Source organism: Sciurus vulgaris (genome assembly GCF_902686455.1).
Source record: "Sciurus vulgaris genome assembly, chromosome: 2".
Classification (NCBI taxonomy): Eukaryota; Metazoa; Chordata; class Mammalia; order Rodentia; family Sciuridae; genus Sciurus; species Sciurus vulgaris.
The window spans coordinates 116,991,314-117,063,402 of NC_136462.1; the positions used below are offsets into that span (position 1 = coordinate 116,991,314).

General features: G+C 46.8%; 1 pseudogene across 1 annotated transcript; it reads left to right on the forward strand.

Moving 5' to 3' along the window:
* Window positions 1–13,308: 13,308 nt before the first annotated feature.
* On the forward strand, window positions 13,309–14,245 carry LOC306655335 (pyruvate dehydrogenase E1 component subunit beta, mitochondrial-like; annotated as a pseudogene). Its single transcript has one exon. The product of its transcript is annotated as a pyruvate dehydrogenase E1 component subunit beta, mitochondrial-like (transcript).
* Window positions 14,246–72,089: the final 57,844 nt, after the last annotated feature.

The following is a 72,089-nucleotide window of genomic DNA, read 5'->3' on the forward strand; positions in this document are numbered from 1 at the left end:
TACATTTCCTAAAAAGGCCTGGGTCTGGAAGCTAAGCTCCCTGGCCACCGCACAGAACACTGGCCCCCAGCAGCAGTCCCCTTGGGCTTTGTGGCTGAGCTGAATGGGTGTTGTGTGCAAACAAAGAGGAAGAGAGGCCCTGGAGATGCGGCCACAGGGAGGAGGGCTGGAGGTCAGGGAATCTGGCTCAATTCCCACTTTGCTCTTTTACTAGCTGTATACGCAGGAGCAAGTCCCCTGATCTCTACGCTCTCCACTTCCTTATCTTTTAAGGGCCTGGGGGATTTCTGGCAAGGCCAGCTTTGGTGAAAGATTCAGCATTTTGAAAAACACCAAATCCTCTCCAAAAGAATGAAATTATTGCTAATCTATCCAGTGCCTGAGTCCTCCTCCTCTGCTCTTCCACCTCCTCCTCCTCCTCCTCCTTCTCCTCCTCCTCCTCTGGTTTCAATCTCCCTTCCCCTTTCTCTGTGTCTTGGCCCACCCCCTTAATTCCTCCCTTCCTTCTCTGTCCCGGCCATCCTCCTGGTCCTAGGGTCACTATCCATCCGTTTCCCAGCAATGGCAAGCTCCAAGGCAGAGAAGGTGCAGGTGATGCTGGTGCTGGGAAGGAGGGCAGGTTCCTGAGACTTGCGCAGGCGTGCTCTCTCAGAAACTCTGCTTGTGTGTCTTTTCCAGGTCAGCTGGCCTCCCTCCATTGCTCGCCTTGGCCACGAGGGCTGCAAGAAAGCATCAATCCTTTCAGATCCAACTGGTGGCGCAACCCTCCAGGAAATTTTCCTGTCGGCTGCCCAAGTTGGCCAGACAACCTACCCTCTGACTGGGGGTCATACATCATCGCAAGGGAATGTGTATTTTTTCTGAGGGCCACGGCAGTGCGGGAGAGAGTGGAGGCTTGAAATAAAGCACACAGAGACTCAGAGAAGACCAGTGTGCACCAGGGCGCACACACACTTCAGGAGGAATTGATGGATGCTCTTGTCTCTGAAGTGACTCCCCAGGTGTTTGGGGACAGGCCAGGCCCACAGGCTGTGATGAGTGATAGCAGTTCGTCCTGATGCCAGTCTGCTTTGCCTTTCTTTACTCCATCTAATGCAGAGAAAGAAAAGCACAAGGCACTGGCCACAGCCCCACCCACCCACGAAACCACAGGTCTGTGCACTGAAGGACCCCAATTAATAGACTTCTAATGACTTGTTTAACTTCCATAGTGTTTTTTTTTTTTTTAATTGAGGCAAAATTTTACAGATAGTGAAATGGAGTTATCTTTTCTTCTGATAAATGTATATGCCATGTCAACCAAGATACAGAACATTTCCATTGCCCCAGAAAGTTCTTTGGTGTCACTTCTAGTCATTTCCACTCAAGAAGCAATGAACCTTTTGCTCTCTCTCACTAGAGCTGAGTTCTGCCTGTTCTAGAATTCTGTATAAATGGAAGCATATAATATTTGTTGTTTCATGTGCTGTTCCTTTCACTCAGCCTAATGTCCGTGAGGTTCATTTGTGTTGTGTGTGAGTTCTGTTCCAGAGTGTGAAGATGACATAGTTGATTTATTAAGGGCCTCTTTTCATGGACATTTTTTCTTTTTTTGTATCAGGGATTGAACCCAAGGGCTCTTAACCACTGAGCCACATCCCCAGCCCCTTTTTTAAAATTTTGAGACAGTCTCTCACTATGTTGCTTATCACCTCGCTAAGTTGCAGAGTCTGGCTTTGAACCTTCAATCTTCCTACTTCAGCCTCCCCAGACGCTGGGATTACAGGTGTGCACCACCACACGGGGCTAGGACATTTTAGTTGCTTCCCATTTAGACTACTGCAAATAAGCCTGCAGTGATCATTCATGTATAAACTGTTCCATCAACATTCACTTTCCTTTCTCTTTGATATATACCTAGTAGTGAAATTGCTGGATCATAAGTAGGCGAATGTTTGCATTTATAAGACATTTGTAATTGAAGTAGGTGTGCTATTTTATACTCTCACCAGCAGTGCACGAGGGTTCCACTTGCTCCACATCCTCACCAATGTTTTGTGTTGTCAGTTCTAACTTTAGTCATTCTGGTGATGTGTCTTAGCAGTTTGTCCTGCCCTCAACTTGCATGTCTGATGCTTCAAAATCTTGCACCCTGCTTCATGTGCTTATTGGCTCTTATAGCCTGAGGTCACAAATACATTCTTCTAGGTTTACTTATAAAAACTTAATAGTTTTAGCCCTTACCTTTAGATATATATGTTTAAAATTAACGTTTCTATGTGGAGAAGTAGGGGATCCAAGTTTTTTTTTTTTTTTTTTTAGGTAAATATCTTTTAATTTTTTAATTATTTATTTTTAAATGTTTTACAGACTGCATTTTGATTCATTGTACACAAATGGGGTACGTGATTTCTTTTCTAGGTTGGGCACGATGTAGATTCATACCATTCATGTAATCATCCGTGTACATAGGGTAATGATGTCTGTCTCATTCCACCATTTTTCATAACCCCCTCCCTCTCATTTCCCTCTACATAATCTAAAGTTCCTCCATTCTTCTCTCACTCCCCACACCCCCTCCATTAATATCATCATCCACTTATCAGGGAAAATATTTAGCCCCTTGGTTTTTTGGGGATTGGCTTATTTCACTTAGCATGATATTCTCCAATCCCATCCATTTATCTGCAAATGCCATAATATAATTCTTCTTTATGACTGAATAATATTCTATTGTGTATATACAGAGTGGGAGAAAATCTTTTCCACATGCACTTGAGATAGAGCACTAATCTCCAAAATGAATAAAGAACTTACAAATTTTTACACCAAAAATATGAAGAACCCATTCAATAAATGGGCCAAGGAACTGGACAGACACTTTAGAAGAAGATAAACAGGTGATTAATAAATATATGAAAAAGCGTTCAACATCTCTAGTAATTAGAAAAATGCAAATTAAAACAACTCTCAGATTTCATCTTACTCCAATTAGAATGGCTATTATCAAGAACACAAACAATAATATGTTGGCAGGGATGTGGGGAAAAAGGCACACTTTTACATTTTACAATTTGGTGGAGTTGTAAATTGGTGTGGAGAATCCCCAGAAAACTTGGAATGAACCCACCTTGTGACCCAGTTATCTCACTCCTCAGTTTATACCCAAAGAACTTAAAATCAATACTACAGTGACACAGCCACATCAATGTTTATAGTAGCTCAATTCACAATAGCTAGATTGTGGAACCAACCTAGATGCCCTTCAACAGATGAATGGATAAAGAAACTGTGGTATAGATCCAAGTTTATTTTTACCTTATATTTACACGATAATAATATTTATTGCGAAGACTTTTGTCCTGTTAGATTGGATTAGCACTTTGGTTGAAAAGCAACTTGCTGTATGTACGTAGGTCTGTTTCTGGTCTGTCCATTTCACTGCTTCCTTATGCCAGCACCACTTTGTCTTGACACTGGACAGTAAGTCTTTAAGGCAGATAGTGCTTGTTCTCTGAATTTCCCTTTCCTTTTCAATATTACCATCTATTCTATATCTTTTCTTTTTCATATAAATGCTTAATGACATGTTTCTTGTCATTTTCTACCAAAAAAATTTTTAAGATTTTGATGGGTATTGCTTTAATCCATAGATAAATTTGGGGAGAACTGACATCTTAACAGTATTGTGTGCTTCAATTCATGAATATGGAATATCTCTTCATTTATAAGATCTACTTAAATGTCTTTTAGTAATGTTTTGTCATTTTTATGACAAATATTGCTCAGACTTTGTTAAATTTATTCCTATTTTGTGTTTTGGGATATAAATGTAGAATGACTTTTTAAATTTTTATCTTCCTTTCTTTTACTGCTGATGTATAGAAAGACAGTAAACTTTGGTATATTGACTTTGTATCCTATGACCTTTCTGAATTCACTTATTATTTCCAGGAGTTGCTTTATAGAGTTCTTAGGCTTTTTTATATTAAAAAAAAATGGGGGACTGGAGATGTGGCTTAGTGGTAGAGTGCTCATCTAGCATGTGTGAAACAATAACTTCTTTATGTAAAAGTGTGTGATAATTTCCAAATATTGGAATATTATACATTTTTCTAAATTTATTTACTGTCATTGACTTCTTATTTCATTCCACTGTGGTGAGAGAACACATTGTAAATGATTTTAGTCTTCTCAGACATCTTGAGATGTGTCCTATGGTCCAACATGGGATCCAGCATACTGATTGTTTCTTTGCACTTGAAAGGACCACATATTCTGCAATTGGGTACAATATAGTTTCATAAATATTGATGGGCCAAGATTGTTGATAGTGGTGTTCAAATCTTTTTACGCTTACTGATTGTCCTTTAGGGGAGCCACTAGTTGTTTTAATAATTACTAAGAGTATCAGTACCCCAGACTATGTTCATTTTTCTACTTCTGCCTTTAGTTTTGTGTTTTTTCTTTACACATGTTGAACTTTGTTACTGTGCACACATACATTACAACTTTATTACATTACCATTTCTTTTTTTTCTCCTCTACATTTTTTTATTGATGCATTATAGTTGTATATAATGGTATCATTTGTTGTTACATATTCATATACTCACATGATATAACGATATAATTTGACCAATGTCTGTTTAGTTAATTTGCCCAGTTATTAATTGGGGTTCTTTCTTTCTTTCTTTCTTTCTTTCTTTCTTTCTTTCTTTCTTTCTTTCTTTCTTTCTTTCTTTCTTTCTCTTTCTTTCTTTTTTTTTTTGGTCTTGAGGTTTTTTGAGTTTTTTGTATATTCTAGATATTAATCTTTGTCAGAAGAGTAACTATCAAAGATTTTCTCCCATTCTGTAGGTTCTCGCTTCACTTTCTTGTTTCTTTTGCTGTGCAGAAGCTTTTTAATTTGATGCTGTCCCATTTCTTAACTTTGGGCATTATTTCCTGAGCTTTAGGGTCCTACTGAGAAAGTCATTGCCTGTGCCTATGTCCTGAAGTGTCGACCCTGTCTTCTTCTAGGAGTGGCATCGTTTCTGTTCTAATTCCTAGGTCTTTGAGAATTTTTGTGTGTAGGTTCAAAGATAAGGATCTAGTCTCATTTTTTCTACATGTGGATAGTTTTCCTAGCACCATTTGTTACAAAGACAATCTTTCTTCCACCATATGTTTGGACACCTTTTCCAAGAGTCAGATGACTCTGTGTGGGTTTGTCTCTGAGTCTTCTATTTTGCATCATTGGCCTATGTGTCTGTTTTTATGACAGTACCATGCAGTTTTTGTTACTATAGCTCTGTAGTATAATTTCAAGCCAGGCCTTGTGATGCCTCCAGTATTGTTTTTTGGCTTAGAATTGCTTTGGCTATTCTGGGTCTTTTATTTTTCCAAATGAATTTTAGGACTGTTTTTTCTAGTTCTATGAAGAATATTATATTATCATTTTTATGTCTTCTAATAAATTCACCTTTTTATTGTGAAATGAAAGTTCTCCCTATTTGGATGCCAGTCAAGCTTCTTTCTGCTAATATTGGTATCCTTTTTAATACTTTGACTATTTACATCTGTCTTTAGATTTAAAATGTGTCTTTTAGATACCATTTTATATTTACCCACATACTTAGCACTTTTAGTACTCTTCATTTCTTTTTGTAGATCTGAGTGTCATTTACCTTCAGACTGAAAAACTGCTGTCGATAAACACTCCCTGTCTTAACTTATCTGAAACTGGCTTTATTTTATTCTGACTTTTGAAGACTATTTTCACTGGACATATGAGTTTAAGATTGTGAAGTATTGGGTAGACCACTTTTTTTTTCAGTACATTTAATATTTATGTCATTTCATATTTAGTGCTTTAAATTGTCATTTTTTGAACTTTAATGACATCACTTTTATGTTTGCTATGTAATAAGGTATTTTTTTTCCATGACTATTTTCAGGAATCCTCTTGATTTTTTTGGATTTCAACAGTTTGACCCTGATATGCCTCAGTATAGTTTTCTTTATATATATATATATTTGGGATTTTCTGAGCTTCTTACATTCATAGCATAATAGTTTTCACCAAGCTGGAAGATTTTTCACTATTATTTTTTAATAACTTTTTTTCATTTTTTTATCCAATTGAGTTTCTATTATGTCTTGAGCTCACTGAATCCTTCTCTCATTTCTAATCTGCTATTAAGTCTATCCAATGACTTTTTCTTTTCAAATACTTTTCAATTGAAATATTCCCATTTCTTTATTTTAAAATTCATTTCTTACCTATTTACTCCTTATGACCATATTTTCCCTTAAGTTCTTGAACATATTTATGATAAATGCTTTAAAGTTATTGTCTGCAAACATTTGAGTCATTCTGACATCTCTTTCCACTGATTTATTCTCCTCTTCATTGTAAATCACATTTTCTTTTATCCTCTAAGTCCTAATAATTTTTAAAAGTTTACACTGGACATTATGAGTAATACATTGTAGACTCTGGATTCTGTTATGTTCTTAAGAACATTAATTTTTGTCTTTGTTTTTTATTTTTGATTTTATTTTTTTGAGAATAAAAAGAATACTTGACTACTTTTTATTTTTTATTTTATTTGTTCTAATTAGTTGTACACGACAGTAGAAGGCATTTATACATTTTGATAGATCATACATAGAGTGTAATCTCTCATTTTTCTGATTATACATATTGCAGGATCACATCAGTCATGCAGTCATACATGTATGTGAGGTAAAAATCACCCTACTATCATTCCTTCCCCCATATTCCTTCCCCTCCCTTCACTCCCCTCTACCTAATATAAAGTAACTCTATTCTTCCTATCCCCCTTATTTATTGTGAATTAGCTTCTGCATATCAGAGAAAACATTCAGCCTTTGGTTTTTTGGGTTCGGATTTTTATTTCACTTAGCATGATATACTCTAACTCCATCCACTTTACCTGCAAATGCCAGAATTTCATTCTTCTTCAAAGCTGAGCAATATTCCATCATATATATATATATATATATATATATATATATATATATACACACACACACACACACACTACATTTTCTTTATCCATTCATCTATTGAAAGGCATCTAAGGTTGGTTCCATAGTTTAGCTATTGTGAATTGAGCTGCTATAAACATTGATGTGGCTGTGTCATTGTAGTATGTTGATTTTAAGTTCTTTGGGTATAAACCAAGTAGTGGGATAGCTGAGTCAATGGTGGTTCCATTCCAAGTTTTCTGAGGAACCTCCATACTGCTTTCCAGAGTGGTTGCATCAATATGCATTCCTACTAGCAATGTATGAGTGTACCTTTCCCCCCATATCCTCACCAACATTTATTGTTGCTTGCATTATTGATATTTGCCATTCTGACTGGAGATGAAATCTTAGAGTAGTTTTGATTTGCATTTCTCTAATTGCCAGAGATGTTGAACATCTTTTCATATATTTATTGATCAATTGTATATCTTCTTCTATGAAGTGTCTGTTCAGTTCCTTAGCCCATTTATTGATTGGGTTATTTGGTTTTTGGTGTTAGGTTTTTAAGTTCTTTATATATCCTAGAGATTAATGCTTTATCTGAGATGCGTGTGGTAATGTGTTTATTTTTTATTGAGACATAATGTTCATACATATTTATGGGGTACAGTATGATAATTTGACATATGTGTATGATGTGTAATAATCAAATCAGGATAAAAGCCCTTGCATCTTCTCAAATATTAATTATCTTATGTTAGTGATGTTCCTATTCTTCTAGTTACTCTGAGGTCTATTATATATTGTCAGAGACAATAGTCACCCTACTGTGTCATGGAAAACCAGAACTAATTCCTCTTCTCTGACTGTGTTTTGGTGCCCCTTATCTAAAAAATGTTGCTTTTTATTCTGGCTGGCAGTTAGGTTGTTGTGTGATCACCGACCTTGTAGGAGCTTGGCTTTGGACGTTGTTCAGACATGTATTTGGTTTACTTTTGTTTTGACATGAATCCCTTAGTTCTGGGACAGAGACTTATGTTGTTAACTTGGTGGGAATCAAACTCTAAATTCCATCTTTGCAGCTGGAATTTCTGCTTAGTGCTTACAGACTTCTGGCTGATGCCTCCTTGGGGCTTCTTGATTCCACCCTCATGCGCGCAGTTCAGGGGTCATGGTCAAGGATTTTCGGGTAGTTGATATGCAGATTTGGAAACTCGCTTTCCAGGGACTTTCCCTCCTCTCCGAGATGTTTCGCCTTACATTCCAGGCTTTCCCGTAGCATTGAACATCAACTGCTGACACTTCAAGTCAGAAGGACTTTTTCTTTTTTTTTTCTACTACAATTCTGGTTACCCTGCCAGGAAGACGGTGCAGTGCACTTAGCGGAAAAGTCATATAAACATGAATTCCACCCAGCGAAGCTATCTTCTTTCAAGAGTCGAACACTTCAGTTTCTGCCTGGTTTTGGCAGCTTTCCAGGGCTTTCAAATACTTGTGTGTTTTTTAAAATTTATTTCGTACCTTAAAACTGTTTTATGTGGGAGAGTGAGTACCAACCACATGAGCTACTCGGCCGTTACCAACATGGGAACCTAGCTACTGCACTATTGAAGTTTGGGAAAAGCGCTGCTCAAAGAGGAACAGTGGCCTGCTAATATCACATAGAAGCTATTGTGTGAGCCAAGTCCTGAGGCCAGGTTTCCTGGCTCCTCTGGTCATATTTTGCTGTCAGGTGACCTTTAAGGCTTCATAAGAGGAGATCAGATGAGATTCCTGTAGCCTCAGGGATTCTCACTGCAGGAAGGCAAGGGGTAAGGTCACTCAGAGCCACCAGAGGGCCAGGCGGTAGGTTATAGAGGCAGAGACTCAGCCTTTGAGCACCAAGGGAACAGGGATGCCATATGGCCCTGGGTTCAAGTACCATTGAGGGGAGTCCAGACCCACAGGGATCTTAGACTCCGTCTATCCAGAACTAGACTGTCGTGGTTGTCCCTGGCCAAGAGGTCTCTTCTTCCCTTTAGCCAGCTCTAGTCAAGGCCATGGCATCCATTTTCTCCTTGTCTAAGCTAGAATCTGAGGGTTAACCTTGACCCCTCCCTGCTGGAGGTCAGACGGACACAAGTTCTACATCCCCAAACACCTCCTCCTTCTGACCCCGCTGGTCCCTGTTCTTGTTGAGGTTTCTTCCTGTCTCCCTGGTTGTTGCTGTAGAATCATGACAGCTGCCAAAGTTGGGCTAACTCCTGCACTCCCTCCCTCGTTTCCATCTCTGCCAGCCCCAAAGCTGATGCCGTCCGTCTCTGTTCTCTCGAAGTCTCCTGGGGGAAAACAGACAGACTCCCATCTGGCCATAATATGAAACAAGCCCTAATAATAATCGTGAATTTGGGAGGCAACAAGCCCCCAGAGGGTCACACCACACGTCCCCTCTTCCTGCAGACACCTGAGGAAGGGGCTGCTACCCCACCCAAGCCCACAACCCACCTACCCTAAGTTGGGAGGTCTGAAATTGAACATTTTGGCTTTAAAGGGGATGTCGTGGGAGGGGGAACAAAGCTTACATTTTTCGACACCAAGAGAATAAAGAACAAAAGAATCAATAAGGTATTCAAAGGTGAGGTGTGTAATATTTACCACCTTGTAATAAAACCAGTCTCTTAAAAGTTAAGGGTAAGAAGTCTCCCCAGTCATCTCCTAGGCTCTCATTCTTAAAGTGAGGCTAAAGATTGACTTCATGTTTTCAAAGTTCCAGAAAGTGAAGCGAACAAGAGGCCAGGCCTTGGGCAGAGCTGTCCCCCTCCGCTCCTTCTGGGTAAGGATGTGAAGGTGATGGTAATCAGCCCAGGCAGCTCGCTGGGTCACTGCTCGCTTCAAATCAGACAGCGAAAGCGAAGGCCCTTGGAGAAATTCAAAGTGTTATGACAAAAGGAATGATTATAGCAGACACATTTGTGTTCATCTCGCCTTCTCCTGAGAGGACTCTGTCGCTCCAGCACCCCCAGACTGATTAATATTCCAGAGACACAAAATAGCTTGAACAATCCAGGGAGGGCAAACCCAGAAGGAGGAAGTCATCGGTGTTTCTGGGGCACTCTGAAAGTCATGGAGATTTCTAGGAGGCCACGGAGACTCTGCGGTGACAAGTGCCAAGGCAGGCCATGACATTGGGGCAGTGGAGACCTGCACCTTACCTGGTCCAAGTACAGACCATCCCACTGGCCCATCCCACCGCAGCACAGTGACTTGGGCTCTTGTCACCTCACTCTTGTGAGTCTCAGGGAGGGTGCGATGTAACCCACAGGGCCCCACCCATTTCTAGTGTCCTGGTTGCACTGATTGTACAGGGTGGAGGAAGTCCTTCTGGGCAGGACAGGCCTGTGAAAGGAGCAGGCTCGCAGGCAGGCCTCCATCAGGAGGCTGTGGGGAGGCCAGACACCTCGCAGCCTGCCTGCAGAGCCTCAAGACACAGGCCGCCGGCCAGAGCCATCTGATTCCAAACCTCTGACTCTTCACCCCCAGTTTCCACGTGGCACTGTCTTGTGGTGGCCTGGGGAGGGAGGTGTTCTTCTGCTCTCTTGCTAAGGAATATCAGGACATTCAGCAGGGTTTAGTTTCCCAACTGGAACTCCAGGCTGTCCCCCTAATTGATTTCTTTTGTTTCCTTCAAGTCCTCAAAAACGTGTCGACATCCACTTGGGGCCGCCTTCCACCAGGCGAGCTCAGGCCAACTTTCTTCAATTAATGAGCTGAGACTGAAATTGAGATCTTTGCTTTTCACAGCCATGGCAGGAGATCGACCCTGCTGTGGTGATAAAAAATAAATGCCGTTGGTGCTGCGTCTGTGAAATATAAGTTTTTAAAAAGTGGCCACGCCAGCACGCCGGGGCAGCAGGTTATCACGGATGGCTGGGGTTTGAGCTATGCCTGGGCTTCCCCTGGGCTCCCCTCTGACCTTGGCCTGCTTGCTGTTGCGCTTCTGCCCAAGCCATGCCCTGACCAGCGTGCCAACTCCATAACCCTTCTGCTTCTGAAACTCAGCCAGCCTTGAAGACCCAGCTACCTGGACTTCACATTCATTTGACAAACATTTATTGAAGGCATACTGTGCACCACACTCTTCTGTTTATCCATTCTCATTCTATCAACATTTATTAGGAGAACCTTGGGGGAGGTGCTGCCCTTCTCCTCAGGGAGCTCTGGGTGTTGGAGGAACACTCTAACCTGGATGTGGGCTCAGGGCAGTGACAGATGTGTACAGGTGTAATGGGAAACTGGGAAGGGGCACTTATTTCTGGAGAAAGTGGCATATTTTAAAAACGTGTTTGTAATGAAACTTTCAGATATGTAAAAAATGAAACATACTTACACAGTGAACTCCTAGGTGCCCATGCCCCCGCTTTAACACCTACTGTTTCTCAGGCTGTCTTTTACCTAGATTCCTCTCTACCTCCCCAGAGCACTCTTGCATGATCCCAGATATCATAATATTTTGAATCCCAGATATCATAACATTTTGTTTATGAATCCATAGTCTTCTAGTGTGCACCTTTCATCGGCTTAAGGCCAGCCTTATCTTGATAAAGGAGCCACCAAGGTATCTAAGAGGCACTTCCTAGACTTGACATGTGATAAACTTTTCCCTCACACTCATAGATGGTGTGAATTTGGCTTTGAACAAGTTACTTAACTTTTCTGGGCCTTAAATTCTATTGTTTTTTTTTTTTTTTTTTTTTTTTTTGTACTGGGGATTGAACCCAGGGGTGCTTAAACACTGAGGCACATCCCCAACCCTTTTTTATATTTTATTTCGAGACAGAGTCTCTCTAAGTTGCTCAGGGCCTTGCTAAGTTGCTCAGACTGGCTTTGAACTTGTGATCCTCCTGCATCAACCTCCCATGCCACTGGGATTCCAGGTGTGTGCCACCACACCTGGCTCCTTACATTCTTCATAAGGATGATATGACTGATCTCCCAGAGTTGTTCTGAAAACTAAATGAGGTAAAGGACATAAAGTGGCAAACAAGATACCTGACATCAAGTAGGTACTCTGCAGCTCTTTCTCCCCTGGTCCAAGTTTTTCCTGGATGAACAGGAGAGTGCTACAAAGTTCTGAGTAAATTTGACTGTGACCCTTCACCTCAGATGCACTAAGATGCAATTGGAAGTTCTTGGAAAACAGACACCTAATCACCATATAGCCAGCCCACACGCCTGCTATAGTGACATCTCGTCTTCAATGTCAGCCTCTCTCCCCTATTACTTACCTAGCATGGACCATCCACTAACCGCACTTCAACTATCATGTGGTTTCACTGAAAATTAGAGTTGGATCTTGCAGAGTGCAAGTCACAAAGTTGGTGTTACTGTCCTAGCTTGTAGCACATGGGGAAGAGGGGACACTTGGCAAAGGGGAATGTGCACACCCAAACCAAGCACCCTCAAGCTTGCCTTTAAAAGTCCCGACCAGTTTCTGGCAACTGTTGCAAGCACCAGATTCCTCTCTACTCTGGGTGGCAGCTGGCGATAAAGCCCCAATAACTCAGACAAATGTGGCTGACGCCAGAGAGGAGTCAAGGGCCTGGCTGCGACGTCTGGGGCCAGCTTGGGCTTGGACCTTGCTGTGTGTTTACAAGTTTCCCTTTGACAATTCAGTTTTGAAGATGGGCTTCATTAAAGGGCAATTATAGGTTAAGTAACTTGTTGGCTCACCGCCTAATGTGGAAAACTCCACTGTGACAATCAGATAATTCTGAGATTAAGCAAGACAGCAATTGCTACTGAAAGAAGCAGCTTAGCAAGGGGATAAAAGACTCTCCAGCCATGACCTCATCCCAGCTGCCCCGTCTGGGCAGGAAGTCTGAATTCAGGGGCCCACGGACTCTGGGAACCTCTGTCATGGGGGGTGACCTCTTCTGGGAAAGAGGACCATGGAAGGCAAAGTGCTTTCCCTGTGGAATGGCAAGATGTCCCTTTTCCTACTGGGCTCAACTCTTCCAGAGGCTTCTCCTGGGCACCAGGGGCCACCCAGCTGTGTGTTTGGACTCTGTACCTTTCTCTTTCTCCCTATCACAACTGGCTAAGTATCTCCTCGCCTCTCTGATTATCCGCAAAGTTTCCTTAGCCCACAGGGGATGCTCCACATCAGATTCCTGCAGCACTTTGTATTGAATAGGAAACCCCACCCCAAAATAGGACTTGTGTAGAAAGAGGAGTTTTTTGACTCCTGTAACTTACAAGCCCAGAGGATGGGGTGGCGAGAGGACATGGTGAAGATGGTGGTGGCATCTGGGCTGGAGTGAGGACCCCTTCAGGGGGTCTCTGGGCTGCTGAACTGCCGACAGCACAGGATGATATGATGCCATAAATCAAGGTATGGATGAGGAACTGGAAAGAGATGAGAAGTTATTTCCGCTCGGGGAAGAAGTGACCCAATATGACAAGACACGCAAGGTTAGCTGACGCCTGTGGAAAAAATATGGGCACAGAGGATTATAGGTACTCTCATATCTGAGATGGGCTTTGCTGGAATTGCTGTGGGTGCAGCTACAGCTGGGTTGTGGCCCATTTGTGAATTTATGACCTTCCATTTCTCTGCAAACCACTGACCAGGTTATAAATTCAGCTGCCAAGGCCTACTATATGCTGGGGCACCTCCAGCCTGTGCCCATGGTCTTAGGGGACCCAATGGTACCTCAGCGTGTGTAGTTGTCCAGAACTCACAAGGCTTTGCCGGGGATATGGGCAGTGCTTAGGCTTAAAGGTGGTCATCCCCTGGAATTCAGAGAATGCCAAAGGTCTTATTAAATCAGTCATTTGAGATAATAATCCAGGGATAGTACTGGAGAATTAATTGATATATGGAGTTCCTTTTGAACTTCCTGCAGAAGCTCAGTCAAAAGGTTTTCTAATTCACATTGGAAAAGTCAAACTAGAAAGTCAAGGGACAGTGGTTTCCCATACAACACCTGTGTGCCACTGCTGAGAAGCTGCAACGGTGTTGTCTAAAGAAGAAATTCAACGTGAGGTGATAAGTATGGGTACCAACAATGGCCATTGAAACCATAGAAACCAGCATCACGAAGACAAATCATTGTGGAGCCGTGGAAGGAGGCTGGCCACAGTTTGGAGTACAAGCTAAAATTTGTGCCAGGATTGTAGAAGACCTTGCATTCAACTTCCTGGACGTTCCTCCTATTGTGTCCCTATGCCTTACGCAAAGATTCTAGAAGACAGAAGACCTCAGGTCAAGGACATCATATTTGCAATAAAGAAAATATTAACTCTCTAATTTGGACTTGAATATCGAGTCACTGAAATTTAAAAGTGCTCGCTGGAACTTCACCTGGATTGTCCTGCAAGACTTCATTGCTCATAAAGTTATCTCTAAGGCAACAACAGGTGTTTTTGTACTGGTGGGATGTTTAAATGCATCTGTGAGTGGGGAACTCTGCACTCTCCTGCCCTAGATCCATGCTTTCATTGTTACGGTCGCACTGTTCTTTGAATGAATTAATTCAAAATTTTACCTCTTTTGCTAGAAGGACAGAGTATGAATGTGACACAGTTCTGATGAAAGATACATCAAAAGAAGATAACATGTGTATTTTTAAAACTGTATAACCCACATTTACTGTTTGCTCGTTTTGATAAGGAATAAAGGAATTCCTAACTGGGGCAGGGTCGGGGGCATGGGAGGACAAGCCCAGAGGATTTTGGTCTCAGGTACGGCTGGATCCAAGACCACGTAAACAGTGCCCTCTTCTCTGCTCTTCTCTTATCAATTCCATTTTCAGAGGTTCTTGTGGAAAGATGATCACAAGTAATTCTGATCCAGCAGAAAGAAGTCTTGTTTCTTCCTAATAAGATTCCTGCAAATGTCTGAAGATTTAACCCGATTGGATCAGTGCAGGTCATATGACTGGGTAGGCACAGTTTCCCGACTGTATGTTCTTGGAGTACATATATGAGAGAAATAGCTCCCAGGTGGGTGCTCTATTAAGATAACGTGGCTAAGGAGTAGATCCTCAAAAGGAAATTAGGGTGGTACTATAAAAGAGAGAGAAATAGATGCCAAGAAGCCAAAAATCTAACAATGTGCTTCTGGCCTCTGTCATATACATTTAAATGTCAACTTTGTAAAAAATGCCATGTCCCAAATTGATTTCCAGCTCCTATAGGGCAATGATTCTGAAAGTGATCCCTGACAAGCAGTATCAGCATCACCTGGGAATTTGTTAGAAAGTCACATTCTCAGGCCCCACCCTATACCAATTGAATCCAAAACCCTAGGGCGGGGCCTAGGAATCTTCCATTGATATCCATGCTCTAAAGTTTAAGAACCACTGCAGTAGGGTAAGAGCTCATATGCATATTCTCATATCCCCCTCATCAATATTTATTATACAAAATTAGCCAAGAAATGAGGCCCTATACAGCTCTTTTGAAGAAATGCATTCATTACTCTAGGTCCATTTGGTTGCTAGCAACAGAAAACTTCTCTGGTTAGTTTGAGCACTCTATCAGTCTTTGTTCTACAGGCACATGGTAAGTGCTTAAAAATATTAAAAAGTTAGCTACTGTGGTTCCTATGTCCCAAGACTATGAAGTCCTAAGTATGGGGGAGTAACAAAAAATAGACCTGGTCTCTGTCTCTGGAGCCACAGGCCAGCAATTATCAGTCAGACAAATGAATACAAATGGGTAACCCTGGGGTGAGAGTTACTGGTATAATACGTGGGAATAACAGGGGGATTTGATCATTGCAGGTCCTGGAAAAGACAGAAAGTAGATATTTTGGAAACCTTCACAAACAGCTGAAGAGTCAAAGGAGACCTGAACTAGTGACCTCCGGGTGTCCACAGCCTAGGGCCACCTTGGCAACCAGGGCTGGTAGACTTTCTATTCTGGTCTCTGCCTTTAAAGTGACTGGTTGTCAGTGCTATTGTTATTCAAGGGTCAGATTCCAGGAAGGAAGAAATGTCTTGGCCCATCCTGAGCCAGCTATGCTCTACCTGATGCTCCCTCAGCCAGATTCAGGAAGGCCAGAGAGGAACCTGGACACAGGGGCATCATCAAAAGCTGACATCAAGGAGCAAATGATTCCTGATTGGCATGGGACTTTCCCAGTTTCAGCCCCAAAGTCCTTTGTCCTGGAAACCTTTCATCCACTTGGCTCTACCCGAGTCCCTGGAGTCCCTCAGGTTGGAGGCTACACAGCCCAGGTCTTCATGCCTCTGCTTCAGTGGTCAGTGCCACCCTGGCTGGGCACAGTTGGTGTTCATGGGAGTGGCATGGGGTGACAGAACCAGGCTTCCAGAACACACTCAACTGCCCAGGCCTTGCCTTCCTCATCTCCTAGTGACAGGCTCTGGAGTCCTTGCTTGTATGACATGGAGGGCCTGCTGGGCTCTCTGCTCCACCCTGGGCTGGAGGTTGGGGTGGCTGCAGAGAAAGACGAAAGGGCGATTCCTGCCCTCCTCAACATTATGGGCCAGTTCCATGCAGCATAGTGACACTTGGGTGACAAAAAGCCAGTTCAGTTGTTCACCATTGAAGATCCAGATGCAGGATAAAAACATGATCCCTAAAAGCAGCAGAATAACATGGTGGGCTTCCTGGAGGAGGAGCACATTGCAAGCAGGGTACCAATGGGATAGTGAGGAGAAAGCATTGGGAGGAGAAGGGGAAACTGCTGAGCAGAAGCACAGACGCAGGTTTCGCCATGTGCTTAAGGTACAGACGCGGGCTTCCTAGCTCTCCCCTGCTCAACACGACACGGGCTGGGCTTCTTTCCACACCTTGTGAAATCTTGCTGGCTCTGTCTCAGACGACTGAAGTCCTATTTCATCAGACTGTGCTCAGAACTCCATCTAGGTGCACACAGGTTGAACAAGGAGCCCTGAGTGTGACACTGTGATTGGATCCACCTACAAGACTGCACCAACCTCCTCACAGCTCAGATGGCAGGCAGCAGCCCCAGATCATAGCATTTATGGGGAGTTTGGAACATGGATATGGACTGTTGAGTGGGGAGATGAAGTGTCCTAGTCCAGGGCATGGGAGGAGGGAGGCAGGGCATTGCTCATTGATTTGTCCCTTTATTCCATGAATAGGTAGACATCTGCTGAGCTCCTGCTCTGGGATGGTCTATTCTGGGTGCTGGGACAGTAGAGGCTCCAGAGATTGTGTCTATCGATGAACGCTGGGCATTGAGAGAGTTTGGCCCAGTCCCTCATCTCATATGGATGGGAAAACCCAGGCCCAGGCACAAAGCATAAAAAGAGCCAGTGGCCTGGCTAGCACAAACCAAGCCCAGGCATGCCCCCACTGCAAGGCCCTAGCTGACAAGAGGAGGTACAACTGGGGGCTGAGAGCAGCTTTGGGAACGGGGAGGGGTTCAAGGGTCAGAGCACAGATTCCCAGTGGAAGAATCAGCAACAGGAAATTCAGACACATGACCACAGGGCAGCAGCTCTCACAGGGCAGAGGCTCTGAGAGTCTGGTCCGAAGTCATGCAGGGAGGAGAGGCCACTTTGCCACAAGACCAGGCACTGCAATCAAGAGCTGCAGGGCAGGGTTGTAGCCTTGGAGAAGCTGAGGGACTAGGCCCAGCCTAGGTAACAAAGGTGGGCTTGCAAGTTCCCAGAGTGAGAAACCAACACTGCTGCAGACTCTCCTGCCAGAGGCTCTGCTGCTTCCGGGCTGACGCCAGGAATAGGCCCAGTGCTGGAGACAGAACAGAACAAACCAATGGCCATGTGTTTGTGGCCCCACAGCTCAGCAGAGCACGAGGTCCTCAGCAGAGAACAAGCTCAGGAATAGAAACGATAAGGACCAGGAAAAGCTTATGGAGCACCTGGCACGGAGATAAAACCTATGTGTGTTATCTTGGTAAACCCAAGCATCAAGAACATCTCCACATCACAGATGGGGAAACTGAGGCACAGAAAGTTTAGGTCCTTGCCCAAGCCCACACTGCTCGCAAGGGATGGAGCTGGATTCTAAGGCCCAGGTCATGGGAGAATTCCTGTCCCTTTGTAGGATCTCTTTTCTGTTTCATTGCGGGCATTTTCAAACCTACACAAAGGCAGAGAAAACAGTTACACTGATCCCAATGTATCCACCATCTGGTTTCAGTGTGGATCCACATTTACAATCCTGTTTAATCTACAGAGCATCTACTTTTAGGAGACTGGATATTTTAAAAGCAGATCACAAGCATTCTATCATTTCAACCCTAAACTCTTCGTTATGTGTATCTAACAGACGAGCATATTTTTATTTCCCATAACCATTATGCCATTATCACACCTAACAAAATCAGCAATGATTTCTGGATATCGTCCTCTACATAACTCAAGGTCAGATTTCTCTGATTAGCTCCAAGATATCTTTATAGAACCGATTTGAACAAATCGGGACCCACACGAGATCTACACAGAGCGTTAGTCCCTGTGTCCTTGGAGTCGTTCTGATTTTCGTTTCCCCTTCCCGCTTTCTCTCGCCAATGATTTGTCCCTCTCTTTAAAGAAGAGAAACTGAGGCAGGGTGCCAGGTCTCTCCATTACTGAGGGCAATGCCAGGATTAGGACCCTGAAGTCTAGTTCATCCTCTTCCCAGCTGACAAAGTCAGACCCCTCTCTTATTTATTCTCGTCTATTTTTGCACTAGCAGAGAAGTTAGCAAGAACGGGCATCCTCAAGCGCTCTGAGTTCTCAGGATATAATTCACTTTAATCTTTTAAGCATTTGACAGTATTTGCTCGAAAGAAGGAGCAACAAGTACATAATTATTGCACTAATTAAGCTGCCAAAAACACAAGCGTGCGGCAAGAGCACCTTTGAAACGGGGAGCCCACGACGCATTAGCATCTGCTGTAAGCTTATTAATCACCTAACAGGCAATTAGCAAGCTGTTACTGTTTGAGGCTGCTATGTAAATAAATTCTTGGGTTAATTTCTTCCTCTGATAATAAAGAAAACATTATGAAAATTAGCTAAGCGACAATGTAAATGATCTTCACTGTTAATTATATGACAGCGTTACACATGCAAGGACCCAGAGCTGATAAGGGCCGGGCTCTCTCCCTCCCCATTGCCCACTGCCAGTCCCCACCTTGGCTGTGCTGCTTTAAAAATAAAGTGTTGACACAGGTAAGGTGGGGGGAGCTTGGGGACTAGAGTCGCAGCTGTTTGCTCGCAGCCTGCCCAGAGCAACTGCCAACTGAAAACCGGGATGTTTTCTCGCCTGAGTCTCAAGAGGCCTTGGGCTGGGCCTGTGACGACAGCTGGTAGGAGGGGAACAGGGACCAGGAAGAGGACCAGGTCTGGGTCCTTCTCATCCCATGACTATTCCCAGAGGTCTCCCCTCAGTGAGCATGAAAGCCTCTGCAGCTGGTGTCATTGCCACCAGCGGCAATTCCTAGGTACTAGTGCATGTGGCATCTGCTAGACGGGGGCCACCTGGCTCGTCCATCTGGTCAGGTGAAGAGCACGATGCAGTACAAGCCCAGACACTGAAGTTCAAATCCTGCCTCCACCACTCAGGGGCTGTGTGACCTTGGCAAACGATGGAACTTCCCTCAGCCTCCATTTCTTTATCTGCAAAACGGAGGTGACGATAAGGGCACCTACACATAACTGTTCACTGTGAACAATTATGGAGGATCGTCCTCAAAATGTCCTTAGCACAGAGCCAACTATCATGTTGAATACATGTCCACTGTTATCGTCAACACCGATCTGGTCATTCAACTAGATCTCCATCATGAGCCAAGACCTGTGCCAAGTGCCAGGAACCCACAGGGGGAAGAGCAAGGACTTGCCATCACAAGATGAAGAGCCAGGGCATATGTCTCAAAATAGCCTGCCCGCCAGCAGCACAGACCACAATGAGCAAGTGGGGGAGGGACAAAGTCATGTCCACAAAGCTTCCTGGGGAGTTGGGTGGGGGCATTTTTTGGGGGTTTAAATATGTCCTGTGAGACCTCAATGAAGCAAGGGTGGGCACTGGTTCACATGGTGGGTTCATCCTTGTTGAAGAAAGCTCTCTGCCCTAAGCCCTGTTTGCCTCTTGGTTATGGGATGGAGATTAGGGAGACTGAGGGCAAGGCCCTGTGTATGGCCGGTACACAATAGGATGATCCCATGCCGATCTGAGAGGCTTCTCGTGAGGTCTGCCCCTGAGAGCAGGGGAGAAGGACCCTGCTGGAAGTTGCCTAGACACAACTTGTATGACCAGATCCTGATGCATGGTCCTTTATAGTTCCCAAGGTCATTCTAAGAGGTACTCAATGGAGAACAAGCGCTCATGGCTTATTTAGTTAGGGAAACACCCAGTTAAGCAGATTTCTTTACTGAAGGGCTTTTCTGACCATCTACACACTAATATGCCCTTATCAGGGACAAAATGCTAATTGCTTACATATTTGAAAAGCCCCTACAATCAATAAGACTAGCAATCTATTTTTTAAATGGGCAAAGGTGCATTATCTCTTTCCCTGAGGATACATATATCCTATGACTCTGGGTATATGTAGTCTAAGAATCCTTTCCTGTGTGCATGTACTGGAAAGGTCTTAGCAACACCATAATGGCAAAAATTAGGGGTGACCCCATGAGGCCATCAAAAAGAGAAAGATAATGTTGTGATGTATGTACATACTAAAACATTTCGTAGACATGAAAATTAATAAACTGAAGCTATTAACAACATAGACAAATTTCTAAAACAATGTTGAGAACTTTGAAAAAGTTGAATCAAATAATATTCATTATAGAGGTATATATAATACCATTTATATAAAAGTCCCCCAATTATAACAATCTATTGTTTAAGGAGATAAATTCTCATCTGTATCTCTCTCTATATATGTAATACACACACTATATGTATATTTATTAACATGGTAATGACAAAAATTATATTCATAGTATGTACTATAATATGTATATACCTATAGGGTATATAGAGTATGTGTATATATTGTATATATATAAAACTTAAATGTAAATAAACACAAAATTCAAATTGTCATTATTCTTGGAAATACAGGAGACTTCAAAGGTATTGCTAATGGTATACTTCCTAAGCTGCCTTCCTATTTGTTTTCTATTTGTAAGGCATTTTTCTATTTTCAATGTCTCATTCTAAATACATACACACATACATTCACCTCTCCATATCAATGAGTTTTGCATCCACAGATTCAATCAACTGCAGATTTAAAATATTTTTTTAAATGCCTGTATGGAATACGTACAGTATAACAACTCTTTGCCTAGAGAGGATGTGCCTATGTGATAAGCAAATTTTATGACATTCTCTTTAAGGGACTTGAGCACCCATGGATTTTGGTATCTGAGAAGGGTCCTGAATTAAAACTCCTAGATATTGAGGGATGACTGTATAAAAATATATAGAGTATATGCATATATGCATTTATGTAAGTATGCATACTTATTTACACATATCTTTCTATATATTTGAAGCATTTTATGTTAAAATGTTTCAATCAGGAAAATGAGCCAAAGATATACACAGTTCACAGAAAATAAATTGTCAATGCCCCTTAAATATATGAAAAAAGACAGTTTCATGTATAACTTCAAACGTGAACATTAAAACAATGCTGAAATATAACTTTCTACCTTCCCCACCGGCAAAGGTGAAAAGCGGGCCAGTGCAGATGCCCACCGTCGGGGGGAGGGAGCCCATGCTCCTGCACTGCTGGTGGAGGGTCTGGCACAGCTGCCCTGGAAGGCAATTTGGCAATATCTCTCAAAACTACAAATGCTTACTCCTTTCAACCCAACTATCCCATTTCTAGGTATTTAGTCTTACAGATAAACTCCCAGGGTTGCAAATGACTTCTGTACGAGAATATTCACTGCTATAATAATTAAATAGCAAAAGAGTAGAGAGAGCTTAATGTCCATTAATGGGACACTTAAATAAGTTGATGTACATCAACAGGATGAAGTGCTGTGCAGCTCTTCAAACGTGAGAGAGCTCCATGTGTAAGAGGTCTCCAAGATGTGCCGTTACATAAGACTGCACTCTGTCCACTCCCATTCCCGTGGAAATACATGCGTTCCCATAGCCCTCGCATTACATAGTCACAGATGTTGATGCTCACTCCTGCGGAATCTCTCTCGAAGGCTGCTCTAGAAAACAATGTTTGCCTCTGATGGGGGCCCTGGAAGTGGGGCAGCAGAAGGAGGGAGGCTTACTCCCCCCACCCAATATGTCACACATCCCAGGGGTCAGAGTCATCAGACCCTTTCTGCTTTACCTATCTCTTGGTCCAGCTTCAGCAGTGACCAGCTCTGTGCAGGCACCGAGGTGCCACCTTGCTTCCTGTACCCCTATTCCTCCTGCCTCCTCCCTCTGAACATCACCACCACAGCACCACCCCTTGGTGCCCATACCTGCCCGGCCCTGTTGGGGAAAATGTCTCTGTGGAGATCATCTCCACCCAGTTGGTGACAGAAGCTGACAAATTTCTTCCCCAGGTCTCCAGCATAGGTAATCCTGGAACTCGGTTTAAGAAGTGTTCTCAGGGAGCAGCGCCCCAGGGACCCAGTCCTCAGGGGCACAAGGCTGTAGCCAGCACAGGATCATGTCCTCATACGGTTCTTTCTCCTCTGCCTAGGACTGCTCTTTCTAATCACATCTATCATGTAGGTCCTGAGCTTTCTAGGGGACTCTGGCAAAGACAAGCACTTGGGTTCTCCTGGATTTTGTCCCATGTGATGTACCTACTAATTATGTATCTGTAATACACATTAGATACAGCACTCTGAATTGCCACGGGGCTAAGGTAAGGCACAGAGGTGCTTCCTATTCTGTTTGACTCTGCTCCCTCTTTCGGGTAGCTCCTGCTAACTGCCTGGCACTCCCTGGGCAGCAGTTGGAGAGCCACTGCACCCCTTGGACTGCTCTGAGTCCCAGCTCTGCCTCCAGGGTCACCCTGTGCAAGCCCCTGCCTTCATCTCCAATAACACCCTTGTGAACTGAAAGCCCTGCCCACATTACATAGCCTCCTCCTCCGTTTGCACGCGTCATACCCCACCCCCGCCCCCACCCTGCTCCTCTAAGAGGGCTCCCGACAGCCCCCAGGTCCCTCAGCACAGCCATTCTCTCCACAGTCTTCAAACCTTGATTCACTTTTGAATCTGTGACACCTAGAAATAAAAGCCCTGGTAAGTGGCCAACAAGCATAGGCAAAAATGTGGCTGCCGCCTCTTGGGCTCTGGAGGTGTTGACCCTGCGCAGTCACCAAAGGCAGGGCTCTCTGCTTAGCAGCTGGATCACACTGCTGCTTTTATTGATCTTGGGGCCAGCACCCTCCAGCCTGGGTCTTCCACACCCCCACCCCGTGAGCTAGCCTCCCACACTCTGTACTAATGCAATCGATTTCTCTGAACCTGAAACACTAAGTATACTCTGGTCCCTGCTACCTCTGTCCTGCTGAAGTCAGTCTCCAGCCAGGGCCTGCCAGGGTCCTGTGAATCCTGAATTGGTCAACATGTCACAGGGAAGTAGAAAACATTGGCCTTAGGCTGGCCTTGCCACAAACCAGCTGTGTGCCTTCGAACAAGTTCTGCTTCTTCCTAGGGTGAGGAGGGGTGATCCTGTGCTCTCGTCAGCCTCACACTGGAACACCTGCCATCACTGTCCCCTCTGGCTTCTACATCTGCACCCACCAACCTGAGCTGCTGATGTACTCACAGCCAAGCAGAGACCTTGAAGACAGGCCACCAGTGACCTCCCTCCAGGCCCAAATGGAATCATCCATCAACCCATTTGAGCCAGGGCACATCAAGGAACTATGGATGGAAGCCCTGACTGGTTTGTGGGCCAGGCTCCACCAGGCTACGTCTCCTGTTCACCATTCTCCTCCATTGCCTGTGGCCAGAGTCTGCAAGGGGCATGCTGTTCCTTTGCCCTCCCTATCTCTTGCCTTCCTTCATGCCTGCCTGCAGTGTGACACCAGGGCCTGTGACAACAGTGTCCTACAAACTGAACACTAGGGTGGAGCTGAGTGGTCACCTCTGACCCTCAGGGGACAGCCTCAGGAAAACCCATATTAACTCCCAACCATCCCAATTGCTCTGCCTTAGTCCTGAACTCGTACCTGACTTTTATTTCCACTCTGTATTTCCAAATCCTAACCCCATTTTAAAGATCATTCTGAGCACCTCAGGAGACTTTTCTTCCAAGGGCATGTGGAACACTGATCCAGGAAAATTTAAATTTAAATTTAATTAAATTTGCCAGGTATGATACAGCACAGTTATAATCCAGAGACTCAGGAGGCTGAGGCAGGAGGATTGAAAGTTCAAGGTTAGTCTCAGGGAGACCCTGTCTCAAAATAAAAAAATAAAAAGGGCTGGGATGTGGCTCAATGGTAAAGCATCCCTGGATTCCTGTGGGTTTGACTTCTTTTTTTTGCGGGGGGCACCAGGGATGGAACACCCAGGGGTGCTTTACCACTGAGTCACATCCCAGCCCTTTTAATTTTTTTTTTATTTTGAAACAGTCTCAGTAAGTTGCTTAGGGTCTTGCTAAGTGATTGAGGCTGACTTTGAACTTGCAATCCTCCTGCCTCAGCCTCCGGAGTAGCTGGGATTACAGACATGCACCACCATGCCTGGCATCCTGGGGTTCAATCCCTAGTACCAAAATGATTTTTTTTTTTTCTTTTTCTTCTACATTTAATTAAAATTTTTATAGAATAGAAATAAAATGGCAATTTGTTTTACAATATATGTATCCAATAGGTGAAAAAATAATACTAAAACCAAAGAAAAAACATGAGAACATGGTTCTTATCTATGAAATGGACAAAACTCTCTCACTGAGTTATTGCCAGGACAGACTGCAACGACCAGGCAGTCCCTCCTGGCACATTATTGCTTCCTTATCTTTTGCTTTTTCTCTTGTATTTCAGGGATATTGATCCCAGTTGTGCAGCCGTTATGGCTGGAGGGAGCTTTGAGGAGCTGCTAATGACTTCTCTTTCTACAGGTGAGGACACAGAGGGTGAAACAGGGCGCAAAGGACAGATGGCTAGTGTCAGAACCACTCCTTAGCCCCACACTGTCCCTCAGGAGACTATCAATAGCCAGCACACACTGTGAGCTTACTGTGTTCTACCCCATCCTAACATAATCCTCACAGGAACATTTTGAGGGAGCTAAGATTATTTTTTTCTAAATTTTTAGATGGGAAACAGATGCAGAGAGGTTAAATGACTTGCTCAAGGTCACACAGTACATTTGCAGGAGGGCATTGCCTCCAGCCCAGCAGGTGGCCTCCCAGGCTAATCGCAGCTCACATCTCACCTCTTTCTCAGCCTTCCCAGCTTCAGACCCTTGGGGACACAAAGAGCCACAGCAAGGCCTGGAAAAGAGCAACCATTTCATTTCCCTGCATCTCTTCCTCCTCCCTCCACAGAAATGCAGGCACTGTCCTTGTCAGCCATTGGTCAGTCACTGCCATCCCTCTACTCGGCCTGGCAAGACCCGGCAAGGCAGGAATCCAAATCACACCCCACCCCCATCCTCCTGGTCTCTTCTGTGGCCCTGTCTGTCTCTCTGGGCTCTTGCCCCTTGCCTGGCTATTCCTGGGACCCACCAGGTTCAATGGCTTCTCAGGGACCACACACCTGCCCTTCCTCCTTCCTGGAAGCTCTTCCCTTGCATTTTAGCCAGGTCTCTGAACATAGGTGATGTCCTCAGAGGGTCTCCTTGAGCCTTCTGCAGCTCCCCTGGCCCCCTGGCCTACTGCTGTCTTCCCTCCCCTGCCTCACTTCCTTTCTTGGGGCTTCTCATCATCACCTGATGTTGATTTGCATGATCAGTTTATTCCTCCCTTTAGTATGCCTCCCCTGCTAGGAGGTGGGAGGCAGGGAGCTCATTGCTGCGTCCCTAAGGCCTAGCACGGTGCCTGACACAAGGCAGATCCTGTCCATCCTTGTGAGATGGAGGGCTTGCTGAAAATGCCCTGCTGTCCCTGATGTCCACCCCAGGGCTCAGGCCTTGCTGCTCCCCTGCCTCCTGGTGCATGGCATCAGCACAGGCAGGAGGCAGCTGCATGCTGTGGTCCAGCTGTGTGAAGCAATTCCCACCCACCTTTCCTGTGGGTGTGGAGTCCTGGACAGGCGCAGCCAGGTTTCTAGTGTGCAGGTGGAGCAGACCACCCATGGGCTCCACAATCAGGTGTAAAGAGCAGGTGGCAGCAGCTTAGAGTAGATAGAGTTAAGTCAGGGGCCAAGAATGGGGAGAGGCATTGCGGAGCTAACCAGGCCCAGAACAACACCATTTCCACATTTCCAAGGCCCCTCCATCTGAGGCCTAGTGGGTAAGGCCAAGGCCAAAAGCTCAGGCTTTGGAGCCAGATCACCTCTTACTGGCGGAGTGGCTTTGCCCTTGCTGAACCAGCCTCTCCATCTGCAGAGCCGGGAGCCCTAGCATCTCCCTACGCACTGCCTGAGGGTGCAGAGAATGAGGCGCTGCATGTGACGTGCCCAGAGCAGGCTCCCACAGGTGTGATACCCACCCTGCTGCTTCCTTCCCTTCTCCTCCCTCTCACACTCCGATACCTCTGTCCTCTTGCTCTCTCCTTCAAGGCCAGGCTTGCTGAGGCTGGTGTGTGTATCCGTGGGGGCCAGGGACAACTCCTCGTGTCTCCAAGCTCCACATGTGGGTCAGCCCGAATCTACAGGAGACAGCACCTGGCACCCCTGCACACTTTGTTCCTAAGCTCCAGGAGCTGGGACAACATTGGTATCACAGGTGCCTTGATAACATGACGGAGGGGTGGGGAACCACAGCAGGACTTTTTTTGTTTGTTTAATTGAGGTGAAATTCACATAAAAGGAGCCATTCAGGGGCACCTGACTCATTCACCTTATTGTACAGGTGTCACTTCCATCTAATTCCAGAACCTTTTCATCCCCCAGAGGAAACTCCACACGCATTAGGCAGCTTCTCCATATACCCGACCCCCACCACCTGCAGCCTGGTCTGCTCTCTATCTCTATGGATTTGCCTTTGGTGGTTCTCCCCCCGCCCCCCCCCCCAGTGTGGGGATTGAACCCAGGGATGTTCTACCTGTGAGTTGCACCCCCAGTCCTTTTTATTTAGAGACAAAATAAATGCACAGGCTGGCCTCCAACTTGCAATCCTCCTGCCTCAGCACTGGGCTGACAGACGTGTCGCTGTGAGGGGTTCCCTGTGCAGCCTTCATTTAGGTGGCATGTTATTCCATAAGTGACCTTCCGTGTCTGGCTTCTTTCACTCAACAGAATGTGTTCTAGGTTCAACCACGCTGTAGCATGGGTCAGCCTCCTTCCTTTCTTGGTGAGAGATGGCCCCTGCAGACTTAATAAAGAAGGCAGCACCCATTCCGCCTTTGAGCAAGGATTTCCCTGGAGCCAGGAAGGTGGATGCAGGCAGATGTGGAAGGAATCTCAGTAGGGAAGGGAAGAAGGAAAGAAGGAAGGAAGGGAAGGGAGGGAGGGACACCATACTAGAACATGGGTGAATCCAAGTACCAGGGCTGAAGGAGATGCACCAAGACATGAGGGTGCATGCTGGCGATGCTCAGGGATGAGGAAAAGGTAGATATCCGAGGTAGGTGGTCCCGGGCTGGGCATGAAGACTCAGAAATCATAGATTTGTCCTGAGCTTCTCTTCTCCTCTGTTCTCAGTTTTCTCTTCCTTCACTGGGTTCCTGGGCAAGGCTGGCACACCTGCAGTCCTTTGAAGTCAGCGGAAGCCCACCTGATCCTCAGACTCTTGTCCCGTCCTTGAAGAGGCCTTTGCTCTTTCCCTGTGCTGGGAAGGCTCCAGGTAGGTCAGGGTCGCTGCAGGGGCCATGTGCTATCCTGGAGCCCCAAGCTTGGTCCCTGGCCAGGGCTACGGTGCACAGCCTGCTTTCAGGAGCCAGGCAGGGGCAGATGTGCCTCCCACGATCCTGCAGCCTCCCTCACCACAGGACAGGGGCTCTCTGGGGTGGTTCATTTAATACAGAGACCCTTGTTTTCCCTGGAGCTCAGAGAGCCCGCCCTCTACACCTGGGAGCTGATGTCAAGCCAGGGAGCCCGACCAATTGAAATATTGACTCATGTCGGGTTTGAAGGCTTTTGATGTCCCAGGTTTGTTTTAGTTTGATGGTTTTGGAAATTATAGATTCCCTTCTGATTCAAACTGGCTTGCTAAGGGTCTCTGCTTCTCCAGGCCTGTTTTGTTTTGAACACTGGTTTGCTAAGTGGTTCACAAGAGACATTCAGATTTGGGTTTGGCCGGAGAATCAACAAATGTGTGCAGTTAGTTCTGGTCTGGGGTGTGGAGTTCAGACCAGTTTGAGACTCTGGTTCAGAGACAGAGGACAAAGCCCACTGTTCATAAAGCCTGAGGAAGGATACAGCCGCCCCCGCCGTCCCTCTGCAGGTCTGGGCCCAGCCTGTGCGGCATGGAGACCGGAGCTTCGGCCTCAAACCACAGCGAGCCTCCGGAGGGCAACACCGTGTGATTGATTTTGAAACTGTGACAGTAAAACAGTTAATAAAAACCCAATAGATCTGTACAGAGGTGCTTTCCGAGCTGCTTAAATGAGTGCTATTCATCACGGCTGGGCACAGACGCCCCGAGCTCCTCGCACAGGGGAGGGGCGCGTAAACCCTGCCAGGCCCCTGTGGGGACCCACCTTACCCTGCTGCCCACAGCCTCCAGCAAAGGCCCCCGTGCCTCTGCATTCCTGCTTCCCCTTTCTTGAAAGCAGTGGTTCTCCAAGTCTAGTCCTCCAAATGCCACCAGGGCACAGGTACAAAATGCTGCCCTGAGACTCCAGGGAGGGCCCCTGTCTGTTTGGACAAGCCCTTCCTGAGACTCCTGGAAGGCCCAAGTGTGAGAACCTGCTCTAAGGGGGCCCCTTCGCACACAGTCATCAGACACCTTGAGCTTTCATATTTCCTCTGTCCAAAAACACCTGACAAATTCAGATAACACCAAGGCTGAAAGCTTCATCCTGTATTGACAGGGGTTTACGGCTGAGTGAGGGTAAGTATTGACTCTGCAGCACCAGAGTCCACTGGCTGCTGACAAGGAGGGCCCTTTGGGACTGGGGTGGGGCCAGGGAGAGTCAGAGAATCACCTGCTGCCTCAGAAGATCAGGATGAGAGCAGTAGAAAAGCAGAGAGGTTAAGGGTGTATATATTCTGGAGGCTGCATGCCTGGATTCCGGGCCCAGCTCAGCCCCATGCCAGCTGTGTGACCTTGGGCAAGTTGCTTCACCTCCCTGTGTTTTTAGTCCCCTCATCTAAAACCTGGGAATAATAACAGGATCTATCTTGTAGGGCAAAGATTTAATCAGTGAGAATATAGAAGTTCAGAACAAGCTCCTCCCCGTCCCAGGGACCAGTGTGGGTGCTCTGGTGCTCTTGGGCTCTGCCCTTGGGCCAGGACTCCACTGCTCTATAAGGGACCAGTGTAGTGTGGCCACTTGCAGATGTGCCCTCTTGTTGGCCAGTGCTGGAGGGTTCCTTCCTTAGAGAAGCAGAAGTGTAGTGGCAGAGGTTTGAGTGAGGTGGGTCCATCCTGCCACTCTGGCCCTGCAGGGACAGCAGATCCCACTGCTGTTTGCCATAGGTGGTGGCCCCAACCTGTGCCCCACCTCTCAGAGCCCCAGAGAGCACAGGAGAGCAGGAAAGCAGAATGGACACAGAAGGAAGAGAGAGGAAGGTCACCCTTCCTCTGCACCTGCGACAGGCTGGAAGAGCACTGAAGCCTCATGCCCTGTCTCTCCTCTGCCCAGGGGACATTCTCAGCCTGCAGAAGGCCCGCAGCGTGGGTCCCTAACATCCCTGTGGGTGGCTATGAGACTCACTGTGACCGTCAGGTGTTGGCTCCACTTTAGGTTTTACCTGCTGTTTGTGGAGTAAAACGCCATTATCTTTGGAACAACAGCAAGTCATGGGGAAAGTGCCCGGGGAGGCAGAAACCAGATGACTCTGGCCCCCAAGGAGCCCACCTGCCCAGTTGTTCCTATGCCAGAGCCCCAGCTAGGGGGTCATGGCGCTGCCACCCAGCCATGTACTGCCCACTCAGTAAGCACCCTGCAGTGGGTTGCACTCCCCGCCCAGGGGGACCCTATCTCTAGTTTGCACAAAGGCACCCACTGAGGTGATGGGACCCTGGATTCCAATGGAGCACCCAGTCACAGTGGAGGCTAGACTAAATTCCCAGGAGAAGTCCAGGCTGCAGTCCTCCAAGACCCTCATCACTGGCCCTTTACAAAGTGACTGGCTGAATCTGACCCAAGAAGAGAACTTTGGGGTTCATTCAGTTCTTTCTTGTGATCCATTCCAGTGTCTTCAGAAGGTAATATGGCCTCTTGTAGGCACAACACCCCCTTCCCATCCTGTCCACCTGGCACTACAGATCCTGGAGTCTGATTCTTATCCTGGAGGGACCAGATGGCCTCTGGCAGACCCACTGGGCTCAGGGAAAGTCATGATGGACTCCAGCATTTGGTCACCCCCAGCAGACAGCCTTGGAGTCCCAGCCTGGGTTGCCCTCTGCTAACTGAAGGGAGTCCTGTGGGACGGAGGAGTCTGAAGAGACCAGAAGAAGCAGTGGGGGGCAGGGAGAAGCCAGAGAGACCTGACTAACTCCTCCTGAGGGAGGGACACTACTCGCTGTCTGGAGGCAGGCAGAAGCCCAGGGCATGGCCACCCCCTGAGTCTTGCTCCCCAACTTGTTCTCTGCTCCTCTGGCCAGTCCTCTGTGGAGAGTCACTGATCAAGCTCTCCAGACATGAAGCTTGTGAGTTCCTTCCCAGATTTGAGAGGAACAGGAAGCTGGACTGCATTCTGTGTGGTGGGGGAGGGAGTGGCTTTCGTTCAGAAGGAAAACAGGTTACAGACCCAGTATAAAGAAGGGGCCCATGAGGGGGCCATCAGGGACTGAGTGGACCTGCATGTAGAGGGTCCCCAGGCCATATGACCCTGGGCTGAGTGAGTGCAGACCCTGGTGACATGGACAATCCCACCGGCCCTTTGCTCACACTGCCAATCAAAGCCCACTGGGCAGGCAACTGTTCTGAGTGACTCCTGCTCTGTTGGTCCAGGCCAGACTGACAGGAGGAAGGGTGGCCACAGAGGCTTCATTCTCCAGCAACTCACCTCTGCCTCTGCCTGGTGAGATATAACCCCCTCAGGAACAAAGACCCCGGTGTTGTACCAGAAGATTCTCTTTGTTACCTGGATGCAGCTATTCCTTAGTTACTTTATGCTTTTATTTTATTTATTTATTTATTTATTTTTTGCGGTGCTGGGGATTTGAACCCAGGGCCTTGTGCTTGTGAGGCAAGCACTCTACCAACTGAGCTATATCTCCAGCCCTTATGTTTTTATTTTTGATGTGCATTAGAAAAACAAAATGACACACAAAAACCACACAGTGGTTTAATGGTTCATTGCCTAGGATGGGGCTAAGTTAAAGCATGGGTCGATGTAAGGAAATAATTATATAGGTGGTTTGTTGATAAAGTTTATAATTGTGGCAGAAGGCAAAAGATTGGAGTTTGGGAAACCGTATTTTCTAGACAAGGGTGGGTCTCCTGACTGGACAGTGGGTTGTTCCCCCTCAGTCTGCCCTGTCCAGCACCTAGCATGGGCTTAGACCAGGAGACACTGAAAAAGAGTGCTGTTCACAAGGACAGAGGACACAATGTGCCCTGAGGCAGAGCAACTGCTCTGCGGCCTGGGATCTGGGACTTTTGTCCATATCTCCCTCCAGCACCCTTGTGTCCTTCACCCTTGTGATTTTCCCCTCAGGGGTACATTTGAGGAAGTTGGGCTCCTGGAGAGGCACCACAGTCTTGCTCCCCCAAAGTCACACGTGGAGAGAGCAGAGTGGCAAATGAAGGGCTTCAGGGATGTGCCATTGATGTCTGGTTCCTAGGAGCCAGGAGGTCTGATCAGCTGGTCAGGCCTCTGTGTCGCCTCTTGGCCTCCCTGGCGTTCCTTCTCCTTCGTTAAATCATGTTGCTCGTTTTTCATGGAGAAGGGAGTGAGACGATGCATGAAGTGCTCTGGGGAGTCCAAGGTGTCTGCAGGTCAGCTGTGACCACTCTGCTCCACCACCCAGACTGCATGGAGGGCAACCCCAGGGGAGGGGAGGGATGGGTGAGGAAACAGCCCCTGCAGCACTTCTCAGCCAGCTCAGCACTGCAAAGGGAGGCAGCCCACGATGCATTAGTTGGCTTTGTCAGGGAAATTGCTTTAGCCAAGCATCATTTTTTATGTGCCTGTTCAATAAAATAATTATTGATGGCCTCATCCATTTAAGTCACAATCAAAATAGCAGCCAGGATGGGGCAACCCTATATTATATCACCAGAGCGAGAACTATTTTCTATCAATTCGCAAATACATTCACATTTAAGTGAAAAATTATGCCATCTAGGATCAAATATATCAGAGGCTGGGAGCCAGGAGGGAGAGCACCCTGGTCTGAGGGCTTCTTCATTATTCATTAGTGAAGCCTGTGGGAGAATGGAGGAGAACGGTGCCCGCCAGTACACATCCACAAAGAGCAGAGAAGGAACTCTGTCTCCACAGGACGCAAGTGATGCTGGCCCCATCCAGAAGCCAGGCAGGCGGTGGGTACTGGATTTTCCACACAAGGAAAAATACACACAAGTGAGTTAGACAGGAAATAGACCCACAGTAGCCTCCAAGTTAACAGCCACGTGCCAATTATCCAGCAAGTCTCAGCATCCAAGATGGTGGAAGAGATGGGGAAAGGGGCAAAGGGGAGGAAGGAAGGAGGAACCCCTGCTAGAGAAAGAAAGGGAGGGTAGGTAGAAGGGAGGGAACAATCACCATGAGTTCCAGGCACCATGTTGTGTGCTTTCCATTGTCTGAAACACTGAATCCCCCAGCAAACCATGAGTCAGTGGTATCCCCATTACCAAGGAGAGAACATGAGGTTCAGAGTGGGGAATTCACTCCCCCAAATGTGCATGGTACCATTAAGTCTGCCTGATGCCAAATTGTGTTCTGGAATGTCCTTGTTTGATAGCTCATTGGTAGATGATGGGATGGGGGGCTTGCTGAGGGGAGCAAAATGAAGTTGATCACTTGTTTAATTTTTTTGTTTGGTTTTGTTTTTCCGTTTGTTTGGGAGAAGAATGTTTCAGGTCATGGTACCAGCCCTTTTTTTTGAAAGTGAGAACTTAGCAAGAATTGGCAAGAAATCAATCAGATGGCTCCCATCTGGATGGAGGTGATCCCAAACCTGGCTGTGCAGAGGCTGTCTGGGGTCAGACCAAGTTCTCCTGCAGGACTTTCTTCAAAGCTCATCCACTCGAAGATGGCCCTGACCATGGTCGCTTCAGCCACCTCAGCATCACCCTGCCTCTCTTCTCATTCCCTCTGCCTGGTGTGGACGGATCTCTCTCCCCAGGAGTCTGCATTTTAAGGTTGATTTCTAATTATGGCTTCCAAGGCTGCTATCCTGTGGATGAGATTTAGGGTCTGAGGCTATGTCCCTAGTCCCCCTGAAGTCATGCCCTGTAGAGTCCTGTCTTCTCCTGTCTGCTGAAGGTCAGTCCAGAGCCTGTGTTTCAATTCATAGAGAAGGAGATCCTATAGTGGAGGAATGCGTGGGGAATATTCAGAGTGAAACTCTTAAACCTGCCTTCTGGGTATTTGACCCTTCTCTTGGCTCCTTTAATTAACAGGAAGCCGGTTCATTTGCATGATCCTACCTGTCAAGGCATTACACTTGCAGACATTATCTTGGAAAATCCTGACCTCATGCACAAACAAACTCAGTGTCTTCCCCTGGCCCTTCACACCCAGATTTCCCATTGGGAGGACTGTCAGCAGCCTCCATCAAGATTATCTGGCTACTTGGCAAACAGTCTGGTGTTCCACAAGATGTTAAGCGTAGAGTGTGTGACCCAGCAATTCCACCCCTACGTAGACATACCCAAGAGAACTGAAAACATATGCCCACCCAAAAATTCCACCAGAAAGGTTCAGAACAGCATTATCCACAGTTGCCACAAAGTGGAAGCAACTCGAAGGTCCATCAACTGAAGAATGGATAAATAAAATGTAGGACAGGTATGGATCCACACAACGGGATATTACTCAGCAATGAAAAGGAACAAAGTGCTGACCACCAGCTAGGGTGAACCTTGGAAACTTGCACTAAGTGAAAACAGCCAGACTCAAGGTTGCATGAGTCTGTTTTTTAATTGAATGTTAAAAATAGGCAGATTCATAGAGACAGAAAGAAAGTTGATTTGAGGCTGCCCAGGGTTGGAGCAGAGGGCAGCGTCAGGGAGAAATGAAGAATGACTGCTAATGAGTATGTGGTTTCTTTTGGGGTGATGAAAATGTTTTAAAATTGACCATGGTGAGAGTTGCACAACTCTGGGAAGGTACATTGAATTGTACCCTCTGAATGGGTCAGTTGTGCAATGTATAAATTTTATTTCACTGATGAAAAAGTCCCCAGGATTATGCCCATTTCTTGACTGCCAAGGCTTCCAATACCTTGCTTGTCCCCCTGACCTCAGTCCTCCTACCTTCCCTTTCCCCCATGTCCATACACCTGTCACCTGGTTAGCTTCCCTTCCTTCTATTACCAACCTTCTCCTAGTCCCCACCCCAGAGTCCCCCTTCCCTTCGTGCCTGGCTGCCTGGTGTGCATGGCTGGTCTCATCAGCTGCCTAAGCTGAAGTCCCCTCTAGCTGGGGCCAGAGTAGAGGTGCTACTGTCCTAGCCAAGAGCACCCTTCGGGGCAGATCACCTCTACTCAAGGACAGAAGCCCTCACACCTGCCTGCTCACCCCTACCTGGCTGTAGTTTCATGGTGCCCTAGTGTATAACGTGGATCTGTGACAGAGGACTGGGTATGAACCCTGGTTCTGCCACTTCTAGCTGTAAAGGGCACAATCGTGTCCCCCAAATTCATATGTTAGAGCCCTAACACCCAATACTTCAGAATGTGACTGCATTTGGAGTTAGGACCCTTAAAGAGGTAATTAAGGGAAAAAGGAGGTCATAGGATCGGCCCTAATCCAATAAAGACTTGTGGGCTTCCAAGAAGGGATTAGGACACAGACACACACAGAGGGTAGACCAGGTGAAGACCCAGGGAGAAAGTGGCCATTGCCACGCCAAGGAGAGAGTTCTCAGGAGAAACGCACCATGCTGATGCCTCCATCTCAGACTTCTAGCCTCAAAGCTATAAAAAAATAGACATCTGTGGTGGCAGCCGTTGGACTGTGATACTTCATTATGGCAGCCCTAGAAAATTAGTGCACTAGTTATGTGACCTCTGTGCCTCAGTTTCCTTATATGTCAAAGGGAGATAGTATTAGTGCCTACTTCCTGGGTTGCTGCAGTAATTAACTGTACTACACACATGAAGTTCCAGACAATGTCCAGCATGTAACAAGTGCTGTATGCATTGCTACTATTGATGTTATCATTATACTGAGGGGCACAGTTCAAGAAATATTTTCCAATACCAACAAGTTTAAGGTCAGAGCCTTTAATTATCACCTCTTTGAACTCATACCAACACGCTAAGAGAAGTGCCTGAAATTATCAGTATATTCTTGCCGCCTTATTTGACAGAGGAAAAGCTGGAAACAATCTCAGCAAGGAATTGGTCAAATCAAATGTAGAACATCACCCAGTGGACTACCATGCAGCCATTAACCAAAAGAGGTAGCTCTGAATGCCGGGACTTGGTCACCCAGGAGCAGGTGACACTACAGAACTGCAAACAGATGCCTGAAGAAAGCAGTGCCCAGCATGAAGTGTCGTGTGTCCTCTCTGAGGTTGAATACATAGTGCAATAGGTCACACACATTTGAAAAAACACTGCTGTAATGCACCCTCCATTTTTTTTGCCTTGAGGGGAAAAATCTGTTGACAGAGGTAATATAGAGAGAGATTGGGGTGGCAGCTGGGAGACTTTAACAATTTACATTTCTGAAATGAATGTATTACTTTAAACAAAAAAGTCACAGGAATCATCTGGGGTGGGAGTTGTGGATCACTTTTGCTTTCTATCCCTTATTTTCCTTTATTAACCAACAACAAAAGCCCTGAAAAGATGCACTTGTATGTCAACCCCGATTGCAGGGGCACTGAGTTATCAAGCCCCAGGCTCCTGGATCTGCTCATTTCTGTTCTCTAATAGTAGGTCTAAGACTTGGGTTCCTGCCCCAGGTCTGCCACTCGAGAGTTGTCCCAGAACCATCCTGAACCTCCCAGCCCCTTGGCCTCCTCATCTGCAGCCACCCTGACTACCTTGCAGGGCCTGGAGGAATCCATAGATGAGAACTCTGCTGTCCCTGGGTTCAGCTCCAGATCCTTCAAGATACCCAAACTGTAGTTTTCAAACAACCCCAGGGATGAAGGTGTTCTGCCCACCTTCCACTGAGCTAAGTGTCACATCACTTACATTTAGCTATTGAGTTATTCAAGCAGTTAAGTACCTGTTGTGTATGAGACAGAGCTGGGGGCACAGAGGCCACCTGAGCCAAGACAAAGACCCTGGCCTAGGGAGCTCCCAGGCCAGTGCTGTAACAACTGCAGGACAAAGTTTAGCTCTGCAGACACAGAGAGGGGGAGGTGCTCCCAGTGGGAGACCCAGAAAAATGGTAGACCTCAGAAGGGGTGGAAGAGGGCAGCCCTTGAGCCTACCTACGGAAGTGTGGGGGAATGTGTTCCAAATGGAGAACAGAGCACAGGAGGCTCAAGTTGGCAGAGGCAGTGAGAAAGAGCCACCTATGAGGTTCTCAAGGGGCTGTGGAAGGAATCAGTCCAAGCAGCAGCACCCACTCCTCGGGCAGGGATCCAGACCCCACTGGGTGCCACCAGGGCCTCCAAGTCCCGGCATGCTCCAGGCATGCTCCAGGGATCGGCTCCGTTGGCTTCCCTCCAGCCCCTGCACTCACAGTGGGGCCCACACTGCTCTTCCCAGGCTCTGCCCCCTGATATTCAGAGCCAGCAGACTCTGCGTTTCAGGGACCTGTCACTCAAAAGGCAGCCGCACCTCCCAGCATTGCCACCATTTCGGGAAACCCTGCTTGAGGTCTTGCCAGAAGTGCTAGCACACCAGGGCAGAAGGCTGGTGTTTTGACCTTACCTACTGGACTACTGATCGAGGCCTCATTTGTGAATAAGAAGCTGGTCAGAGGTTGGCCAGGGACAGTCCTCCCTTGGCAGGCACCATCTGGAAACCACAGGGCTGGGAAGGGAAGGAGACCTGCCAGTGCCATAGGGCTGATCAGAGAACCGAACAGGGCTGCAACCACCATCCTGTGTTGCTGAGCCAGTGCTGTCCCCCACCACTACAGCGAGGAGAATCCTGCAAGCCAGCTTTACCTGCCCATCAGCTCCATGAGAGCTCATCTTCAAGATGAGAGGTGACAGCTCTCACTGAAATGAAGATTGAGGGGCAGGGTCTCCGCAGATGGTGACCACCATCGCTCAGCACCTGGGCAGCGTAGCAACACTTCTTCCAGAGCTGTAAGGAGCGGGCTGCTTCCAGAGCCCTTTCCCACCATGAGCTCATGCCTTCAGGAGAGGGAGCAGTTGCCAGTGTGGTTTGGGTGGTGGAAGGGGGTGTGGCACCTGGGGAACAGGTGCAGAGGGCCCCACGCAGGGCAGAGGCAGCTTTTGAGAGGGATGAACTCCCTATAAGTGTCCCAAACTTGTACAGCTGAATAAAAGTAGGGACGAATCTGTGGCCAAGTCTCTTGGTCTCCTTTTGGGTGGTGTCAGCCACCAGGATCACTTGACCAGCTTGCCCTGGGCTGCCTTGGCATTCCAGGCTCCAGGTCAGCTTTTGATCCAAAGTCTTGACTCTCCTGGGATGCCCACAGTGGGTGCACCCCCATGGATGCAGGAGGCCTGACCCACCCAGTAAACAAATCCTCCCTGAAGACCTGGGACGTTCCCAGAGGGCACCAGGAATGGGCTGTAAACACGGAACACCTGTTCTCACAGCAACCTCCCTGCAGGCACCGCTGATGCAATAAGTCAGGCTGCTTGCAGCCCCTGCATTGAGATCTCTGGCCCTCCAGGCATGACCTGTGTGCAGGTAGTCAGGGAGATACATGGGTGGCTGTAGGGGTGACCCCTAGAGCCACACAGGGGATGGGGAGGAGTCGGGGAATCCTACTAAAGGGAAGGGCAAATGGTCCAAGGTGAGCCCCGGAGAGACAATCCCCTGGAACAACCCGTCCACCTCTAACCAAGCCGGGAGGAAGGGACAGAGCCACAGGCAGCTTTGGAAAGGAGGCAAATCTGCCTCTGGGCTTTAAGGAATGATGGGCAGGTGGGTGGCCCATGATGGGCAGTGTGGGATGCCCCTGTCTCTCCCAGCTTGAGGTGAGAGGACAGGAAGGGGATCTTCTTCACCATTTGGACTGGAGCACATTTGTTCCATCACCTGACTTCTAGGGGACTCTCCCTCATAGGAGAACATGTGCAGACCCCCACATGCTCGAGAAATATCCACCACATTGATTCAAAAAATATTTATTAAGCACTGACTTTGCACCAGAGCTTATTCCAGGTGTTGGGAATACAGCAATTAAAAAACAGAGAGAGAGAGAGAGAGAGAGAGAGAGAGTGTGTTCCCTGCCCTCAAGATTACATGATGCCAGAAGGAGGTTCCTTTAAAAAGAACTCTGGCTACATACTGTCCACAGTGGAGTTCAGTCCCATAGGCCACTCATTTTCTCGTTCTTGCCCTTCTTTCTACCCAAATCCCACTGGTAGGCTTTTAAGAGTCCTGAAAGTTGTGACTAGCAGTTCCTGCCCCAGTCCGCCCTCTCCTTGCCACCACTTTAGCTTTAACACTGTCCACACTGTCTGAATTCCCCACCCTGCTCTCTGCACCCCACCCACTCCATCATCTTTGGGTCTTTCTCCAGACCTTCCTTTTCTCTTTCTCTTTCTCTCTGTTTCTCCCTCTCTCTCTCCAAGGTGAGGACTTACCATAGGGAACCTGGCAGGCAGGAGCCAGCTGAGGTTCAGGGTCTTGCAGCTGCAGGACACCTGCAGGAGGGACTGCTCTCTGTGGGCCAGGCTGCTGGGGCAGCTCCCTGAGGCTGGCTGGGGCAGGGGGATCCTTGTGCCCCTAGACAGCCCGGCCTCCATGGTCCCCTGGTTATAACAGCCTGTTTAGTGAGTCTTCCTTCAGGGGAGGCCCTGGCTAACCTCAGAGGCATCACCTCATCTAATAGTCCCAACCACTCTGTGCAGTAGGTGGTTATTATGACTTCATTTTCCAGTGAGGACACAGAGCGTGAGATCACAGGACAGGAAAAGAACGAGGTTGGGATGACAACCCAGCTCTGCCTGGCCCCAAGCTCACACCATTGGCCCCATCTCTGGTGCCTTCCCCGAGTTTGCTTCCACGAGGATGTCTTCTGTCCACCAGGGGTGACCCGCAAAGCCTCCAGTATCTGTCACTGATGACAACTGAGGGTATTCAACTATCATGTACTTTAAATAACTGGACATCTGTCTAGACCAGGCCATGTGCCTGCAGAGGCAGTTTCAGTCAGATCCCAGCCAAGCATTGCTTTTCATTTGGGAACACAGGTGTCCCAGAGGACCTAGGAGCACTCCTGCAGGGGGTTGCCTCCTCTGCTCTCTCATCAAAGTGCCCCTCCCCTAGCCAGGGTGAAGCAATCAGACCCTAACTCCAGTCTTGTTCACTGCCCACCTCACCTGGCTTCCAGGCAAATGTTCTAGACTTATTCATTATCACCAGATAATTAGGGATGGGGAAATCTGGGCACAGATACAATCAGTGCCCTCCCACACCTGCTCCCACATTCCACTCCTGGTCTGCCTGAACCCTGGGATGTGCCCTGTTCTCCTGTCCTCTCTACCACGAGGCTCCCAGCACAGCCCCAGGCCAGTGCCCGCGGGCCTGCTGAAGGCAGCCGCTGGGACAGACGGGCTTGCCTGGCTGCTGGTCAGGCTGCGACTCCCATGGAAAGCCTCCGCCCACCCACCTTGATGTCTCAGGCAGCTCCTTGATGTCTCAGGCAGCTCCTCAGCCCTCACCCGCTAAGCTGAAGCTGCCTCTCACCTTCCCCTTCCCAGCCCAGTCCAGGGAAAACCCTGAAGACACAACCAGCCCCTTTCTTCACGGAGACATGCAAGGAAGAGTGTCTCAGAAGATCCCATCACACTCCAGAGCAGCCCAGGCACCCTCTGCAGGGAGCCCCTGGCTTTGCTGCAGAGGCCTCCCGGCCCTAGGAGTCCTGGGAGGCCACTGGGGCCCAGAGGCCAGGCCTGATGGGGCAGCTGTCAGAGCCTCCAGAGTCCACCCAGCTGCACACATCTGCAGAGAGAGACAGTTGTGACAACCTGAGGGTCATTGCAGAAAGGACTAGAAGGACTGGTTCTGCCCCTCAGGGGTGGCAGCAGGGCACAGGACAGTGCTGCCACTCCAGACCACAAAGGCCCAGCAAAGGCTGGACTGTCCCAGAGTCATTGGTAAGGCAGGCTGCTTCGGGGAGGGAGGAGGGAGGAGGGAGAAGGAGGGGGCGAGGGAGGGGAGAAGAGGGGAAGGGAAGGGAGGGGCGGGGAGGGAGGAGGAGAGGGGGGCAGGGGGAGAAGGCAGGTGTGGAGGAGGGAGCCAGAGAAGGATGAGCGGGAAGGAGGGAGCTTCTCAAGCTTCTTCCAGCTTCTCCTTGCCTCCCTCTTCCAGGCAAAATATTCTTTCTCTTAAAAAAAAAAAAAAAAAAAAAAATCCCGCCTTCCTCCTTTTCCTTTCTGAGCAGGAGCTTTGTAACACTAGATGGCTGATCCGAAAATAACTGTTTTGCCCTTAGACAGAGGCGTTTTTTAACAGGAGAAGCTGAGATATTTTGAAAGCCACCCCTGAGGCAAGAAAGTTGTGCATAAGGCACTAATTGTCAGCGCTCCCCAGGGCCTCCGCGTGAGGAGGCCGCGAGGAGAGGGCCCCTGTCCCCGTCCTGGGGGAGTCTACCTCCCGCTCAGCCAGCCCGGCCAGCGCAGGAGATAAAACACAGGAACAGACGATCTTACATAACCGAAGCGGGACTGAACATTTTCAGCAAATTACCTCTGTTATGAGCTCTGCCATAAAATCGCCTCACAAGTGAATTTAGTTTTTCTTCCCTGCGTGCCCAATCAATTAGCACATGAGTAATACCAAGCCCATTAGGACAAACCGATGCCGGGGGAGTTATGTCATCTGCTATAGAAATGATTGCTTAATATACCAGTTGGCTCGAAGGAGCTCTTAGCCACACACAATCTTGCCATAATCAATAGCAACAGTCAAGCGATGCTGTTTCCAATGAGAACACTGCTGGGCAGAGCAGGAGCCTGGGCCCAGTGTGTGGGGCCTGGACGCTGAGCAGGCCCCAAATTCCAGCTGCCACCTCCGCCTCCCTCCCACCCTCCCCTCTTTCTCTTTTGTTCCCTCCCACCGCCCTTCAAAGCCAATAGGAGAAGCCTAATGGTGACTAAGAGAAGCAACCTGGAGGGAGAGAGATGAAAATGCTTGGAGACTTGTGGGAATTTGCATCCAAAAAGGGAAAGGAAAAGGGCGAGTCCCTTTCTTCCTTCCTTGCCTATTTCCTAGCAACTGCAGAATGGGCGACATCTAGAGACTCCTGCAAGATTAAAGCCCCAGGAGCTGAGTGCATATGTGCCCAATAGGCCCGAATGTGTGTGTGTGTGTGTGTGTGTGTGTGTGTGTGTACATACGCACAAGCACGTGTGTGCACATAGGTACATGTGAACATAAACAAAGACAAGCACTCGCACCCACGTGTGTGTTTGCATGTATGCATGCATAGTCAGGTGGAGCGGGCATGTGAACTCTGTGTGTGTGTGTGTGTGTGTGTGTGTGTGTGTGTGCATAGATGCTGAGTATACAGAGGTGCATATGAGTGGACATTTGCACGCAGGTGTGTACATGGGCTCCCATTACTTCAGAATGCAGCCAGCCTGCAAGATTTACTGGTCCACCAAATTCATTTGTTCTCGCTTTCTTGTGGGCTCAGAAACTCAAAAGGAAAAGTTGGAAGCATCTTTCCTAAAGATGATGAAGAAGAGAAGCCACAAGTCATACTATCAGTCACCAAGTGTGGCATTCCAGAAGAGCTCCTGCTTGGCTCTGGAACTGTACCACTGTTGGTTATGGGCCTTGCCCTCCCACTTAAAAGGGCAAGTTCCTAAAAGGGCCACAGTTGCCACATGTAGACATGGAGATGGTGGCATGTCCCAGGATACCAGGATGTGGATTGGTGCCCAAGAGGCACCTGGGGTTGCCCAACAGAGGCAGTGTCCACTGAGCTCAGCTGTTGTTAGTGAGCCCTGTGCCCCTGGCATCTCATTGCTGCTGAGGTAGAGATCCAGAACTCTAAGCCCTCTTGCCAGGAGAACCACTCCATTTTCATTCCAGGTCCTCAGAGAAGATTTGCCATATCTCAGAGTCCAAGCAAATTCCACAGGCATTGAGTGTTTGGAGGCTCAGCCCCTTAGTCAGTCTCCTCTGAAGAGACCCTCTCCCCTGGCTAACAGGTATCCCTGGAAGATAGTTACTGACCTCCACAGTCAGGGAGAACCTCTTTTAACCAGCTGCATGTTTCCTGGTGAGCCAGCAGAAAGCACCAGGCCCAGTGTGCATGAGCACCCACAGGGGCCCGTAGTGGAACACGTAATGAGAGCCACATGGAAATGCTCTCATGCAGACCCTTGTTGCTGTACAGATGAATAAATGGAGGCTTCCAAGGTCGGCCAGTGAGTCAGAGCCAGGGCCCATGATAAACCCAGAGATGTGGGCCTCAAGGTGGAATTGGGTTCCATGGCAATGGGGGTGGGGCCAGTAAATGGGCCACAAAGCATGCTGGGAGGAAAAATGAACCTGGGGCTCTGAGGAAGGGCTCATTAATAAATCTGCATGTTATGGGTAGCAAGGAAGTGGCTCAGAAATGAATGCCCAGCCCTTCAAATTGCTGCAATTTTGGAAGCATGTAGTCCAACCTCTTCCTTCCCTGGCCTCAGTTTTCCCATCCATAAGATGGAAGAATGGATTTTAAGAGTCCGAGGTCCCTCCAGCTCAGATGCTGTAGGAATGGCTGTGGTGTCCCTGGGGCACAGTTGACTTGAGCTATAACTTGTGGCAGTTGGGATAGAAAGCTTCAGGGGAGGTGTGCTGGGTGAGTGAGGAGGGGACGGCCTCCTCTTGTTTCTGAGTGTCCCATAGGTAACTCCATCGAGGCAGCTTGGTGCAGAGGCAGGATGCACCCCAGATCTTCCACCCACTTGTTCAAACTAGGGGTGAGACGTGATCTGTCAGAGCCTCAGTCTTCCCTACTGTGAGCTGGCACTAGGGCACTGGGTCACAGATACAGCCGCAAATCACCCAAACTGACAACCCTGCCCTCTCAGAACTGACCTTCCAGATTAGGCAGTAGAAGGGACTAACAAGAAAATCAGAAAACAGGCCAGGGCTGATATATGTGCACAGAAAAATCAAACCAGGAGAGCAGGGTGGGAAGAGACAGGAAAGGTATGGCACTTTAGTGAACAGAGCTGGAGGAAAGGGACCTGGCTTCTGAACCTCATTTTCCTCATCAATAAAGTGGGCACCAGACCAACTACTTTACCTACTCCTGGGTTTTTATTAGGGATTAGTGATGGTCCAAAGGGATTTATGGGATTTAAAAGGTCTCAGGGGTGAAAGAGGACCTCAGGGAGACTGGCATGAAAAAGAGCAAAGGTCATGTTAGCTGTCACTACCAGGGGTCAGGACCGTGGCTCATAACCCCAGTCCTGCCACTACTGAGCCACGCTAACATGCCACCTGAGTGCTGCAGCCCCCCCACTGCCAGGCCTGGTCTCTGCAGCCACCCTCCATGCCTTCCCACTCCGAGGGCTCTTTCTGTCCACTCCCATGTCCAAGTCCAGCAAAGGGAATGGTGGATGCTTGGGCTCTGAGCCTGTGAAGAATTTCTGCCTGTGCGCGCTGGGAAGCCATGTCCTCCTCCAGATTCTTCTTCACCTCAGAGAAGGTAAGTCATTCCCAAGGCCACCCAGAGGCAAGGAACCAGATTGTCGGCTCCAGAGCCTGTGAGTGTGACCAGCCTGCAGACCTTCCTCAAGATCCTGAATGTGGAAACTGCTCTGTGGGCTACACAGCATCAAATGAAGAGTAGTCACTACAGAGTTTCCAATGCCTCCAGAGAAGAGAAGAGGCAAAGAAGTGCGTCCTTCTTGGTTTGCCTTAGGTGTGAGCCACCAGCCAGGTCCAGGGTCCCCCACCTTGCCCGCCTTTGCATCAGACAAGACAAAAATCCCCTAATGAAGAGCAACTCAGACTGGCCTGCTGAAGGACTTGGGGAATATTTTTGGTCTTCATTTGCCCAATTTTTTCCATCCCAAGACTCCTAAACTCAAAAAACAAACAAACAAACAAAAAACACCAAAAATGTGGCACTTTTTATTAGGGTCCCAACTGCCTTGTGTGATCTCAGGCCTCAGTATCTTCTGTAATGACCTCAAGTCTCTTCCCTGAGGCAGCATAATTGGTGGTAAAGCTTTCGTCTGGAAGACAGGAATGCTGAGTTCTAGCTCTGACCCTGTCCCAAGAAGCCATGAAGTCATTGCATTCTGAGGCCTCAGTTGTCTCATGTCTGAAACAGGCATAATACTACTCTCACTACCTATATCCCAGAATTCTCATTAGGAAAACATCAACCCTGAACTCAGGTAGGCAGCAAGCAAAGCAGAGAGAACATGAGCTTTTAAAAGAGACAGCCTTGAGTTCCAATCCTGAGCAGCAACCTCTGAACTGCTGGGCTTGAGCCAACCCTTCGCTGGGATTGCCTCTTCATTGGGGAAATGAAACTTACCCTAGGGCTGCTGTAAGAATTTAAAAAGCAAGGGAGGTGTTCAACTTATGTCCCCTCCCTTTACTGAGCATTTACCAAGAGTGATATGTTCCATATCCCTGGAAGGATGTGGAGGAAGTAATCCTAGGAAGTTATCAGATGTTGTAGTAGCCAGCCTCCAGGATGGGCCCCCTTGCCTGCCAGCACTGACACTATCTGTAACCCCTCACACACTGAACAGACTGACCTTCGTAACCAAAGATTTGTGGGAAAGTGGGAGTGATTTCTAAGGCTAGGTGGTATAGGGCTCTGCTGTTTTCTCCTTATTCTCTGTGGAAAGCAGGCCGCCATGTTCTGAGGAGACCTGAGCAGCCCTGGAGAGAGGGTTCCATATGGTGAGGAACTGAAGCCTCCTGCCAACAGCCAGCATCAACTTGCCAGCCATGTAGAGAACCATCTCAGAAAAAATCCTCCAGCTCAGCCAAGCTTCAGATGACAACAGCCCTGGCTGACAGCTGGCCTGCAACCTCTCATGGGACTGTGGGCCAGGACCACCAGCTGAGCCATTCCTGAATGCCACTGTGCTAAGTAACTTAAATGTCTTGCCCGGTTAGCTGGTTTCAACGCCAATCAGTGAAGAATGCTACATGCATTGTACACCATTTGACATGTGTTTCACTCAGATGTCACTAAGCTGAGCCACCCATGCACCTCCTCCATTAAACACAGTGTCAGAACTCCTGGCCCACAGAAATCATGTGGCATAATAATTTTTTTGTTGTTGCTTTAAGCAGCAATGCCTTGGGATCATTTGTTACGCGGCAACAGGTAACGAATACAGATGCGGTCTCTGCCTCTTTAATCTAGTTTCAGAAGAAAGAAAAGTGCACGGAGAAAAGGCCACATAAAGCAGAGCGTGGTCAGAAACCAGCTGCTCCCAGCACCATGAGCCTCTCTGCAAGGCACAGGGACACATCAATTCATTCAGGGGCCTGGAGGCAACTGCTGAGAAGTTGTCCTGGGAAGCAGACCTTATTATGCTCCTATGTGAAGAGTTGTGATCAAGAGAAGGGGAAGCTCTCCTGTCAGACCTTGGTAGGCTGCACACTGGCCTGGCACTCGGAGTCACAAAAGCCCCAGGGTCTTGCAGGAAAGGTTCCTTTACTGTGATTTTTAGAAGAGGAGGAAATGGACTCCTTTGCGCTCCTAACGGGCCTGGCTGCTCTCTGATTTTACAGGTAATGGGGCAGGAAATTGCCTGTGGTGAATGAGCAAGACCTGTTACCTGTGGGTGGAAACGGGTAACGAGAAGTTAAATCCAGGCACATCACCGATCGCATTAGGGAGTCAGCTTGCAAAAATGATTAGGAGTGTTTTACTATCAACTGATTGGATGGAGACCCATATCCTGCAGCGACCTCGGACTCATTAACCTAGTGGTCCTGCGCGAGCAATCAATCATTTGTGCTGGCGGAGTGGCCTCCATCCCAGACCTCTCACGGGGCCTCCCAGAACCCAGAGATTGGAAATAATTAAAATGCTATTTGGCATGGTACAACCAACTCTCTTTAAGTGCAACTCAGATAATCCTTCAGACCTTGCTTTAGTGGAGTTCTACCCTTCCTGCCCCTGTGGGCAAACCCTGGGATAGCATGCCACTCCCTTTCTCTCCCTCCAGTAGAGGTGATATTAGGGAGCAGTGAAGCCTAGCGGAAGGAGTCTGAGTCCACAGTGGGGGCACCAGAGCCCTGGGGCTGGCTCAGCTGCCATAACCAGGTTATCAAGTCATCTCCCCTCTCAGGGCAGTGTGTGGGGTCAAGAGGCCTCTCCTGGCCCAATTCTCTCCTGATTGTCACTGATCACCCATGGAACTTCTCCATGTGTCCCAGAGTAAGAGCCTCATGGTTCCCTACCCAAAACTCTCCTCCCTGGGTTACCATTTTTCTTTCGGTATTCTTTTAGACACTTCTTACATTCCTCCTGCAAACGCTAGCATCTCATCTTTGAAAAAGCTTAATCCACCCCTACCCCCTGGTTCACATCTAAATTGCATTGCCTCCTTCTTAGATTTCCTCTTTCTGGCCTCTTTGTCCCTGAAAATCTTCCTTTGGACACTGCTTCCAGCATATCATCCTTCTGCCCTAGGACTGGCAAGGACTCCACCAAGCATTGATGCTCTCCATAAATCCCGCAGCCAGGCCTGACTCCAGAGCTCACCTGACACAAGGATCCCATTGTGGCCACCACTGACTCCACTCACCCCTGGGCTCTGTCCCCTCCTCTCGCCTTGCTTCACACAGTTCCCCATGTTACTCTCACCCTCTGCCCAGCAGACCCTGCCCATCTCAGCTCCTCTTCCTCCTAGAAGCTGGCCCTGCTGGCTTTGTCTCCCATGGGTCCCTCCCCAGCTGTAGCCCCTGGTGTCTGCACTAACCTTACAGCTTCTCGCCCACTCATACCTGCTCGAAGGTTGCTCAATGATCTAAGTTTCCTGCAGACTGATGAGGTCTCTGAGAATCCTGTCATCCATATCCCTTTGCAGGGCTGGAAGCAACCTTGTTCAGTGTGAACGTACAGCTAATGTTTCTTTTCATTTAATGACTTAAGACAGGGTCTCTGCCCTTGAGGATGTTCCTGGAGGAATATTCTACTAAATTTGTATTCATAGAATTTAGAGCTGAAAGGGAGCCAGATGACCCCTGTTTCATCCCCCACAGATGGAGAACTAAGTCCCCTCCACACCTCCACGGGGGGCCGGATTATAAGGTGAAAAACACACTCATTTTTTTTTTTTTTTTTTTTTTCTGAATCTTAGGTATTAGATAGGAAGAAAGCCCTATCACTAGCTGGCTATCTAGAGAACTGGGTTTGGGACTAACTCTGCCACTTGTTTGCTGTGTGACTTTAGGCAAGTCACTTAACCTCTTTGGGTCTTGGCAAGAAAGCCAGATGAAATAACTTCACAGTGAGCCTTTTGCTTTAGTCTGTGTGTGTGTGTGTGTGTGTGTGTGTGTACATGCACGTGTGTGTCTGTGTCTTTCTGTCTCTGACTCTTTCTCAGAGACACTCATTAGTTTTGTCAATAGTACTTTTATGGGGGTCACTGGCTTCAGGCTGCAGGGTGGGAGAATGTCCCCTTAGAGAGGGCCCATGAGCTGTCCACAGCAGCAGCCATCTGTGTAGCTTTGCACCAGGCCTGTAACTTGGGCAAACCCAGGCTGTTCCACCCTGGAAACTGGCAGGGGCCAGGCTCCTTTCCAGACAGCACCCCCGTGGAGATTTAACAGCTGCTGACAGGCAGGAGGCTCCATGCTCATCTGAAGAGACCTCAGCTGATGGAGAAGTCAGGCAGAGGACAAGCTGGCCTCCCTGGGAGGCAGCCTCAGGGACCTCCACCCCACTGCTGCAGGAAGCCTCACAGTGGCAGGCCAAGGTCCTTCTTGGACACTCAACAGTTTTGCTTTCTGAAGTTACACCACTCCCGGAGGGTTTGGGTTTTGGTGTGCGTGATGCCCAATTTGCCAGTCAAAGGAGGGCAAAGTTTCCATAAACACAGGGTGAGGAGATTCGAGGCAGCTTAAGGCCCACAGCCCAGCAGTCACGAGGATGGGGTGCAGAGGAGATGCTGCCAGGTGGCCCACAGAGCTGAGAGCCATCACTTTCCACAGCTCTTTTTCTTTTTTTAATGGCTGCCCATGATTAATGCATTGAGTGAAGGAGGCCACTGGATACCTTCTGAAACAGCGCCCAACTTTCAGAAACATGGAAGGCCATTAATTATTGATCCTCAGGCGGGAGAAGTACCTCCTTGGGAAGAAGCAGTTCTGAGATGATTTCCTATGCAAAGCTGCACCAACCCCTGGGAACAACAGTGTGTGCAGGACGGCTGGTGCAGGCAGGCAGTGCCCCATAATGGGTCAGACTCGGAGGCACATACCCCCAAAGCCAAATTATTGTCATTATTATTATTATTATTACCATTAGCATCGATTAAAAAGAGCCCCCACCAAGGCAGGCGACCTCCCTAAGGGAGACACCTCCTTAAATGCCTGTTGTGACATGGCCCGAGCTTTGAGATCAAGAACTGGGTGCCGAGGAAGGACCAGACACTACCTTGTCCTTATTTATGACGCAGAGCGTTTTATATATATGAAAAGCCAGCCATAATTTGCTTATAAATAATTGACTTCTCCTAGATTAAAATCTCTGGAGGGACTCGGTGTATTCACAACAAGGCGCTTCTGCCTACCGTGCAAATTAGGCCCTTTCAAACCTGTCTTATCTCAACCCCCAACGTTATGAAGAGTGATTTTTTTTCCCTTCATCCCCTGTAATAACCTTCAACTAACCTTTAAACCAGAGTGAATAATTTAAATCTTATTTTCATATCAATGGAGGAGTCAAGCCAAGCAATTATCTTTTATCTGTATACTCTGTCGTCAGAGCGGCAGGCATAATCAAGTTTTCCCCAGTGAGCCAGATGAGAGAGAGGAAGAGTGAGCAAGTGAGAGATGGTATCTGAAGACATTAACGCAACAATGAATTATTCAATAATGAGTACAAGATCTGTCATAACACACACACACACACACACACACACACACACACACACACACACGCACGCAGAGCTTTACATCTGCCCAATGTTCCAGGCAGGCCAAGGCTGGCAGTCTGGGGGAGGGGGTGCCAGGAAGGGGGCCCAGGCTAAGCATGACAAATCGGCAGATCATCTGCTCAATTAGGACAGAGAGCAGGTGCGTGGGGCGCATTTGCGGCACAGGATGGCAGTGTTGTGGGCCAGACAACAGGCTGAGGGAAGACACCTAATTCACATGATAGTCTTTTAGAACAGCTCAGGCTATGATTTTGCTAAAGGGGAGGGGGCCAGGCAAGAAAAAGGATTTCGTAGAGGGGGCGCAAAAGAGAGAAGGGAAGATGTTTTGTAAAAAAAAAAAAAAAAAAAAAAAAAATTAAAAAAAATAGTAATAAAAAGCAAGAAAAGGTTGAAATTCCCCATGGTGCTCATTAAAATTCTACTGCACGCGTTTCCTCCCTAGGTCCCCCTGGACTGCCCGTGATCATTTTTATTAATTCATAAAATATCGCACCAGTGATTGAGGCTGATGATTAGTGGAGCCGACAAACAGAAGAGCTGGTGAAATATTGCCGCGGCTCCTATCGGGTCCCTCCAAGTGAAAACACAGACGTTGCATGAAAATTCATCCTCCAACTGGGCCTTGGGCAGCCAGGCAGGGCTGGGAGGGGCAGGCAGAGGGACTAGTGTGTCTGCTACTGCTCCTGTCACCCCAGCTGTCTCCCTGTGAAGACACCCATTGGAACCAGCAGACATTTCCCATCCTCGTCTCTTGGTTTACGGAAATACCTCCTTGAGATAGAAATGTCCTTTAACCTCCATGTGAAATGGACTGTCAGGCAGCCATGAGAAGCAGCTTGGCGGTTTCTCCTGGAAGCTCAGAGCCTGGCTGAGCAGGTGTCATAGCTTCGAAACCAGGATTTCCTCACCCCGCACCACACAGTACCTCAGCTGTGTGGTGAAATGTTGGCAGCCCCTGCCCCTTCCCAGGAATCTGTTCAATGCTACGGGGGAGCGACATCCCTGCCCATCAGGTATTACCATTTCCGTTTTATAGTTGAAGAAACTTCTCAAGGTCTCCAGGCTGGCAGGACAGAACTGGTTGCAGGAAAGGCAGAGTCGAGTTCTCTATTCAGTTATAATGACTGTCCTCCTAGCTCCTCACGATATCTTCCTCCTTCTGGTTTCTGATGTTCTTTCCCTTTTCCTCCTAACTGCTGATTCTGTATTTGTTTCCATGTTTTGACACATTGCATATTTTGTGATACAAGGTGGGAAGCAAGTCTAGCTCCATTTTCCTCAACACTGACCTCACCCCAAAGATGAACTAAATTAGAATCTCAGGGAGGGAACCAGGCCAAGGAATCTGCATTTCAACCATTTTGCCAAGTGAATTGCAAGCATCAAGTTTGAGAACCATGCGTCCAGGAACATCAGAGCTCCGAGTCCTGGCTGCATCTGAGAATCACCAAAAGACCTTTGGAACAAAAATAGTACTCTAGACACCACACCAGAGAGTCAGTTTTGATTGGTGTGGGGTGAGACCCAGGCATGGTAATCTGCAAAGACTTCCAGGTGTTTCCAATGAGCACCCAACCACACTAAGAAATACTTGGATACGGTGATGCCAGAGAAGCTCTCTATTCTATCCTCAGTGCCATGAACTAAATGTGATCCCACCTCTCCCTCCCCGATTCATAAAGTACCAATAAACTACACAGGAAATAAAAAACACTGGAACAAATTACTTTTAAAAGCTTTCATGATTCCATTTATTTTCTACCTTGGGCACAGAGTTCAGGCTGATTTACATGCGTAGATGAAATATTTTGTTTTTCTTAGCATATAGCAATGCTATCTACAATGTGGGAAGAAAGGTATACTAAATGCTTGTGTGCAAAACTCAAAATTCTTCCTCCTCTCAATTAGCTCATGTAGACAGCAAGCTTACTCCACATGCATTTTGCATTAAATGTATTTGTACAGCTTCTACTGGGATCATTTTAGAATTCTGAGCTCCCAACTCTAGAGGAGGCATGCAAAGGCAGTTTTCATCTTATAAGCTGGTTTTCAAAGTAGAGTCATGTTTCTGCTGAGAAAATGATTACATTTTTTACTTATTGACAATGTGGATTGTAAACTGATTGGGTAGTCTTCTTTGATTTAGCCACTGGGAAACTCGGAGCCAAATTTGCTGCTCCCCCAACAAGGTCATGGCGTGAACTATGTAGATTTCACCTTCATCTCCACTTTCTGCCTTAGTATTTAAGTACATAAATATGGATAAAGAAGAATAAAGTAAGCAGGGAGTCTTTGTGGCACCCATTGAATAGCCATGTATCGTTCCCTGGACCAGAAGTTCACAAACTCGGTACCTGTAGGGTCAAGGTAGGCAACATATGATTGGGAAGGCCTGGGGGAGGACAGGCCCCGGTTTAAGGCTCAGACACTGGAAGAAGGAAAAAAAGTGGGGGACTCACTGTGTCTTCAAACACATCTGCAAGCCAAATGTGGCCTACAGGGAGTGCCCAGGGCCTGTGTCAAGTCGAGTTACTCAAGAACAGATAGGTAAGGAACTGCGTCCAATTTGGAGAGAGGGTTTACACCAGCAGCCCTCCGTCCAGCCCTTAATTTTCACTTTGGAATAGCTGTTCCAGCCTGAATGAGGGAACACGATGGATTCCTGCCAGAAGGATCTCCCCTCATGCATGTATTGCAGCATATGTGTCCTTGATCGAAGGTACTGCACGCGTCTACTTTGTTTTCAACTTATATTCTTCTGGGAACTTATTTATTCCAGGGAAAACATTTATTATTTCCCTAAATTAATTTCTTAAACTCCTAGGAAATATGGCCAGGTAGATATGAGAATCACAATCTCTACCCATACATTATTAATTAAATGAAAAAATAATAACAAGAAAAACAATCAGAAAAATACTTTACAAAATACATAAGAAAACATGCCTGAGATTAAAAATAATAGATCTATTTCTTAAAAGGAAAAACGCAGAACAAAGGATTTCAAGGCATGTCTTGATGGAGTAACTGAACTCTTAAGAATAATACTCTTAAGAATAAATCTTTAAAACAAAAACACTATGAAAATGTCTATAGTTTGGGAATAGGAGGGTAACCTCCAATTTTATACCTAGCAAAATTTTCACTTATATATATATAAAAGAACACATCATTGCTAAAAGGTTACATATAATGGATCATAGACCTGAACATAAAACCAAAACTATAAAAGTTCTAGAAGCAAATCTTCCCAACTTCTTTGCAATTTTTTTTTCTTACAGAAGAGTAAATAGGATTACTGGAAAAAACATAAAAATACACTAAAGGGAAAAATTACAAATTACTATTCTTCAAAAGTCATGATTAAAAATGATTAGGAAAAACAGAGTGGGAGAAAATATTTGTAGTGTGAATATCTGACAAAGGATTTGTTTCTAGAATATTTCAAAACGTACTTAAGACCACCCAATTACAAAAGACCTAAATATTTGAACAAATCCTTTACCAAAAAAAAAATGTGAAATTTCAATAAGTACATTAAAAAATGTTCATGCTCATTAGTCAAATGCAAATTAAAATCACAATAAGATACTCTATATCCCTAGAATTGCAAAAATGAATGAGGCTGACAATACTAAGTGTTGACAAGGATTACGGACCAACTGGAACTCTCGTACATATTTGATAGCCTTTGTTAGGCATTAAAATGGTATGATTCCTTTGCAAAGTACATCAGCAGTACTTTAGCTAAACACACATCCATCATATGACCCAGTCATTCCCACTGCTCAGTATTTACTCAAGAGAAATGAAAATATATGTCTACATACAGAAGCTTTATTTGTAGTAGTCTCAAACTGGAAACAACTCAACTGCCTATTAGCAATTGAACAGTTAGACAATTTGTGATATATCCATGTAATGGAACACCATCCAGTAATAAAAAAGAATAAAGACCTGATAAATGTAACAACCTAGAAGAATCACACAAAAAATGTCATTTATGAAAGAATATATGCTTTATTGTTCCTAATATATGAAACTTTAGAAAAGAGCAAACTAAGCTGGTTTCATTATAATGATAGAAACCACATTAGTAGATGCCTGTGGTAGGGATTGGTGGAGGGAGACAAAGATTGACAGTAAAGGGTACCAAGGAAACTTTGGGGGGTGACAAGTGTTTTATATCTTGGTTAGAGTAACAGTGCTTACCTGGGTATATACACTGTCAACAGTTTACAATTATATTTAAATATATGATTTTAACATATGGAAATTATACTTCAATATAGGTATAATGTGGAAAAATCCAAACAATAATAACATATACAATGAATTAGTTTCTTTAAAATAAAGGTATCTTAGAAATTTTGAAAACTATCAGCCCCATATCTAACTGGGCAATGGATGTGAACAAGTAAATGAATACAAGTCAAAGAAGTACAAATAGGTCCATGAAAAGATTCTCAAGCTCACTTACAATTAAAAACATAGAAAAATGTTGAGACATCATTTCTCTCCCATTATATTTCCAAATACTATCAAGATTGATAATACAATGTTTTCCAGGCTATGTGGAAATGGGAACTATGATACCCCATGGATGCAGATACACATTAGTATAGACTTTTGGGGGGCCATCTGGCAAAATCTGAAAGTTTATAAACCCTTTGCCTTGACAAATTCATTGCTGAAATTTCACAATTCAGGTACACTTGATGCCTGCTCAAAAATGGATAAGAGAATGTTGCAGCTTTTGTTACGTTTAAAAAGAGTGGAAAGAATATAATGTCCATTTGTAGGAAAATAATTAAGTAAATTTTCTTATATTCATACATTACACTTATACGTAATCAAAGGAATAAGGCTAACTTCTATTCATTGTTAAGTGGGAAAAGTAAGCTAATAGGTTGTATAATTTTATTCCTGTGAAAAAATGTATATATCTAGAAATGCATTTTTAAAAGTATACATATGCATAGCCACAAAACTGTTCAAAGGCCTTCTTGGGAAGGGAATAAAGATTGCAGAAATGAGAACAACGGGGGGGGGAGGGATTTTAATCACATTTTTTTTCATGTAGTTTTTTTTTTTTTTTTAAAAACAAGGGTGATTTATTTTTACAATTAAAAATTTCAAAATAAGTTCATCCCACTCTTTTGTCCCAAACCACATCATGACTCATCATTGCTCACGACAGTGCATAGTCCTTGGCTTGGCAGACAAAGGCCTCCATGGTTCAATGTCCCAGCCTCTACAGGATTTGCTGATGCAGAGTCTCTCAGCGGATCTTCACAGAAGCTCTATGAAGTGGAGTCTGGACAGTCCATTGCAGCAGTCCCAGGACCTCGCCTAGAGTCCACCACGGGGCAGGTGCTCAACAAATAATAATAGGAAGCTGTCTGAACACTCCCCATCGCTTTCTCCTACCAACCCAGTTGATCTCACCTTATGACACATCTACTCTGTGCATGATGCTGACTCAAGTGAGGAAGCAGGAAGAAAGATTGGGACACAGAGATGAATGAGACATGAGCCCTGTCCTTGTGGCTGTGGAAGACAGAGTTCTCAGCTAGGAGAGGTCTAGCCTCACAATTAGGCCACATCAGCATCAGCATCTGCCAAGTATGGTCAGGCTGCAGAGAATAGCAACCAAGATGACTCAGGGCTAGTGCAGCCAGGTTTCCAAGTTCATCTTAGCTTCTCCCTCTCCCTTGAATTCATCTGATCCCTGAAACCTTCTTCGAGGCCCCCAGCATCAGGGCTTCTGGATGTTGGACCGAGTATCACCCTATTTCTCCTTAAGTAAAAGAAACTCCAGAACCTTATTTGCCTCTATCCCAATGCCTAGAACCAAATCTGGGATCTAGAAGTTGTTAACCTAAGTGCATATTTAATTAACTGAGTGAGTGTCCCCATGATGGCAAGGTGAGAAGTGGTCTTTGCATTAGGAGAACCTCCATTCTCCTATATTCTCCATAGACGTAAGGTTTAACTGAGCACTGCAGCTTACTCCACTGGCCCCAGGATTCTGTCAGCTCAACTGGATGGCTGCACAGTTGTCCCCACGTCCAACACTGCTTCCTTAAAATTGAGGCCATGAGCAACTGGACAGCTCTACCAGAAGTGCACCTGCAAGGGTGACCTTGACCCAACTATAGCCCCCAGCTGGGACCTAACTGGGCATGGTGATCTGAGCATGTTGACTGCCATGTTGACTGTGTTGACTGCCAGTTTCTTCCAGACTCTTTCAAACCTTCTTGGACAACTCTTCTGGGAATGCTAAGAAAGAGAACCAAAGGGAGCATGATTAAATCCCCAGATAGAGGCCAGACTGAATAAGAAGTCTCAGGACCTGGTGGTTTATGGACGCTGAAACCTAGAAGCCCAGGAGGAAGGACTTTAATGAATGCATTCCTTTCAAATCTCATCCAGGACTCGATTTTCAAGACTAAGTCCTTCAGAAGGGTGGGCAGGGGGCTCCCAGGTTCTAGGTTGCTTGGGGTAAACTGAAGAGTACCTCAGGTCACAGATCTCAACAGAGGGAAGCAAGGAGGGGTGGAATTCCTGGGAGAGGGAACAAAGAACCTGCATCAGGGCTGGCACCAAGTCACCTGCAGGAAACAAACAGACAGTCCTGCCAGATTCTGTTGGGTCAAAGAGAGGACACATGGGGGCTGCTAAGTGTCTCCTTCCTCCCTTGGAGTCTGCTGCTGCCGGAAGACCACTCTCCTTCCAGGAGACATTTTCTTGCACGCCCACAGAAGAGCTTCCTGTGTGAGCATTGGGCTCCCATTTGCCAGTGGCCCTGGTGCCCACTCCTGCCAGGTCCAGGCTGGGCAGGCACCAATACCTACTTTGTCATTCATGTTCACCACAAGCTGTGGGGTGAGGATCGTTAGTATCTTCACCTGTAGGGTGAAAAACAGGGCCCCAAATGTTCAACAACTCGCCCAAGTTCAGATGCCCAGGGAGAGTGGAGGATGACCCCAGACATGTTCCAGTATGTTGGGTGTCATGCTCCCTGCTAGGATTGTGTCCGAGAGGGCTCTGGGTGAGGAGCTGGAACCCCATGAGCTTCATTCCCTCCACGGGTACAGATGGGCAGGTTAACAATCCAGCTACTCTCCAGCAGGCTTCAGGGGCATAAAACCAAAGTACTTAGGGAGTATAATAATGGTCCTTAATTAAGATGGCAATGGTGGAAGCAGCACAGCACAGTAGCATTTTGATACTTTCTATGATAAGGGACCAAAAGTCCAGAAAGTTGAGATAGGGGTTTCTTTCCCAAGAAAATATCAGAAGAAGTGAGTTCCAGTCCTCATTCTGCTCCAACCTGTGTGTGACCTTGAGGTGAGAGAAACTGGCACTGAAGCTGGACCTTGGGAGATGGAGAGGATTCAGAGAGGATGGGAGCAGGAAAATGGCTGACGAGAGCCAGGTCTGGAGCTGAGGGAGGCTCTTCTTTGACAGCATGGTCTCTGTTCACAGAGGAGACAGTGTCCACAGTGCCATCTGCAAGTTTGCCATCTCTCCCATTCTCCTCTCACTGGAGATGCTCACTCTGCCCTTGAAGCAACCCCTGCTGTCCCACCCATGACACAAGAACTCTACCCATCATCCTCAAGCACATACGCATCCTCAAGCACAGCACAGACCCGTGATGACCTTTTATCAAAGGCACTGGACGCAAAGGAGGCTACTCATGCTCGCAAACGGCTTCCACGTCCAGTGGCGTCTCAGTTAGATTTAGGGTACCCACATCTGATTGGAGGTCGAAGTATGATAGACATCTCCAACAGGGAGGGAGATGGGGGACGTGACATTCCTGACAGGGACAATGTGATGCTGCCTCATGCTTTCAAACAGAACCAACTTAGTCTCTGTGAGCAAACCTGCCTCAAGAGAGGAAGCCACGCTCATCTTTGAGAACACTCCCAGTCTCCCAGAGCCTCCTTCCCAATTTCTTAAAGACTGGCCTCAGTGCCAACTTAAATATTGCATTTGGTTGGGAAAGGAGGAACCGCGAGCCCAGAATGGAAGTCAAATTATTCCACAAATATTGCTTATTTAAATAACATTTTTAAAAATACATAATGTTCAGTGGTGAAGAACTACTAAATTATTGAATTCCCTGAAGCATCTTATAGGCTTTCAAGTGGCTCAGGAAGCCCTATAAAGAATATAATAAATAGTCAAAAAGGAATGCTGGGCTCCATGTCAGCATGCCTGCTCGAGCCAACGCTCAACATCTTCATGTAATCTTTCCACTTAAACCAATGATTAAACAGATTAAACAGATGATTAAACAAATAAAGATTAATGAAACAAGTAAAGTAATCAAATCTGTATGGGTGTATAAACGAATGATTCCAGACAATATTAGAACAAATTGTCTAAAACTAATAGCGGATGCGTCAGTTGGGTCCCAACAGCTTTTGTTGGGCTCTCACTTGGATGTAATCAAAACATTTGTTTAAACTAAGATGGATATGAGGCACTAAGATGTCAGTTTCTTGAAAGAGAAAAATAAAACAAAAGCAATGTCTTTGGTAAAGAGATTGGCACCACCAATGGGGCTGCATGAGTAATCTGTGAGCGTAGTGTTAAGGGACGCCACTCTGTTTGAATGGTCTGTGCCCAAATAATAAATACAAGCAAGCCGGAAGAGGACGAAGATACCCAAACTACTTGAGAATTTGTGAGGGAGAGAAAAATTGTTCAAATATCCTCTAGCTTTAGAACTCTATTTTTAATTAGTGGTCATTGATATGCTAATTGCAATATGTGCTTATTTTTCTCCTTCTTGAGAGCATAGCTACTCTCTGTATTCTTGGAAGAAATAAAATGGGATAGCAAAAATGTTCTAGTCATTTTTTTTTCCATTAATTAAAACCAGGGAGCTGGGTTTTGTTTTGTTGTTGTTGTTGTTTGTTTGTTTTGCATATTTGTTCTTTTTTACCTTTCTTAGGTTAGTTACTTGGTTTCAACCCTGCCAATTGGTCTTGGGATTTTAATTGACTACTCATTTGTAATTCCTTCTATGGGAAGTCTGAATCCTTGCTATTCCAAGGATGGCCTTTGGACCGGCAGTACCCTGCTCACTCGGAGACCCATTAAAAATGTAGTCTGGCCCTGCCCCAATCTGCTGAATCAGGATCTCCATTTTAACATTTTTTTCTCACCTAGAGTTTGAGACGTACCGAATTGCATATTTGGGGCTATGGAAAATTTCCTCAGCATGTTGGCAAATAGATGAAGAAATGGTGGGCCGTTATCTTTCTTCGAGATAAAATTGTATAAGGAATAATTTGCAGGAAAAAAAAATGCCTTGGGAAGAGGCACCGACTAGAAATCGGGTGCAGGGAATCCCTGCAGGGACCCTTGGGATCTTGCTGATAAATCATCAGAGCCCCTGCTCTGAGGGCACATGTGGACTGCGGAAGGGAGGGGCTTGGCTGGGAATGTTGGAATGCAAGCGACAGAACTCGGATTAAGCAAAAAATGTGGATTGCTTGCTTGTTTGTTTGTTTTGTAAATCTGTGAGGGACATTCTCGAACCCACAGGCAGGATGCTGCTTCAGGAAAGCAGAGAACCATGGCCCAGATGACCCTCTGCACTCACTCTCTCATTCTTTCTTCTGCTTCTCTCTGAATGTCTGCTTCATGCTCTCTCTCTGCAAACCAACTCTGGTTGCCTGTAGACCTTGCTCAAACCACAGCTGCCTGCCCAGCTATACCCACGGACACGTATTACTTCAAGTCACCTAGAGACTTGGTCTCTCAGACCAAATTCCAAATTCAAGGTGAGACATCATGGGTGGTTCTTCTGTCCTAGAAATGGCCACCTAGTCCAACCAGCTATGGGGTAAGACCATGTGAAGCAGTCATGCTTATCAGGAACCTATCCTTGTGTGAGAAAGGGGTGGGTGTATATAAGAGAGAGAGAGAGAGAGAGAGGCATGAGAGAGAGAGAGAGAGAGAGAGGCATCCCCAAAGAAAGGGAAGCACAGTAATTTACCAATTTACCCAGGGTCACTCAGTAGTAACACCAGGATTTGAGCTCAGAGATAACTATTATGGGCATGGGCTTCCAGTTCCTCTGCCTCCCACTGCTAGTCTTCCTGGGGTGCTGCCATCTTTGGTCTCTGTAAGGCAACTGGGACTCATCATGGCCCCCCTTCTCCCCTCTCAGCATCTGCCTTCTGGTCTTCATGCTTACAGACTGATCCCTTGTTACTGAAAAATAACCCAACCTCCTGGGGTTCCTTAATGCCCTGAAAAGTGTGGACAATGGTTGAAATGTTAACATTCTCAGACTCTGATCTCTGAAGGTGACATGCTACTGGATGCATTAGAACAAGCTGTGTGATGTCATGGCTGGAAAGTGACGCCATATCACTCCACCCCATCCAGCTCACTGTTACTTACTAGAGGCGTCCTGAACGCGGTGCCTGCTCTGGAAGGTGGAGGCTGCGGGCTTGTGGCAGGCTAATAGGGGAGACATTGGAGTGGAATGTCTTTTGAAATTCCCTAATAATTCCCACATGGGGGGCGGGGAGAGAGAGAGATAAAGAGAGAGGGAGACAGAGAGAGAGAGAGAGAGAGAAACCTCTTTAGGGGAAAAAAAAAAAGCCAGAAGAAAGGCTTCAGTGTGTTCGGCTGAGCACCTGGATAAGGACCCCAGAACTGTCCCTTCTCTACAGGCCAACCTGAGGTCCCCTCCACACCTCACCCCAGAGCACTGGCCCCCTGTTTATTAATATCAGGCACTATGGTAAGGGAAAAGATCAAAGACTTCGAAGTCAAAGGGGCTGAGGTTCACGCTTTGGTTCTGTGATTTGTGTCATCTGACAAGTACCTTGATGTCTCCATGTCTCAGTTCCCATCTGAATCTCAGTCTCCCCATAAGCAAAATCTAAGGCACAGGCTTGCCTGCAGGGCATTGATTCTGGAAGTGTCACAGAACGAAGGACCAGCCAATGGAACATTCAACAGGGGATCCCAAACAAGGATGCATTATCCAGTAGGTCATGGCTGCAGTGACCTTCCATGCCACCCTATGAAAGATGTCACCTTATGAAAGACATCACCTGCCTGGGGGAAGAACAGAGAAAACCTTCCTCCATCATCTCCACAGCTAGGTTCCCCAGACAAACACCGCTTTGGCATCAGAGAAGCCCCCAGGCAGGGAGAGCTCTACAGAAAAGCTGGTAAACCTTCCTAGAAACTGGTCATCACAGCAGCTGGAGCAAGACAAGGGGCCAAGACTCTCAATGGCACCCAGGGGCACCTGTTATAGTTCCCTACAGGGCTAGTACAGAATAAGAGCAGTTTCAGCACAGAATCAAGGCTTTAAGCAATGAAAGCCAGCTCTGGGTATCACAAGCAGAAGGGATGCTAAGAATTAACAGGAATCTGAAGAATGAGGCTTGGAAAATGGAGGAAAAATCAAAGGCAAGGTGGTTGCAGACAGGCTGTCAGCAGGCTGCATGAGGGCTTCAGCAAGAGCAGAGTAGCTGGGGTGCTGGTCCCCTGTCCACTGCTGCTGAGCTGCTGTGAGTCCATTCAGATGGTCCCTTTGGCCTTGACTATTGCTCATGATTCAGAGTCTAGGCAGGAATGAGTCTGGCCAGCAGGGCCTGGACTGTAAGTCCACACCCTGAACACTCTGGGTTGACTAGGGAAGAAGTAGATTGCCTATTTGTTTTCCAAGGTGGAAAGGGAGTCTTTGCCTCCCACCGTGACTTGCCCCCAGGAAAAGGATTTGGGCACCTCAGAGGTGAAAAATGAGCACTATATGTCACATGCAAAATGGACTCAATATGCCAACTGACACTTGCTGGTGCTCAGTAAGTAGTAATTCACAGTGCATGACCCCATTGTCATCCCAACTCTTCCTGTGGCATTTGAAACCCATTCTGGTCTCAAACCTCATAGTGCAACCAAACAGTGCATTTCTGGAAGGAACAAGGAACACCAACCCTCATTAAACCAGATCCAGGGCCTACCAGGCCAGATCCAGCCATTGAATCAACTCTGGCGGGAAGGGAGGCTACGTTCGGGGTTTTCCAATTGCCCTTGTCCACATTGTCTCCTTGCAGTCTTCTGATGCCCAGAGAGATGACCAAGTGTCTTTCAGAACTCTCTGCTGCTCACAGCCCTGGAGACAGTGAGGTCTTATGTCCCGTCTCCTGAGGAAGGTGCTACCTTACACCACCACAGCATGGTAGTGGATGAGAGAGAAGGGATTCCAGAGAGAGTCCCCACTGCCTGGCGGAGGATGCTGAGTTCAGAGAAGGCCACTGGAGATCTCAGAGCTCATGACTCAGAGATTTAGTTATAAAACCCTGTCCATGCTCCCCTTTGGTCAGCTACCCTCCCCTCGACAGAATGCTTAAACCCAATCACATCTCTAGAAATCGCCTTTAACCAGAGGCTCACTGAGCAGGTAACGAGGAGAGTCCTACCTTTACCTGCCACTCACCCCTGAGCAACTCCCCAGCCATGGCCTCTATGCACTCAGATGGGCAGTGAGGGACTTCTGAATGTTTCCATAACAACGAGCCAAGGGGAAATCCATGAAGATCTGAAGATAAGCAAGGCAAGGAAATCTCGGCTGGACCACAATGTCATACGCTCTTGGACCTGGAAGGAATTTTGGAGAATTCCAAATTAAGATTAAGTCCTAAAAAAAAAAAAAAAAAAAAAAAAAGATTAAGTCCTTATTTGTCCCATAAAGAAACAAAAACCAGAGATGGAAAGAGACTTTCACAAGGTCACACAGCTAGTTAGTGGTAGATCCAAGCCTAGAATTTAGTTTGATTCTCCAGGGTTGGTGTCCCTTCTATTCCACTATCCTGGAGAATGTTTCCCAACCCCAAATGGCTGAGTCATTGAGTCAGCTCTGGCAAAGTCCTTTGGCAAACTTTCACCCTCCCTTTGTCCTCAAAAACAACATCTTTCCACACCACTTTGCAATCATCCATTTGCTGTCCTAAAATTACTGTGGCCTCATTTGCTTATTTTAGTTACAATGGGTCTGCAATTTACACTCAGCTTGTGCGAGTTGTCCAAATCCAGAATCAATCTCCAGGCATGTCCATCTCTGAGTGAAGACCATAAAGTACAGACCAGTTATGGGGAGAAAAAAAAAAAAAAAAAAAAAAAAACAAGAGGAAAGGATTTAGCAAGCTTCTGCCCCCTCCACATTTCCTGGGTCACTAAAGAAGTGACTTCCATTAAGAATTCTCACTCGTCTGTAACCCAAGAAATAAATCAGGTGCTCAACTGAACCACACTTCCAGGGTGGCCTCCCATCATGTGTCAGGGAGTTGGCACTGTGGGCACCAATATTTATAGATTGGGTCAAGCAGTGACACATTATACACATTCTAAGAAACAGAGGTCAACATCAGTGGGGAGAGGGAAGGAATAAGGGCACTGGAGATCTACAGAACATTTTCAGCAGCCTTAGAGGAACTCCAGGCAGCATGGCAGGTAAATAAGAACTCCCAGGGGATTTTTATATCCATTTCGTACCCGGTGTCCCCTCCAATTTGAATTGTGGGTGTCTCAACAAACAGCATGGCTTCCAGTTTCAATCCATCTTTATATCCCTGCAGTGCCCAGCAGAGCACCCGGAACACAGCAGGGACCCATCGACCACCTGCTGAGGAATAAGTTGATGGGGTTAATGGCATAAGAACCCCATAGAATACAGAGATCCAAATCTTGCTCACAGAGCACAGCTCTACCCAGCCAGCAGACACTCCCTGAGTAATAGCTTGCCAAGGGCCATGGTTCTGGGAGCCGTAGGGCACCACGTGGGAGCAGGCAATCTGGCAGAGAAAGCAAGTGTCACCTACATGATATGAGGATGCTCTTCATTTTTAATGGACTTTTTCTTTGCCGTCTTGCAGAGTGACCTTCTTGGTCCATCCCAGGGAACTGGCTGCCTGGAGGGAGATTAGATTTTATTTCAAAAGAGATTCAGAAAGAAAGATTGGGGTGATATTCAGTTATTGACACACAAAATAGGATTATGCATTGGAGCAATAGTCTAGTAGTTTGAGCTTTCATTTCAGAGAGACTTTTCTAAATTCCTTTTTCTCCCCCATTAGAATATCCACCACCATGACTAGAGACACGGTTCATAAAGTCCTCCTATTGAGTGGACAAGCATATGCTCTGTTTGCCATTAAGGCCGAGCCAAGATTTGGAGGTGGAAAGAGAGAGGCCATGACAAGGGTGAGCCCCTCACTGGCTGCATAGGGCCTGGCTGCTACCCTGCAGGTCTGTATCCCACGAGAGTTGAGAAGAGGCTAAATCAGTCAAAGGGGACTCCAGTCAGGCCAAGGGAGACACATCTGACAGTGAATGTTCCAAGGGAAAGCAACATCCAGGTGGACAAGGCAGGGGAGGTCAGGACACTGTCCAGAGATTTGGTTTATCCACCACCTTATCCCCAAAACATCAGTAAGGCCCCCTCGTCCCACATACCTGTACCCAATCTTAGGAAGTCTAACAACTGAGTATTTTTACTCAAATGAGTAGAAATGTTCCTAATGGGGCTGTTTAAAATGATCAGAGCCAATTACATTCAATTTTTTTAGAAAATTAGTTAAATTCTCCTGATCCCCTACTTACCAATATTGGGAAGAAGATATTAGTTATGAAAAAAAAAAAATCAACCCATTGAATTTTCTCAGCATACCTGCATTGTTGCAAGAACAACTGATCAGCTTGGCCACATATGTACCTCCTGTGTGGGCTAGCTGTGTAGATGGCCAAGGGGAAGCAAAGACAGTAACCCTTGGAAGCCCAGTGCAGACGAGCCCAGTCAAGGACAGAATGGGCATTCCTTGCTTCAGACTCCTTTCTCACTGTTCTAATCATCCTGTTATTCCTTGGAGGACTTCCCCTTCCCAGTCCATGTGGTCAGGTGAGGTTATTGATCACTGCCGGGGCTCCTCCTCTCAACGGGTAGGCAGACAGCCCCTCTGGCCAATCAGAGAAGTGTCTCTCTACTTAAATGCTGTGATTGGTTCAAGATGGCCAGGTGATCCATGCAGGACCACTCAGTCTTTTCTGATTCTTGATATGGAGAAGCTGGGGGAGGTAAGACACTTCTTCCTTTTGACTTTGAAGATGCAGGGATCAGGCTTGGGACTACCTAAGGCCATGCTTTTACATAGAATGGAGACTCACAGAGGGAAGCAAAGAAAAGAGATGGTGGGGGGTGAGCAAAAACCATAGATTGTTCCCCTGGATTCATCTGTGCCCCAGATCTTCACCTTAGACTTCATAGCTTCATGAGTCACTCGTGTCCACTTTTTCCTCTCAAGCTAAGTTGAGTCGAGTTTCTCATCTTTACCACCAAAGGCAAACCTTACTCATAGAAATGCCAGGAAGACTGTGGAGTGGATAGGCTATAGCTGAACCTTGGAAGATGGGAACTTGCTGTAGACTGAACATTTATATCTCTTCAAAATTCATACCGAAACCTGATCTGGATGTGACGGCATCCAGAGGCGGAGTGTTCTGGGGATGATTGGGTCGTGAGGGTGGAATTAGTGCCCTTATGGGAAGAGATACAAGAAAAATGATCTCTCTCTACCATATGAGCACACAACAAGAAGGCAGCCCTCTGTAAACCAGAAAGAAGTCCTTCATCAAAAACCCAACCCAGATGGCACCCTGCTCTCAGACTTCCAGAACTATGAGAAAATGAACTCTGTTGTTGAAGCCGCCCAGCCTCTGGAATTCCGTTACAGCAATCTGAACTGATTAAGACATAAGTCTATTTGGTTAATTTTCAGGTAACAAGGAAAGGTCACATAAAGGAGATAAAAATAAATGCAGGTACCCACAGAGGTAAGTGTTATGGAATGGGGGGACACAGAAGTGGAGAGGGGAGCAGTAAAATCCAAGGCCAAAAGATAGACTGAACACCAAAAAATATTGACTCTGAATAGCAGAGAGAGGAGGGGCCTCCTTTTATCTTATAGGCAACGGAGACCCATGGAAGATATTCCAGCAGAGCATGGAACACAGAAACAATCTCAGGGAGCATCTCTTTGACCTTGAAGCCAGAGATCTCCTGCAAAGGAAATTTACATTTCTTCCCCAAGCATTTCTTTGCTTCAGTGTCTATGGCCACATTGGAATGAGCATGTTATGAGGGACCTTACAGGACATGAAGTCCCTCCCATTCCTATTTTTACAGAAAAAGAAACTGAAGCCTAGAGAGGAGACATGACTTGGTTGAGATCACCAGGTAAGCCAGAGGTATAACCAACCTAGGGTCCAGGTCCCCATGTGATTAGATAGTAAAAGAAATGACAGAGACTCTTCATGTAACTTTTCTCTAGGTCAGGTAGGAGGTCTAAGACCTGTATTAATTTTCTATTGATGCATAACAAATCAACACAAACTCGATAGCTTCACATAGCACCTGCGTGCAGATTCCTGGTTCTGTCTGCTGCAGGTCAGAGCGTTGGGTTCCCTGCTTGAGGTATAAAGCTGAGATCAAGGGGCAGCCAGACCAAGTTCTCATCTGAAAGCTCTTGGAGAGAGTCCACTTCTAAGCACATTTGTTGTTGGCACAATGCAATTCCTTGTGGTTGCAGAACTGAAGTCTCTGTTTTCTGGTCAGAGTAGGGGTGGTCTCCGTTCCTCCGTTTCTTGCCACTGGGCTCTTCCATCTTCAAGCCAGCAATGATGTATTGATTCTTCTCGTACCTGCATCTCTGGCTTTCTTCAACCAGTTGGAGAAAAAAAAAAAAAAAAAAATTCCCTGTACCTTTAAAGGGCCCATGTGAGTCCCTCAGGCTACCTTGATAATCTCTTCATTTTTAGGTCCACTGATTAGGGACCTTAATTAAATCTGCAAAATTCCTCCACAGCAGTACTAAGGTTGGGGTTCTGTGAGAAGAGGCGCTTGGTGTGCAGCAGGGTGCAATAACCTGGGGGCGTTCTGCCTCCTTAGCATCCCACTGCCTCCGGGTCTGGGCACTAACAAGGGGAATGCAAGCTTATTTCATGAACTGGGAGGGTGCTCAACTCCACAGAGGACAAGCCCATTGTTTCATATAAGAAGAATTTAAAGGTCGAAGCAAGGACCCCTTGGGCCAGTGCATCTACCTGAGCACAGAGGCCCACCGCTGCCTTTGTCTGCATTGTGCATCTGGGTTTGGTCAGGGGACCAGCCTGAAGAGTGACAATACTATCTGTGTCCCACATGGGTGTGCCTGTGAGACTCAGTGTGCCACTAATATTTCCTTGATAGCTCCTTCAGTTGCTCTCCCTGGACCTGTGGCTCCTACCCTTAGCTGGCCTGGCCCATTCTAACCCCTCTCTTGCAACTAACCTATGGACCCCAAAAAAAGCTGTGCTGTCCTCACTTTCCAGGACCAGCCTGCTCTGGTCACTGAGCCGCCTGGAGGAGCCATCAGTGATGGTCCATGAATCCTGCTGTGCGACCCCACTGCAGCATTGTGAGACCTACACTTCTCAGGTCACTGGACGGGGACATCGTCTTCATTCGATCCAACCCAGCCAAGCACCTTTATGTCAGCAGGTTTGCCCATGACCATGTGATCAGTCTTCAATAAGTGGTCAGCACTCAGCCCGTTTAATCAATTCCTCTACAGATAGCTTGGCAGGGCCGAGGGGGAAAACTGCTTGAATACAGAAATGCAAAGGGAATCAAGATAGAAAGGAGAACCATTGTTATTCTAATTGTGGTCTCTAACCTCCCTCCTTCCTGGGAGGAGAGGAGCACTTTTCCTTTGGAGCAGGCTGCTTCCTGCCACCCTGGGAAGGATCTGGAAGGTCAGAGCCCCTGGTGAGCTCCACCAGCAGGAGCCACTCGGTCTGGGAGGATCCGTGGCTGTCACATTGTCTCCTGCTCCGGGAGAGGCCTGACTCCGATTCTCCCAGGCTCCAGCAGGTCGGCTCAGCTCCGAGCAGTTTGTTTTTTGAAAGTCTCATAAATTTCCAAGAAACTTCTCCAGACAACTGTCACGAGGCTGCACCTGCCAAACAAACACAAACAGAGCTCTCCTCCACCAGATTAGTTACTTAATTAAGAAGAGAAAGAGACAAGGCACATAATGTGGAGATAATTACCCATCTTGCCAAGTCTCCAAGTGTAGCGTGGCGCACGCGGGCAAATTGCAGCACCGCCGCTAATGCATATTCATCCAAAGTTGTAACTGCTGTGAACATTTTCCACACAGACAGCAATATGTTCAACCAACAATCTGAGCTCCTCCTCGGATTCCAGCATCTTCCCACACCCTTCCCTGCCTTCCCAGGCTCCCTCCCTGTCTCTCTGTGAAGGAATTTGCTAAACAAAGCAGAGAGGAAATCAGTTCCAAGTGAGTGTGACCAAAACCCACTCCAGGTGATGCTGTCAGGAACAATCAATTTTGGACCCAAAGAAGAGGTGTTTGGATTTTTTCCCTAGCCTACTGAGTCATTCAAGTTAATTTCATTTAATCGAATTACAAGGATTCATTGAGTGTTACTGTGTTATGCAGAAACAACCAAGTAGTGTGAGGTACAAAGAAGCGTATAATAGGGCTTCATCCCAAGAGGGTCAGTTCATGGAGAAGAGAGCTCTGCTCTCCACAGAGATAGATATCATGTCAGTCTTCTTTGAAGAAGAAAGAAGGACATGTTAAGTGCACTGACAAAATAACACAAAAAATAGGTGATCTGGACCTTGAACCTAGATTATTTAACTCCCAATCCTATGTACAGGGCAGACAAGAAGAAATGCTGTCTAGAAAGAGAGGAAAACAGAAGAAAGAACAGAGCCTGAAATAGCATAAGAAATGTGGGCTCTATTGCTTCTAATCTCTGCTACCTTGGATTATCACTGAACTGTGAATGTTGTCAATTTTCTCATTAATAAAATACAAATGATGAACTGGGCCTGTCTGTAATTCCAGCAACTCAGGAGATTGGGGCAGGAGGATCTCAAATCAAGGCCAGCCTCAATAACTTAGTGAGACCCTGTCTCAGAAGAAAAGGACTGGGGATATAGTTCAGTGGCAAAGCACCCCTGGGTTCAATCCCTAGGACAAAAGTAAGTGTGTGTGTGTGTGTGTGTGTGTGTGTGAGATGAGGTCTAAGAAATAAAGTGCTAATAAATGAAATGAAATCAGATTCCTAAAGCTGCTGCCTAGGATAGTGCCTGTCACTTGCCAGAAGCTTAAGAAATACAAGCAGGCCCTGACCTACAATGGTTTGATTTATGATTTTTAAACTTTGTGATGGTGGGAAAGCAATATACACTTATTCAAAAGTATATTTTCAATTTTTATATTTTCCCAGACTCGTGATACATGCGGCCTGATACTGTCTCATGATGCTGGACTGCAGTAGCAAGCTATAGCTCCAGGCAGCTGCAAGATAAGGGGAGGGTAAACAACCCACACTGTGTTCTGTGTTGCAAATCTCTGCTATTTGTTGGGTTAAGGATATGAAATGCACTTTTGACTTACAATATTTTGAACTTACAATGTGTTTATTGGGATGTAATCCCAATGTGAGTGGAGGAACATCTGTAATAAAATAGAAGGATAAATAGAGCCCAACAGCAGATCAGGGAAAGGACAGATCCAAGATGATAGGGAAGGCTGCGGACCTCTGGCAGGCAACATGATCTGAGTAGGTCATTACATGTGGTAAGATCTAGGCAGACAGAAATGGAAGCAAGGGCTTCCAACTGCTGCTAATAAGATGGAGGACAGACATGCACAGGAGAGAGCAGCAACAGTACAGCCAGCACCTCGGTAGAGTGCAGACGGTGACCAGGCTGGGTAGCATGGGGCCTTGAATGCCAGGGCTAAAAGAACAATCAAGAGCATTTGGAACATAGTTTTGAAAGTTGAGCTAAGACTGGCCACCCACTAGCTAAGAAAGACTATGAGGAAGCCATGTGCTCAGAGGAGAAGGAATTTGTCTTAGTTACTTCTAGAATGTGATCAAGTGGTGGGACAGTTGACAACCTGCCAACTTTGTTTAAAAGCACGCAGGTCATCCTTCTCTGGTTTTCTCCTCTGCTCTACCCAGCCTTCCTGTCCCAGGTCAGCCAAGAGTGCCTGTGAGAAACGATACTCAATTTCCAAGAGAGGAATAAACTGGTTCACTTTAAACAAACTCAGAATTGCCTTTCCTAGCTCAGGTTACACTCCGTGGAACCCACAGCAGAGTCAGGAGAAAACTATAGTTGGCCTCCCTGACCTCATCGTAAAAGATCAGAGTGGGCATAATACCACTGTCCCTGCATTTCTGTGAGGGAAACAGGCCTCCACAATTGATTGGAGCTGCCTGGCGCACAGCGTAGTGGGACACTGTGAGGACACTTTTGGTTCAATTGTATGTCACAATTGATTAGCGATGCCTGTCAAGGGCATGTCAAGGGCATGTTAGGGAAGAGTGGCTACATATGTATCTGCCAGCCTTGGCAATCATCCTTAAACTGGCTAGTTTAAGCTTACATCCAGTCTTGGATTATTTTTCTGTTTCTGAAGGAATAGAGAGCAAAAGAATAATAGTAGTATTGAACTCTTCAATGTTATAATGTAGGGGAAGTGACTTTACTCTCAAATTGCCTGTCGGTGGCTGAGATTGAGGAACAGACCATGGCAGTGATGCTCAGCCCTCAAAGTGCATCAGGATCACCTGGTGAGCAGTTAAAATGACCTGGCTATTCCCCGCCCCATTTGGTGTCAGTTGATGGGGGCAGGTTTTGCATTGTTTGAAGCTCCCCGGTGGTTCCCACGTGCAGACAAAGCTGAGCCAACACAGAGCCGGTGATCTCAGTCTCATCATGAGGCTCCCACTCCTTGAAGACTCTCCTCTTTGACCTGGAGGGGCCTCAAGTTCTGCTGTTGATGCCAGGACATGAGATTTGTGAGGAGAAAGCATTCTGCTGGTGTTGACAGGGAAGGACCCACAGAGATGGGCTCTGAGCTGCACCCTGGGAGGCTGGCTAGAATTTGGACAGAAGTAACTTGCATAGGAGGTGGCTGTGCGTCATAAGCCAGGGGCAGCAGCTGGCTGACTACAGCAGAGGCTCCAGGGAGGAAGCCAGAGAGGGCCTGCAACCCTGGCCCTTGTGGCCCTCAAAGAAACTTGCTGAACAAAACTGAGGTCATGAACCTGGGGACTGGGTTCTGCCAGGTGTGAACTTTCTCTAGTGTAAGCTGTCTGCCAAGCCCTCCTTTTGGAAGAGAACTTCAGGAGCAGACTTTAAATGACCTGTACTTAAGAGTTCATTCCTATCTTCCTCGCAGACACCACATTGGGGCCCCTTAACCAAGATCTTTCTCTGCCTGAGCCCCAAGGCACAAATCCCCCTCTCATTGTGGATACCTGAGACTGTCAAGAGCCTGTTGTTTCAACTTGGCACCTGCTCATGTTGCTTCTTTTGTCCCTTCCTGTCTTCCACCTGTTCACAGGGACTTCTAAATTAGCCATCTGTTGCTAAGGAACCGCTCTGCTCCCCCAAGGTGTGAATCCTGAGGGATTCAGTTTTGGAAGAATTGGAAGTGATTTATTGGGGCTGACTTAGTCCACACAGTGGTCAGGGCCTGAATGGCAAAGGCTGGAGTGGGGTCTTGTGAGGGGTGGGCCTCCTACCCCCAGCACCAGCATCCCTAGATGCTGCTAAAATGCACACTCCTGAGCTCCACCTTGACTTCCTGAATCAGCATCAAGGGCCTGGGGCTGCTTGTGGCCAGAGCAGGGTGTCTGGAGGTCATCTCTGGCTCCTCCGGTACACAGAACATAGCTCTGGAGGGCTGTGGCATTTTCTCTGACTTAACCACACATGGGTGCTTCCAATGGTTGTGTCTTCCTCACCTGCCATTTGTAGGGATTTGTGTGTGAGGGAGACACCCAGAGAGAGAGGCAGAGACAGAGAGACACAGAGGCCAAGACAGAAATGGAAGCAGAGATACAAGGACAAAGCAATACAGAAACCCAGACTTGTGCTAAGGACTATTTTTTTCTGTGCCCCAAGAAGCTGCATCCTATTTCCTGGCAGGTCACTTTGAGCTCTCAGGGTAAAGGGTGTTCCAAAGTGGTTAAAGACAAATCAGTTCTTAAGCAAATCTCTGTTCCCGATAGAACCAGAACTCAAAAACAGCAGCGGTCAGACCTTGTGCCAAGATCCCATGCCCGCCACCTCACCTGTTCCCTGGGGAACATACCATTTACACCCCAAGGTCCAGTGGACCAAGGACTCGCTCTGCTTATGCATCTGGTCATCATTAACCCCCAGCCCTTTCACTCATTTGAAGGTGACTTGAGGACTGTGAAGTCCTACCAAATATGGGGGAAGATTTATCCCATGCATTTCCTCTCCCTGCTGATACCAGGCAGCACAGCTGTTCAAAGAGAGGCACTTGTCCTGTGGCATCTTGTGCAATCCTCAGGGGTGGCCCTACGTTCATCCCCACTGTAGAGATCCCAGGAGTCGGGGACTCACGGGATCTGCCCCAGGTCACACAGTCAGTGGGAAGCAGGGTTTGTGTGTACCTGAGAGGCCCTCTTCCCCTGCTGC